Source organism: Monodelphis domestica, chromosome 1 (assembly GCF_027887165.1).
Source record: "Monodelphis domestica isolate mMonDom1 chromosome 1, mMonDom1.pri, whole genome shotgun sequence".
In the NCBI taxonomy this organism is placed as follows: domain Eukaryota; kingdom Metazoa; phylum Chordata; class Mammalia; order Didelphimorphia; family Didelphidae; genus Monodelphis; species Monodelphis domestica.
In genome coordinates this window covers 373,896,450-373,957,397 of record NC_077227.1, presented here as the reverse complement: position 1 = coordinate 373,957,397, position 60,948 = coordinate 373,896,450, and the positions used below count along the sequence as shown (strand labels likewise).

General features: G+C 39.8%; 1 protein-coding gene and 1 long non-coding RNA gene across 2 annotated transcripts; one reads left to right on the top strand and one right to left on the bottom strand.

The window, feature by feature from the left end:
* Positions 1-1,006: 1,006 nt before the first annotated feature.
* Positions 1,007-11,995, bottom strand: LOC100030898 (arginine--tRNA ligase, cytoplasmic-like). The gene is made up of 7 exons (XM_007474426.3): positions 11,859-11,995; positions 7,871-8,049; positions 7,136-7,245; positions 5,934-6,039; positions 3,141-3,313; positions 2,087-2,334; positions 1,007-1,239 (listed from the first exon to the last, which is right to left on the bottom strand). The coding sequence occupies exons 1-7, from the start codon at positions 11,890-11,892 to the stop codon at positions 1,130-1,132; spliced, it is 960 nt and encodes a 319-aa protein (XP_007474488.2). The 5' UTR covers positions 11,893-11,995; the 3' UTR covers positions 1,007-1,129.
* A 9,013-nt stretch (positions 11,996-21,008) lies between these two features.
* On the top strand, positions 21,009-27,209 carry LOC130456389 (uncharacterized). Its single transcript, XR_008915162.1, has 2 exons — positions 21,009-21,332; positions 25,880-27,209. It is a non-coding gene; the product is annotated as an uncharacterized LOC130456389 (long non-coding RNA).
* The last annotated feature ends 33,739 nt before the right edge of the window (positions 27,210-60,948 follow it).

The window sequence follows — 60,948 nt, the reverse complement described above, 5'->3', positions numbered from 1 at the left end:
TGTCTAGAACCTTTGGTTAAAACTAGGGGTGGTTAGCAGATTGGCTAACATGACAGCAAAGGAAAGTAATAAATGTTGGAGGGGGTGTGGCAAAATTGGGACACAAATGCACTGCTGGTGGAGTTGTGAATTGATCCAGTCATTCTGGATGGTAACTTGAAGCTATGCCCAAAGGGCACTAAAAGACTATCTGCCCTTTGACGCAGTCATAGCACTGCTGGGTTTGTACACCAAAGAGATAATAAGTAAAAAGACTTGTGCAAGAATATTCATAGCTGTGCTCTCTGTGGTGGCAAAAAATTGGAAAATGAGGGGATGCCCTTCAATTGGGAATGGCTGAACAAATTGTGGTATATGTTGGTGATGGAGTACTATTGTGCAAAAAGGAATAACAAAGTGGAGGAATTCCATTGGAACTGGAACAACCTCCAGGAATTGATGCAGAGTGAGAGGAGCAGAACCAGGAGAACATTGTACACAGAGACTGAGACACTGTGGTACAATCGAAAGTAATGGACTTCTCTACTAGCAGCAATGCAACGACTCAGGACAATTCTAAGGGAGAAAGAACACTATCCACACCCAGAGAAAGAACTACGGGAGCAGAAACATAGAAGAAAAACAACTGCTTAATCACATGAGTTGATGGGGATATGATTGGGGATGTAGATTCTAAATGATCACTCTAGTGCAATTATCAATAATATGGGAATGGGTCTTGATCAATGACACATGTAAAACCCAAAGGAATTACATGTTGGCTACAGGAGAAGAATTGGGAGAGGGCAGGGAAAGAACATGAATCTTGAAACCATAGGAAAAAAAAAAACCCAAATTAAGTAATTAAATACAAATTTCCAGAAAAAAAAAAACAACCATACACACACACAAAAACTGGGGGTGGACTGATTACCAAATTAGTTCATAGTAATGGACTCTGGGATTGGAACTAGAGGACCATCACTTTTCCCATATAAATATATTTATTGGAAATAAAAATGCCCCCTTCATAGAAAAAGTTGCATTTTCCCTTTATTTTTTAAAATATCTTCTCCACATGATTATTTAAAAAAGCAGAGTGCTATTGGCCATTTTTGTAAAAAACAAAATGTTTCAAACACAGGTTTAATCACATCTTCTGAAGAGGTTTTATACCTAGGATATCAAATCCTTTAGCCATGATAGCAGCAGTTGCTTCACACAATAACATCCTCCACATGTTCACCTTCAATATTTTACCTATGAAACACAAAAGGCATATTTTAAAATCATTCATATCTTAAGATAAACAATACCCTCTACATTTTAACAGAAGGGACAGGAAGGTTAACTAATGTAAATTTATTTTTATGTTAAAATAAAAAATTTATGAATGGGGGTCAGCTAGGTAGCAGAATGGATAGAGCACCAGATCTGGTATCAGGAAGGCCCTGGGTTCAAATCTATCCTCAGATACTTCCTAGCTATGTGACCCTAGACAACTCACATAACCCCAACTGCCTAGCCCTAACTGCTTTCTGCCTAAAGAAGGAAAAGGTTTAAAATAATAATTTAAAAAGATTTAAGACTATCTCTATACTACTATTTTTATTATTTTAATTAATGAAAACATGAACTGTGTCAGATTGACACAGTTTGTTCCTTTCAGGCATTATTAAATTATAGTCTTCCTTTAAAGAATATGGTCTTTCTAGAATGTACTTTAAGTATCTCTGTGCTGTAAATGGAAGCAGAAATGTAGTAGTTTCCTTCGGAACAAAAGGTAATCATATCATAAAGGTACTTGACCAGAATTATAGAAAAACGATGAACCCAAGGACATAAAGGATAGGCTGCATTTCTTTTCAATGTTAAATGGTGAGACGTCTCTCATAGGTTGATTGTATTCAGTATCTCAAACATTTACTTGACTTAATATACTTTTACTATAGAGGGAGAGAAGGATGGAGTAGAAATTTGATGAAGAATCTTCAAAGGATTCTTTGGTCTGGGATCATGTCTAATCAGTTTTACTAACTCCTGTTGAAAATGTTTTGTCATACTGAATGCTCCACACTAAATCCTGTTGTCGGACAAAGACACTTACCAGTCTGGCGATCTTTTTCCACGCAATAACAACTATCATAGAATTCTGTAAAAGTGGTTGCTAATTCATAGATATAATCACAGAGCGTGTGGAGAAACAAGTCATCCAAAATCTTTTGCAGAATCTCAGGAAAACGTAAAATACACCGGCCTAGCTTCCATTCCTTCTCATGGTCCAAAATGATCTTAGTTTCCTTAGCAGCTTTCTGTAACATCTCTTCATCAATGTTAGCCAATCGAGCAATAGATCTAAAAAGGAAATTACTGTGTAAACATTGCTCATTTATGGTATGTATAACCATTCTTTTTTAAAATTGGCGATAAAAAAAGTGCATTAGCCATTCACAAAACTGCTAGTTAACAAGAAGAAGAGCTGTACTAACTCACTATTTATCTGGTCTGAACCACTTGCCAAAATAAAACTAACATGGAAATCTAAACAGATTATTTTTAAATAATTTTAAAATATTTAAACCAATAACTTTAAGAGACAGTAGTGCAGAAAATAAAGGCGGAAGTCCAAGGATTCAGATGAAAGCAATTATTTTAAAACTGAAAGCAAAAATAATCTCCACATTTCCAGGGATGTTTTGAAGCAGAATTTAGATCAAGAGGCTATATGATGTAGTTATGAGAGCACTAGACTAAAAGTCAGGTGATTTGGGTTTGAGTTCCAGATGTGACATCAATTTTATGTGCTATGTGCTAGGAAGACAAATACAAGCAAACAAGATAGTCTCTGCTCTCATGAAACTTACAATTTAATGGTAAAATAAATGAAAAAAAAACACACAAGAATCTGAAAAGCAGAAAAGAATATTGGGCGAGGTGGGATGAGAATTAGGATACCCACTGCAAGGGAAGTGAGAAGTGCAACTTGGTGAAAAATAAAGATATGGCTGGCATGGGCACCCTCCTTAACTGCTCTAGGCCTTTTCTCATTTGTATAATGTGAACCTACCTCTACAGTGTCCTCCATTTGTAACAATGGACTTGTTGTCTGCGAGATGTCTTTCTATAAAAAATTACATCCTATGCTTCACTCTCTACTTTACCTTATCCTAGTGAAGGCATATAGTAAGTAAGCTGCTGTGTTTCCTCTGTCATCTAGCATTTTGTCAAAGGAGAAGATGTAGTCATTCATCCTATTGTGGGAAAGATCAGCATATCTGATGCAGCCAAAAGCGACCGAAGTCTGAGCAGCCTTCAATTCCTCTGGAGTTAAAACCTTTAAGAGAAAAAAGCATTACTCACTATTTGATAAGTCTAGGCAATGAATGAAGCAATTCCTATATTCACAATGCTTACATCTGAGATGACAAGAAAAAAAATGAATACATATATATTATGAGAATATAATTAATAGCTAACAAATATTTACAAAATACCTCAAACAGAAAGCTATTGGAGAGATGGGCTGGGTGTAGTTCATGAAAGGCTTTGAAAACAAAGAGCTATTTTATTCTAGAGAACCGGAAGCCAGATTTGTACTTAAAAGAAAATAACTGGCAAATATGTGGAGGAAGAACTGGGGTTAATGAAACCTGAGACAGGGGGATCAATAAGAAAGCACGTGTAATAATCTAAATAAGAGGTGATGGGGGCCTAAATTAAGGTGACAGTTGTGTAAGTTGATTGAGCTGGAAGAAGGAGATGTTATAAAGGTGGAAATAGGAAATAGCAAGACTTGGAAATAATTAAATATGTGGGCTGAGAGAATAACGAGTCCTAGATAATGCTAAAATCGTGAACCCAAGAGATCACTGTTATGTACCTTTGACAGACCTAGGTAAGTTGGGAATGGAGGAAGAGTTAAGTTTTGGACATTTTGAGTTTACTATATCTCTGAGACATTGTTTGAAATATCTAATAGGAAACTGATGCTATAGGATGAAACTCAAGAGAATGGGACTAGTCTTGAATTCATAAAGACAGAATATAGTTAAGCCAATGAAAAGGCATAGAAGAGAGTGTAGGCTGAAAACCTAAGAATGTGCACATCATTTTGAAGTATGATATGACGGAGACAGCAAAGGAGATTGAAAAGCCAGACAGGCAGGAAGTAACCAATAATCTCAAACATGATGGATAGGTTAAGATGGATCAGGACTATGTAAAGACCATTAGATTTTGGTAATTTTGGAGAAAGCAGTTTCAGTTGATGATGAAATTGGAAGCTAGATTACAAAGGGTTGAAGAGTGAGAAGAGAGAAAGTATGGACAAAGACTGCTGGTGCCTGAAATATTCAGAGAGGTGGAGTGGGTGAGATGATTCAGAAGACGATTTCCTGGATTTGACAGGTCCATGCACATAAGGAGTCAGAAACTTCAGTAAAGGAGGGTGAATTCCATCTTGGCCAGAGGTGTCAAATGAGTATGGGCTACATGCACCAGATTAAACGAAACAGAAAATATTTAACAAAATGCATAAAAATAAAATGGAACGCAGATATCAATGTGGTTTTCTAAGTCAATGTGTCGCCTGTAGGGATCCTTATGTAAGGTTTAGTGGCCCTGTTTTCATTTGATTTTCATACCACTGGTCTAGGGGATCTAAGACGAGAATGGCAGAAGGGTTCATGCCCTTAAAAATTCTCAACAGTTCAGTCAGAGGAAAGTTTTCAGTTCAGAGGAGAAAGAGGCCACATGGGACCTTGATGAGAAAAGAGGTCTGGAACAGATTTTGTGGGGAAGGATAAAAAAAGGATTGCTCTAGGGGGCAGCTGGGTAGCTCAGTGGATTGAGAACCAGGCCTAGAAATGGGAGGTCCTAGGTTCAAATCTAACCCGAGACACTTCCTAGCTGTGTGAGCCTGGGCAAGCCACTTGACCCGCATTGCCTAGCCCTTACCACTCTTCTGCCTTGGAACCAATACGCAGTTCTGATCCCAAGACAAAAGGTAAGGGTTAAAAAAAATTAAAAATTAAAAAAAAAAAGAAAAAAAAGAATTGCTTTATTGCAGAGAGGGCCCAGCTGAAGTTGGATAACATTAATTCATAAGGTATCCCAGTCAGAATGGGTGTGAGATTACCTCTAGCTTTTTTCAATTGCTTGTGAGAAGTAGAGCTGGTGGGAATCATCCAGGTTTTAAGTCTGGCAAGTAAAGAACCATCACAGAACAAGGTGGGTTGGAGGGTCCCACAGAGACAGCAAAGGATTCAAGAGCAAAAATGGCTAACTATTGGACTGATGTTGGAGAAAGAGGAAAAGTGAATTCAGAGAAACAGAAATGGTCCAAGAAAATACTGAGGAGGAAAAAGATTAGAGTTCTTAATAAGGGCAAAGAAGAGCTGCAGGAGGGACTAAGCACAGGATAGGGTGAGAATGACAGGTTATGGCCAGTTAGAAGAATGTCAGGGATGCAGGTAATGTATTCCATATGGCCAAAGTGCAGTATGAAAGAGGTCACAGATAGAATGAAGTTTAGGAAATTGGAAATGGAAGGACTATCTATAGAGATTTTAAAGTTCCAAGGTATAAAGGCAAGAGATGTTGAGTCAGGTGCTAAAGGAGGGAGAATGATTTTGGTGGCAGGGGACAGCGGCAGGATAGGACATTACAATTACTGAAATTTTTATTTTATCTTTTATTTTAAGGGAGGAAAGGTTACTGAGTAAAGAAGGTAAAAGGAGAGTCTATGACAACAGAGAGCAAATAGTATTCTGATCCTAAGAAATTAGCATTTCCTTTTTAAGTAGTTCACAGTACATTATTTGAGTGCAAAAAGCTGATAGTCACAAAGTATCATATTGCCTACAATTTATAGTCTACTTAACAAACACAGTAAGAAGCAAAGGAAAAAAAATCAAAACACATACTTGTCCAATGCCAATATGGCCCCAAATTACCTTATCTCTTTCTTTTTCCTTCAGTTTATCCATAGACCTTTTCAGTCCTTCCTCTAACAGATCTATGAGGCGCACTGTATCACCTGAGCGAGTTTTAAATTTTTTCCTAAAATCAAACATTTAAAAGTTTTGGGTTAATAGATTCAAGCACCAACTGGACAAAAACAAAACTGGCAGTGGAGTGAATCCAAAATAAAAAAGAGGCTATTAGAAAAGAGAAGATGAATGGTGAATGGTGGAGAGGAAGGGCAGGGTCCTGAATTAAGGACAAAGGGGAAAAAACAACAACATGAAGGGTGATTCTTTGTAAACATATCAAAGACAGAACAAATCCAGTTAGAAACAGTGGGTGACAGAATCTGTGATGTTTAAGTATATACAAATATGATACACACATGCAGTGTATATATAACTATGTTTCTGCCCGACCAAAATATGTGCTCTTATTTAAGCATTTTTAATGGAATAAAATACTACAATAAATACACTAGCAGAGCAGAAATATTAGTCTTAAAATCATTATGATTTTAAATTATCATATCTGATTAGATGAAAAAATGAGAATTCGGTTAGGGGATAAGTATCAAGTAAACTTACTCAAATATACTAACTTCATACTATTTTAAATACAACTGCCTATAAATTCTAAAGTCAGTTCCCAATAAACACAAATCAAAACTTAAATAAACCAGTAAATCCACACAATTTTCTTAAAATTCTGAGCAATTCCTTAATTATTTAGTTACAAAGCAGACCTAGTGCTCTGACTACAAACTAAAACTCAGTATAACACATCTCACATAGTCAATAATGATAGCTGTTATAGGGAGAGCTAGAAATAGGGCAAAATGTTTGCAAATAGCTGTTCCAGTAGAATTGTGTTACAAGGTTGTTCGGTTGGTTTCACCAGACTTCTTTAAAAAAAATTTTTTTTTAAACCCTTACCTTCTATCTTAGAATCAATACTGAGTATTAGTTCCAAGGCAGAAGAGTGGTAAGGGCTAGGCAATGGGGGTCAAGTGATTTGCCCAGGGTCACATTTGAACAGGAACCTCCTGGCTCTCAATGCACCGAGCAGCACAGCTGCTCCCTTCACCAGGGAGGCAGCTTCTTGAATTCTGATCATGCAACCAAAAAAAAAATGATTTTGTAGATTTTGAGGAGGTGGTCATTCTATTTTTCTCCCCAGGTTTTGCACTTACTTGTCTTCTCCTAGCACTACGCCAAATCCAGCATGGCTTACTCGGGTCACTTTAGGATCATACCATCCAATCATCTGAGCTGCTACAAATATTGCCTGAAAGTGTACAGCCTGTATACAAAATAACAGAAAAACATTTATACGTTCTGTTCTGGAATACGATTAAAGAAGTTGAGGCTATTTTTCTGTATCAAAACCTAGAATAATCAGTGATTTTCTGGTTGTATTTTCTTCACTAACAATGAAAACAACTCCCTTCAAATAACTTCATCCTGTGTACTGCTCATCCACATTTTACTTTCATAAATCCTTCATGGAAGGTCTATCCAAAACACATGTTCTAAACCTGGACTCCACTAATTTCCAAGGTTCTATGAATTTGAATAGGAAAAAAATTTACATTTTTATTCTACCATAATTGGCTTCCTATGCATTTTACATATTTAAAACACTGTGAAAAGTATTTTCCCACATTGCCAAAGGGATCCAAGATGTAAAATAAGGTTAAGAACTTCTGCTCTAAGAGAAATAGCAACTGAAGAATTCAATAACAACTTCTATTTCTTTGTATTTTAGAGATCTTAAAAGTAGTCTTGCTGACATCTAAGCATCTTTGTAAAACAAGAATAAAACTTCTGAATTTTAGGGTTTAAAGATCTTGGCCAACTACCAAATAGCAAAGTAAAATATTACAGTTCTATAGAAAATAGGAACAAAAAGAGATCCATGAACTCACCTGTCCACTGTCTACCACATAGATAATTATATCTGCCTTTTCTTCCATTAGTCTTTGCTTGATAGCAGCTAAGTCAGATGTATCATAAGTATAACCTCCATCTGATTTTACTATTGTTAGTGGAACTGAGCTTTCTGGGACAAACACAATCTTCCTCCCATCATCCACCTGCACAAATCCTGCAGGAAGAGGCTAATTGTCAACAGGAGTAAAAATATTTCTCAACAAGACAATATTTAGAATTCAATTCAATAATATTCACAGAACAGCTATGTTAGGCACTTTAAAATATTTTTAAACAGGGTGAAATTTACTAACTCTTGCATTTTTACTCCTCACCCAAGGGTTTAATATGAATTTGATGAATTTTCTTTTGTATCCTCTGGAAAAATTATTTAGAGCTATTTCTAAGAACACTTTAAAGAAATAGTATACAACCAAAGTCATTTTTGTCTGTCTTCTGGCTCTGAGACACAACTCGGATCTATGACATTTGTTCCTAAGCTCCTGATAGGCACCTTAAAAAACCCCACCTGTTCCATCTGCCCAAGTCTTCCAAGACTTTATTATTCAAACTGGAGTCATAATTGTCTTTAAGGATACACTCAAGAAGCCAATTTATAATGTAACTGAAAAAGGCTGTGATAAGGAATCAGAATAATGCAGAACTAGGGAAAAAATGAGGTTAACAAAATGACAATATAAAGGGAAAGAAGAAAAGAAACTGAATGTTGTATTATGACCAAGCGTGGACTGAGATAAGAGTTGAGAACATGCTTCTTCCTCCTTTCCTTTGCAGAAGGGAATAGGGGAAGTATAGAGGGGACTACAGGTGTGGTATGTTGCATACATTGTCAGGCATGATCCCATGTTGATTGATTTTGCTTAGTGGATTTTTTTTTTGCCTCAGGGCTCACTGGGTAGGGAAGTGAGACATATTTGGAAAAGGGAAATAAAAACAAAATGTATCAACAACAACAAAGAAAATAAAGTAATGCCAGGAATGGACTGGTCCAAAACTATGTGTAAACAAAAATGGAAGGGGAAAAAGTTTTTATTCATGTAGTCAACTCAAAATTAAATGATGAACAGATTGAGGAAATGGTCTAATAAACAGTATTGCCTGGTGCTGTCAATCTTTAAATGGGGATATGATGTTCTGTTGAAGTTGGTGCACAAGACTTTATGAACCCTATAACTAAAGGCAATGGAATTACATCTGTATAACAGTATTCTTTATGCCAGTTTAAGCAATCTGCCTTTGTAAGAGTGAGACAGTATGCCCCCATGTGGTTCATAATCTGCCTCTGACTGGAAAATTGATTATATTGATTCTCTTCATCTCAGGTCTGCATTCGGGATTGCTTTGTCAGTTAAATTCATCATCTGCTGTCAGACACTATCAGAACTCCTACAGAACATATACTCCCACTAAGGCCTCCTTCTACCATTGCCCTGATTAGCTCATTTGTCCTCGAAGAAGGTCCCAGATTGGGCACTTTGCCATCACATTTGCTGGGTTTTCCATTTTGAGATGAATGTTGAGGAAGTATGATGTTTCCAGTATTAACATGCCTTATAAACAACTGTATGCAGTAGAGGGCATCAACAAAATTCCACCACTGGTACTGATTTTAAAGTGGAGAGCCTTTAGTTGTCCAGTTCTATTTTCTCTGTGTGACAGACCACTTAGATTCCTGGCCACCACACAGGAAAAAGTATAAATAAAAGTTAATCTCTCTCAAGGTTAATTCACATGCTGGCGATGCAGCTTACATTTTACTCCATTGAGAGAGGTTTTGCCAGAACTAATTGCTCAGAGGATTTTTGACGCTCACTGTTGGATTAATGACTTCAAAGGTCTAGTTGGGCAAACCTCTATCATAACAGATAGAACCAGCAGAGAATGAGAAAAAAATTTCATAATTGCAACATTCTTATACATATAGGGTCATTGAGCTAGTGGAAAAGGGGTGGGGGAAGGTTGATGTCCCACTCTCCTTCTCTGATAAGCCATTATTTTGACCTAAGGCCATACCACTGTGGCTTCATCTTTGACTCAGAATTATCATTACACTCTCAGTATAGTGGTGAACATTACTATCCTTAGGAAATGAACTCTCAAACAACTGGGGATATCTTAGTTTGCTTATGGGAAAACCAAACCAATATAATAAAAATGATAGTTCATCCTTCAATAAATTTACTTATTCAATGTCATACCAAAGTACCAAAAAATATTTCACAGTTAGAATAAATAATAACAAAGGTGGCCTAGCAGTATTAGATCGCAAACAGGATTACAAAGTAATAATCTTCAAAATGACCTGGTACTGGCTAGGAAATAAGAGTAGTGGATCAATGGAATAGATTTGGCACTCAAGCCTCCAGGTAGCATCTATCTTTTTCACAAGCTATATACAGTGTCATTAAAAGGGGATTTGGATAATTAAGTACTCTTGTCTCTTTGTTTCTATCACTTCTTCAATTTCATCAATTTCAGTTCCAGGGAAGAAATATTCTCCAACTCTCTGTCCTGGGACTCAATATTGTTTATGGTTCAGGCAACTCCAAGAGCTTCCATTTAGCTCTAACCACAATAATTGGCACAGAAACTGCCATGAGTCCCTGTCCAGGTACTTGTGCTCAAGAACTCAATGTTTATGACCAAAACAACACAAACTTAGGATCTTCTGTCCACCTTGACCTGAACAATTCACTTTTTTAAAAAAAGCTTTTAAAAAACACTTACCTTCTGTCTTAGAATCAATACTATGTTTTGGTTCCAAGGCAGAAGAGCAGTAAGGGCTAGGCAATGGGGGGGTTAAGTGACTTGGCCAGGGTCATACAGCTAGGAAGTGACTGAGGCCGGATTTAAACTTAGGATCTCCCATCTCTAGGTCTGGCCAGATTTGAACCCAGGAGCTCCTGTCTCTGGGCCTGGGTCTCAATCCACTGAGCTACCCAGCTGCCCCCTAAAGGAAGAAACTCTTTACATTAACTTTGGTTTCACTGTTAAGGATACCCTGGTATATCAGTGAATTGGGTACATGGCCTCTAGACTCCTTTTGGTACTGCAAAATATTACCATCCTTTCAGTCTCCTAGGTTGGTAACTTCAGCGTTGTCTTCTCACTTCCCCTTATCCTAACCTGTTGCCAAATCTTTCTTTTCTACCTCCATAACCTCTCAGATTTCACCTCTAAAGTCACACCAACTTAGTCTGGGCTCTCTCATGAACTCTTTCCTGGATTTCAATGACCTCCTAATTGGTCACTTTGCTTCAAATTTCCTCTTGCTGTAATTTACAATCCTGTACTGCCATCAATACAGCTCTGTCCATGTCACACAATAAACTCTAATAGCTCCCTATTCCCAATAGGATAAAATAACTACAAAATCTTTTTGGTTTTTAAAGTCCTTCATGTCTCAGAACCAACCTACCTTTCTAATCTCATTACACATCACTCTCTTACAGCTTTATAGTCCAGTCAAACTCATATTTTGTCTTTATGGATTTGCAATGGCTACCCGCCAAGCCTGAAATGTACTCCTGACTCATCTCCACTGCATAAGGCCCCTCATTTCCCTTAATAGCTCAAGTACCACCTTTTAGTTTTCTATTAAACCTTTCCTTATCTCTCAAGCTGCTAGTGCCTTACATTCCTATGAAATATTTCGTATTTATTTTGTATATATTCATGTTGCCTTACTTCAATAAAATATGCTTCTGGAGGCAGACATTTTTTCATTTTTTGTTTTCTGTCTCCCAGAACAGAATGTATAGTGAACATATAATAAATGCTTGTTAACTGACTAGCTGATATAATGACGATGTTGCTTGTTTATATATGTTATCATCTCTAAATAGACTATAAATATGAGCATATGAGGATGAAGAAAACGACCACTATCAGTGTCCTAAAAATGATAGTTTGAATGAAATGAATTCCAAATTCTAAGTAGTTTTATTTAAGTTTACAACTTACCTTTTTCCTCAAATTCTTTGACAATATCAGTCATCCTATCTTGGTAGAATGATTCCCCTCTCTCTATCAGGGAAATATCTAAAGCATCATAGATTTTTTGGAACTCTAAAAGAAAAAGGAAATCAGCTCAAAAGAAAGAAAATGGGTCTATTTATACAAAATTTAAAAGACAAAACATCTCTCAAACAAGATACAATTACAGTGAAGTAATTAAAATGAACAAAATATACTTATAGCTGACAATTATGGATTTATAATAAAATGTCATTTCTAAAATATTGAATACTTTGAATACTATATCTACCTTCCCCAACCAAAAAAAAACAAAAAAAAACAAAAAAACAAAAAAAAACCTTCTCAAACTTGAAAATATGATAATGTAAGGTTGAGAATTTTTTGCATAAGTAAACTATAAAAAACATGATACAAAATGATAAACCATCCTAATTTCTCAGATGGTACAAGATAATAGGTTGACATTCACTATTCATAAGACTGACTTTAAATTAGATAAAAGTATCTCATAATAGCATAATAGATCCCTGTAATCTGTTTCAGAGCAGAACCTGCCTGAATCACAATGCCACTTCCGACCAGATAGCAGCACTATCAACATGGTCTTCACAGTGAGGCAAATGCAGGAAAAATGCCTTGAGCAGAACCTGAGTCTCTACATTGTCTTCATAGACCTGACAAAGGCGTTCCACACAGTGAACAGGGACGCATTGTGGGTGATCCTCAGCAAGCTCGGTTGCCCAGCAAAATTCATCAAACTGATCCAGCTCTTTCATGTCGACATGACAGGGGAAGTGCTATCTGGTGGAGAGACTTCTGATTGCTTCAACATCTCCAATGGCGTGAAACAAGGCTGTGTCCTCGCTCCGGTACTATTCAACTTATTTTTCACCCAAGTATTACGACATGCTGTGTTGGATCTAGACTTGGGCATCTACATCAAATACCGACTGGATGGCTCACTTCGCCGCCTGACTGCAAAAACAAAGACAACAGAGAGACTCATCCTGGAAGCTCTCTTCGCAGATGACTGTGCTCTCATGGCCCACCAAGAAAATCATCTCCAAACCATTGTGGACAGGTTCTCCACCGCAACAAAACTGTTTGGCCTGACTATCAGCCTCAGCAAAACAGAGGTGCTGTTCCAACCTGCACCAGGGAGGCCAACGAACCAGCCGTGCATTACAATCGACAGCACGCAGCTTTCCAACATCAACCCTTTCAAGTACCTGGGCAGCACCATCGCCAACGACGGGTCCCTAGACCATGAGATCAATGCCAGGATCCAAAAGGCCAGCCAGGCACTGGGGCGGCTGCGCTCCAAAGTCCTCCAACACAGAGGTGTAAGCACTGCGATGAAGCTCAAAGTGTACAACGCAGTGGTCCTCAGCTCGCTCCTGTACGGTTGTGAGACATGGACACTGTACCGGAAGCCCATGAAACAGCTGGAGCAATTCCACCAACGCTCTCTTCAGTCAATCATGAGGATCCGATGGCAGGACCGAATCACCAATCAGGAAGTCCTCGACAGAGCCAACTCCACCAGCATCGAAGTCGTGGTCCTCAAAACCCAGCTACGATGGTCTGGACACGTCATCCGCCTGGACCCACAGCGAATACCAAGGCAGGTATTCTATGGGGAACTGTCAGCTGGACTCAGGAAACAAGGCGACCAAAGAAAAGATTCAAGGATCAGCTAAAGTCCAACTTGAAGTGGGCTGGCATTACACCAAAGGAACTAGAACTCGCTGCCTCTGTCAGAAGCAGCTGGCAAACCCACATTAACCATGCCACCGCCACCTTTGAAGATGAGCGATGTCGACGTCTTGCCGCTGCGCGTGATCGCCGACACCAGGCCACAACCGCACCTCCCGTAACACCTGGCGTCCCAGGCCCCATGTGCCACAGACTTTGCGCCTCAGCCTTTGGACTCCAAAGCCACACGAGGGTACACCGTAGATGAAACTGCACAAAGACAATCGTCATTCTCGATCACAGAGAGACTACTACCATAGCATTAGCTCACATTGAACTTGAAGTTCCTGAAGATCCCCCAGGACAGATAATCTAGAGAGGCTGGGACAGTGTGAGCAAAGATAACAAGGAAGAATGATCCTGGTGACTATAGGAAATAATAAGTAGACCATTCCAGCTACTAGGAAGAGTTTGGCCTTTGGAGCTAAGGCCACAGATTCAAATCATGGAGGTTTTTATCATTCTAGAAAGAAGAGTTTTCTCTTGATCCTTTATATGATAATGAGGCAAGAAAGGTTTCAAACAAAAGGGTGATACAATAATATTTTAAAAACTTGAAATGAGGCAGACTGGCATTGGTTAAGGATCCGACCTATGGATCAGGAAAACCCACGTCTAAGCCCAAACCTCAGATGCATATCAGTGGTGTGAACCTGGGCAAATCACTTTACCTGTAATATTTTAGCTCCTCTCCTCTCCTCCTCCCACTCTTTTTTTTCTATATTCAAAGATACTTTGTTTACCTAATTATATGTAATAACAATTTTCAACATACATGTTCTGAAATTATAAGATACAAATTGTCTCCCTCCTTCCCTTCCATCACCATCATATACAGTATAACACTATGTAGCTATGACTTTTCTGAGGAAAAGATTATTACTGTAACAGGTTGGGAAATGAACTTTTACCGTGTTAAAAGGTCCTAGCCTAGGCGTGACAGTATCATCTTTTAAGCCTCTGCTCCTTAAAAACTTTGATCTCATTTATTGCCTGCTGATGGTCCCACTCCCTTTTTATGGGAATCCAAATGGTGTGGTGGTGGTGGTGGGGGAGGAGTTCTAGATTTGGAGTCACAAGATTTGGGTTTGAATACTTGCTTGAACACCTTTTTCTCTGTAACCCCAGCAAGCTATTTTAACTTCTTTGAGACTCAGTGTTCCTTATTTGTAAAATGAAGATAATATACAACTTACTTCATAAGACTATAAGAAGTACTATGTAAACCTGTAATTGTTATTTTAATGTGAGTTGTTAATTCTCTGTTATGGTAGAATAAGGAAACTAAATAGTTACACAGATAGCAATTTACTTGGCAATGCTTGTAGTTGAAGAAACAAATTGAGGCCAAGGCTCTCCGTTGCCAATCCCACAACATTTTTTTCTACACAGTTAAGGAACAATTTGGGAGTTTAAGCTGAGAGTTGGGAGACCTGGGTTTAAATATGGCCTCAGATACTTCTTAGCTGTATGAGCCTAGGCAAGTCACTTAACCCTAACTGCCTACCCCTTGCTGCTCTTCTGTCTTAGAGATGTTACTAAAACAGAAGGTAAGTTTTATCTATCTATCTCTCTATCTATCTATCTGTGTGTGTGTGTGTATAAACAATCTGGAAGAAGTGAAAAACAAATTTTTTTTAAAAAGCAAGATTAGAGGGATTGAGATACTTGGTCTCTCACTGGTGGAATGAAACAGGAGACCTTGAGATGAGAAGAAAAGGGGGAGTATTGTGTGTGACATTCATTAAGCTGAGTGACATTTGAGAGGGGAAGTAATCTTGTGATTGACTTCTCCAAAATCAGATGACTTAAAAGCAGCTGAAACTTAGCTCATAAAATGGTGGATAAAGCTAAAATGACTATTTTAAAGTAACATCCACCCCTTTAGCCATGGGGTTATCAATCCCAATGATCACTTATTTAAATACTTTATTAGGGATCTCTCAACAGAATTATAGTCTATCTTAAAGGGCACTAAAAGGATAGAGGGAGAGGTAAAAAGAGTATAAACAGAGTCATAATCTCATATATCTCCAAAGAAGACAAACTTTGTTAAATAAAATCTATAGATAAAGTCAAACTAAATAAACAATAGATCAAACTACTTAGAGGACACACTATGGAATAATTCGAGAGAGAAGTCTTACATGTCATAAAGGTAACCAAAAATTCAACAAACATAAATACCATGAAACCCAAAGAATGAAGCAATATAATAACTATATTGAGTTAAATTAAGTCTCCTTGTAGCCTGGATCCCACACCAGTGTCCATTTAATCAATACATTTCATCTTGAGTCCCAGATGTCCCATGTAGTTGCCTAGTCCCTGGAAACATCTTCCCTTAGACATTCAGAATTAGGTCCCATTCTCAGGGAAGCTCTGAAGGGTGCTTCTCCTAGAAAGTCCGTTTCCCTGGCTCCAGCTCATTTACAGAAATTTTTAAATAACTAAAATCTAGACTTAATACAATTTAGTACAATCTCCTAAATTTGGTTTTCTGATAACTAGTTCCTGGGACAAAAACAATTCAAACCTTATAGTTCTGATCCTATTAACAACAGAGCTGTAGGAACATCAATACAGGAACCCATAACTCACTTGAAACTTCAGAGAATTTCAGCTTTTACATACTACTTGCTATTTCTGTCTTTTCCTAAAGGTTGCATCTGATATGAACAATGCCATCAACAGACTGAAGGAAGAATCTTAAAAAGAATCTGTGATGGCTTAATTTGGAAAACAAACCCTTCTTTTTTTTTTTAATCTTACCTTCTGTCTTAGAATCAATACTAAGTATCCATTCTAAGGCAGAAGAGCTGTAAGGGCCAGGCAGTCAAGATTAAGTGACTTGTCCAGGGTCATGCAAATAAGAAGTATCTGAGATCAGATTTGAACAGGGTCCTCCCAGCTTCAGGCCTGGCATTCTATTCACCTTCCTTTTGTCTCTTAAAATTATCAAAGACTTCAAAAATAGAAAAAGAATTTCACTTTCTTTATAATTATCAATGCAATTTCATATGTAAAATCCTTAATTCAATTTTGAGAACTTATTAAAACATACTCAAGGCCTGACTATCCCATTAGAAATATTTGGAAATCTTTGTGTGTGTGTGTGTGTGTGTGAGAGAGAGAGAGAGAGAGAGAGAGAGACAGAGACAGAGACAGAGAGAGACAGAGACAGAGACAGAGAGACAGAGACAGAGAGACAGAAACAGAGACAGAGAGAGAGATAGAGAGACAGAAACAGAGAGAGACAGAGAGAGAGACAGAGACAGAGAGACAGAGAGACAGAGACAGAGAGAGACAGAGACAGAGAGACAGACAGACAGACAGAAAGAGACAGAGAGACAGAAACAGAGACAGAGAGAGACAGAGTGTATGGAGTGTACAGGGAGGATTAGCAGATTAGCACCTCTGGTGTGAGGGATTGTTAATCCTATTTCAGGACTGATCATCCTTTCATCAGTCTGTTCACCTCTCACTCACTCTCACCTGTGGCTACAAAGAAGCAAGCTCAGTGACCATATCCAGTAAAACTGTCTCTGTAGATGGACCAAATCAGGTTGAGGGTAATTGAGAGGCCTCAAACGTGGTGAGTTGGGCATTGGGAGGATGTGAAGACCCCCACCCCCACCCCCTGGTAGAATGGGCAAATGAGAACAATTTGTTCAAATTACCATGAAGGTGACTGAAGAATGTGGAACATTTAGAGTTTGGTCAGACATCAAAGATACAAATGTCATCCACTGCATCCCAGGCCATGATCAGTCATCTTGATTTTTGTTGTCACTGGTTGATGATTTTGTGCAATTTTGCCTCATTTAAATCCAACTCATTCTCTTTGAAAACAAAGGACAAGCAAAAATATATATGCATATATACATATATATGTGTGTATGGATGTTTGTATATGCTAGAAAAAGCTTAGAGAAAACAGACATCCTGTTGCTCTCTCAAAATTTACTACTCCTATTAATGGAAAACTTTTACATCTTTTTGAGGATATTCCTGTATCACCCTAGAAGAATGAGATACTTTAAGGATTTAATCTTATAGATGAATACATAACTTTTAGCAAATCAATAACAAGTTTAAGAACTCATTTATTTAGTTGCTTAGGATATTCAATTAACCAAAAATTCAGAAATAGTAAGATTTTTCATATTTGCATCCTATTATAGTAACTCAGAGATGATTAAGTATTTTTTTTAAACCCTTACCTTCCATCTTGGAGGCAGAAGAGTGGTAAGGGCTAGGCAATGGGGGTTAAGTGACTTGCCCAGGGTCACACAGCTGGGAAGTGTCTGAGACCAGATTAGAGCCTGGGACCTCTCATCTCTAGGCCTGACTCTCAATCCACTGAGCCACCGAGCTGCCCCAGATGATTAAGTTTTTGTTTTTTTTTTTAAACCCTTACCTTCTGTCTTGGAGTCAATACTGTGTATTGGCTCCAAGGCAGAAGTGTGGTAAGGGCTAGGCAATGGGGGTCAAGTGACTTGCCCAGGGTCACACAGCTGGGAAGTATCTGAGGTCAAATTTGAACCCAGAACCTTCTGTCTCTGGGGCTAGCTCTCAATCCACTGAGCTACCCAGCTGCCCCCATGATTAAGTATTAATCTATTGATTAGTAGATTTAGTATTACAACAAAAAATTTTCTATAATTCACCTGCTCTGATTATAGAAATTTGTGTTGAAAGGGAAAAAAGAGGGAGATAATTATAACAATATCAAGACTGTCCCTTTCAAAGCACAGACTGACCTAACATTAGCCATAACAAAGGAAAAACTCCTTATCTCAGTTTGTTTTTTATATTAATTTTATTTTATTGATTAATTAAGAAAAATTTTCCATGGTTACATGATTTATGTTCTTTCCCTCCCCTCCTTCCACCCCCTTCCTGTAGCCAACAGGCAATTCCACTGCGTTTTACATGTGTCATTGATCAAGACCTATTTCCATATTATTGATATTTGCATTAGGGTGATTGTTTAGAGTCTATGTCCCCAATCATATCCCCATCAACCCATATGATCAAGCAGTTGTTTTTCTTCTGTGTTTCTGCTCCCACAGTTCTGCCTCTGGATATGTCAATTTGGTGTTAAGCATGGGTCATATTTGCCTACCAATCATGAAGGAAAGTTCTACATTATTCACAGGATATCCTAACAGACTCAGAATTAACCAGGTTGGAAATTTTCCTCTTCAGAAAGGAAAATAGCACAATCAGGAAACGGAGTCAAGAGGATCCTAGCTTAGCCTGTGCCAAGTTCATTCCATCAGCTTTTTACAGAGATAGATATCCACCTTTAACAGTTCTCAGATTTCATTCCCTTTGAGCAGCCCATGGCATTCCCCTTGAATGGTAGACTATTGGCTTCATGACAATTTGGACAATCATCCATGAGATAAAAATTTAGAACAATACTAAATTACAGTTCCACCACAAATATAACCAATTACAGATAGTATTATCCTTTTCATGTCATAGCAAGAGTTATCTATGAGAGATATAAGGATGTTTCTATTATCCTCCAATTAAGTTAAGAATAACCTCCTTCTGAAATTTTTGCATATTTAATAAATACTCAAAACCTCAGAAAAATTCTGACTATAGTAAACCACCAATTTGGATTTTCTATACAGTCCTAAGGAAGATTGAGATCTTTGAATCGAATGTCCCTTGTTACTAACTTGATTCACATGTAACTTTAATAGACTACTTATTAACAAGTACAATTTTATAACTTTTCATAAGTGATAGTCAAATAATCACAGATGAAACTTACTCAACTATTAGCAAACTTGTAAGTTTCCCTGCTTTACTCAAGAGATGTCCTAGTTTCTCAATCTTCAGCAATTCAGAATTTTATCACAAACTGTCAGCAGGACGGGTAAGATCTTATGACCTCACCCAAACAGAAAGTACCAAGGAACTTCACAGATAAGAATAATTTGAAGAGGACTTTGCTACTTTTTTTCCAACACTGTTATTATTATACACTTTAAAGTGACATATCTCTTTAAATATTTAACATTTTCAAACATTTTTACAGCATTCTTCTAGTAGTTCACTTTATAATCTAACAGTATCCAGATTAAAGAGAAGTTACTTTTTAAATAGCATTTCTTTTATTATTATTTTTTTTAAACCCTTACCTTCCGTCTTGGAGCCAATACTATGTAGACTCCAAGGCAGAAGAGTGGTAAGGGCTAGGCAATGGGGGTCAAGTGACTTGCCCAGGGTCACACAGCTGGGAAGTGTCTGAGGCCAGATTTGAGCCCAGGACTGCCCATCTCTAGGCCTGGCTCTCAATCCACTGAGTTACCCAGTTGCCCCCTTTAATAGCATTTCTAATACAATGGTCTCTCCAATTTCAGAATGCAAGAAAAAAATTAGAAACATACATAATATCATATATTTAAAACATAAACCAAAATTTATTGCTAATTATGAAACATTAATTCATTTTAATGAATTTTCAACTTCTCTTACATAGAAAATCATTTTTAAAAATCACTTTTGGCATCCAATATTGATTTCATTCAAAGACCAATATAAAGTACTTACATTTACTAACATTTATAAAGTGCTTTCCATGTGCTAACTGTAGTAAGTATTTTACAATCAAGTGATCCTCACAACAACCCTGGGAAGTGGTGGCCATTATCAATCCCCTTTACAGATTAGAAAACTGAGGTAAACAAGGTGAAATAATGTCCTTAAGGTCACACAACTCATAAATTTCTGAGCCTGGATTTTAACTCAAGTTTACTTGATTCATGCATTTTTCAGCATTTTGACAAATAGCAAATGCAATATTTATTAGCTCCTGGTTTACTGAAATTTCCCTAATAAGAGACAGTGTTAGTATGCTTGTCTAAATAATTTTATGTTACAAATTTTTACTACTAAGAGTTTTCATTTAGTAAATGTTATAACTTGATAGGATATTGTCTGTCTGAAATTTGAGAGGCACTTCTCTAAAAGTTTCTCAAACCATTCTTATCTCAATAAGATCAAAATTTCCCTCAAATCTCTTTCCAAAATTCCAAACCCTTTTACTTTAAATCCCCTCCCTTCACATTGTGTCAGTGTAAACAGACTCAAAACTTTCTACTAATTTTTCTTTTCTTTCTATTTGCTTAGACTTTCTTCCTTTTTTCTTTTTATATCCCTCCAATGGACTTGGATTAAAACTATTCAGAACTGCATTTTTTCTTTTTTATTTCCATTTTCTGATCTAATATTCTTCCCATTTTCTACTGAAGGAGCCCCAAGCAGGGAGCTGCTTGGTCAGTACAGCACATATCACTATAGAACATCTGACCAACAGACCCCTGTCAGGGAACCTAAATGTGCTGCCCAAAACGTAGAGTCCAGGAGAAACTTGTACTGACGCCCAAAACGTAGAGTCCAGGAAAAACTTGTGGGCCACGTATGGTGGCTAGTGATATGCTGTCAGGCATTGGGTATAAAAGACTCTGCACTCATAACTGCAGGCGGAACTCCTGTGCTGAGCTTCCCCTGGTATATACCAGAATAAAGGACCCTTCCTGTTTGATTGCATTGTCTGTGGGGTCTTCCATGGTGGCGGGTGACGAACTGGACCCTAACATTTGGGGGCTTGTCCGGGATCCCTCCACCTTGGAACCCCCCAGACAGGAGGGCCTAAGGCACTGCCTTGGACCAGACCTTTAGGTGAGCTGAGTGTTGTGTGGCTTTGGGTGCGAATGGTGATCGAATGTGTATGGGGGAGATGAGGACCCCTGATGGGCATAAGGCTCAGTGGGGCATTCGTTCTTGCGGTTTAAACAAGAGCCCCTATGCCAAGCCCCAGGGCCCGCCTTTTTCTAAGGCAAGAGGCTTAGCCTCCCGGCATGGGTCCGACCCTCCCACCTGTTTCTGAGTGCAGACTTGGGATTACTGCATTACTGTGTCCTTCAAGAGAAGGCCAGTCAGGAAATTGAGGAAGCATCTGTGATCAGTGGTGGGGGAAGGATGCGGTCCAGGGCAGGTGCTGAGATCGGAACTTCCAGGTGGTTTGAGGCCCCTGGGACAGAGGTCTGACTCGGTCGTATCTGTCGTAGGGAGTTAAAGTCTCCGTCTTGTTGAGAGAGCCCTGAGTGCGGAGCTCCGTGTCTCTGCTAGGTGGCCACTGCTCTCAACTGGTTTGAAGGGAAAGGGGTTCGAGTCCCCTTTTGGGAAGATATTGCACCCCTAGGAGAGACTGGGGGATGCCCCATGATCTCTAGGTGATTTTAGACACACTGAGGTTTTTTGCCACACAGAGGGATCAGGTGGCCATCCGCTGGCTGCTTGCCCCTGACAGATAGCCTGAGGCAGCCGAAGGAAGCTGGAAACAGCCAAGGGAGCTGGCCACTGATGAGTAATTGTGGGTATCAGGTTTCTTTCCTGATTAAAACTTGCTGCTTTAGGCAGTTGTTAACCCTTTCCTTGCAACTTCTTGGTCTCAATAATAGAAAATCAGCCTGTTTGTCAAACAGCTTGCTCAAGGTTTTACGGTCCTTACAAGTACATACCAAGAAATGAGATCTTAAGATAAGCTCCTAGGATGGGGCAGTATACGTGTCTACATCTCTGTTATTTGTCTTCTGGCTTTTGCTGTTTGTCTTGTGTGTCTTTCTGTATTTGGATGCAGGTATGTAGATGTGTGGGAGAGGGTGTCCTATAGGGTTCTTTGAGTCTTTGTTGTGGCTGGATTAAAGGGAAAGAAAAAAAAGGGGGGGAGTTTGGGATGCAGGGTTACAAAGGAGAATAGATTTTGCACCCCTGCTCCCTCTGCCTGCGTTCCAACCAGGCAAGCTATGATAAAGTAACACTGTGACAGGCTTCAGGGCGGGAGAGAGTGCAATTACCCATTCAATGATTTTCCCCTCCTTCTCCCTTTGGATGGGCCCCCAAAGGAGCGGAAGAGAGAAAATTCTGAGCAGAAAAGGGAGATTCTTACTCCACAGTTAGAAACTTTCTCTTAAAATTAATTCTCAAACTGGGTGAATTGCTAATGATTTTGATATGGTACAAATTGTAGTTACTGTTTGTCAAATGTGAAATGTTGCCAGATTTTTATTGAACAACAAAACTCCTGATTAGAAGTTTGCTTTGTTAAACCTTGCAATGCATAATGATTTCAGTGAATTTGAGAATTGTGTAAATGTGATTGATAGCAAGTCTGATGCAGAGAGGAAAGTTTATTCTGTATAGACAGAAAATTGTACTGACTACTTTATAGATGTAAAAGTCATTCAGAAAAACTTGTGTTGTTGAAAAGAACTTTTTCTAGAATTTGAATTTGGGAATCCTTCAAATCACATTTATTTTAATGTATGTGCTGTCAGAAATAGCAGCAAGAAATTATATTACACACACCAGAAGTTTTCTTTTTCTTTTTCAAAGTGGTTAATCTGTGCATGGCATTAATGAGATAAATGCTAAGAATTGATGTTTTACAAAAGAGGAAATTTTTAAATAATGTTTTTAATCAAGGTTATATGAATTGTTTTTAAATGTGCAAAATGCAAAATGCATAGGAAGGAATTTGTAATCTAGATGCCAAATGCTGGAAATGAGTAATGCTGAGTGAATGCTAAATATGTATGCATTATATTATGAAGAGGATTAAGTTTTCCACCTAAATAGGTTAAGGGTATATGACATACAACCTGTGTGCCCTTAACAAGCTAAATTCAACCAGCCCTGTAATCGAGAGGGCTTTTCATGAGGATTAAATACAGTCTAGCTTCAGATATATCAGAGAGGTCAGGCTGGAATGCCAGGTAACATGAAGCTAAGTAGGGAAAAGTGATTAAGTACATGTGAAGGGAAATAAGTTTATGTCTTATAACCTATCTATATAAGTTAATAATTGAATTTTGGGGTGTCTGGATTCATTTTATGAAGTGCTCCACTTCAATAAGAGTAATGAATAGAGATACTAATTGATACTATGAATTCTAGTGTGAAATAGACACAACAAATTATAAATTGGAATAATGTTGATGGACTTAAATTAGGAATGTAGCAGTGTTTTGAGCTAGAAAGAGACTAAACTGGAGGTTCTGTTCTGCTTTAGACAGGTTTGAGAGAAGTACAGGTAAATGCTTTGCACCTCAGTTTGGTTACACTGAAACATTGCTAAAGGACTTAATCAGAGTTATTTGGAAGTGTGGAGTTCAAATTGAAATCCACTGAGACTAAATTATTATAAAGGGGGTTTGATACGTTCAAACTTTTACATTATAGTGAGCTCACTGGTTAAAGAAGGATGGGCCAAGGTTGCTAAGTAATAAAATCTAAGTCAAGACCAGCAGCCTTGGGATAAAATTGCTCAGAAGCTATTAACCCCTTCCTTGGACCCAGGAAGGAGAAAGAAGTGCTTATAACATTATGAACTGACATAGGGGCTTCAAAGAGTTAACAAGCGCTATGTGATAGAACTTAAAGATGAGTATATCTTAATTGTAGAAACAGAGGTTTTAAGGTGCTCAAGCAAGCAAATATTGCCAGCCCTGTCTGACCAAAAAAAAAAAAAAGGCTTGTTTTCAGCTGTGGAATTTTACTACAAACATTCCAGGTCCAGAATGATAAAATGAGTTGAGTGATATGTAATTGATGAAGTTACCTCATACGAGTTCTGGGGATTGTTGGTTGATATTTTGATTACATTTTGATCTGTATAAGGATATATGTGACAAACAATAGCCAAAGAATAGGTAGGGTGTTAAAAATGGCATATATGTGAAAATGCTTGCTCAGAAATTTATGATTGTCATGTGAGTGGCTGCTAAAATGTGTTTAAGTATCGTTTGGATATTAAAAAAAAAACCTTACTGTAAATCTGACTCAACCATATAGTTTGTTACCTCAGTCTACCAATTTGTACTATGAACTGAAATTTATAATGGTTGAGCTCTATGCTAAAGACTGTTCAATGATGTGATCTTTTTAAATCAGAATTCTTTGGAGTTACCGATTAGCAATTGAAGTGATACCAGGGGGCTGGTTGTTTGGCTTATGATAGTAAAAGCATGTTAGAGAAAGTGGGGAGGTATGTTGGGTTTGAATTTGGAAGAAAGGGACTTTGATTTAAAGTCCATAAAGCTTTAGTATGTGGGTTTGTAAAGGAAGAATGGATGGTGTGTTCTGCTTTTAAGCAGAGGGTTTTGGAGGAACAGAAAGGGAGAGAGAAGGTGAAAGGGAACAGATGAATGTTCTGCTCTCATAATTGGCTCTTTAACTTAGGGATAATATATAAAGTAATGTATGTGGGAAAATCACACACGATTCTTTGGACAGTTACACTGAAGTGATTCCTGAATGACCTTGTCTTAGTCTTTCAGATTGCCTCGGTCCAGGAGAGGAAACAGCCCTGGTTTATAGGGAACTACTTAATTCAGCACTCATGTGACTACACCTGATGTGTAAATACATGAAAATAATTGTGTGATCAGCCTTGTAGGGATATTAAAGGCTTGTTTGGGGTGTGGAGATTTGTTTCTGGATTGCTGATAAGCAAATTTCTCTGAGCTGTTAATGGGTGAGACTTGTCCTTTAAGGAAAAGAAGGCCTCTGGCATCCAGTGGCAAGTGCTCTAAGGAGAGAAAAAGTCCTAGGATGGCTATAGAGAAGGCAGCCCAAGGCTCACTTTGGACTGAATTTTCCTGACCATCCTCGAGTGGAACAACAATGGCAAGTGACAGCCTTGCTTGGTGTGTCTTTTGTGACTTGGAGATATTTCCCTTTCAGGGTCTTCTTCCTTCATGACAATTCCCATGATCAGCACAAAATGCAAATTGTGATATTAAAGTTTCCATTTCCTCAAACAACTCTAATAATTGGGAATTCTCAAATTGTTAGGAACATGCTTTGAGAAATAGATGGAGTTTATTCCTAGATGGCATGTATTTGTAGCCTTAATTTACCACAGTTGAGGTTTGGTTCTTGAGCTTGGAAAGATAGCTCACAGCCTTCTTGGTTTCCCCAGCCTCTGGGGTAAGGAAATACATCTGTAAGATATCGTTACTCCAGTGTTTTTGGATGTTAATGTGTATTTTTGCAATGGGATGTTCTTTAACAGAAACATCACATACCAGCTCTGCAAACAACTCAGGACTCCTGTCTAAAGATGATTTCTGAGGATGAAGTCTGTTGGTTGATACCCAAATGCAAATATGTGATGTTCATTGCTATTGTATTAATGTCCTGTTCCTATCTGCTATTTGCCCCAGTACACTTCTCTCTTAGGGACTGACTTCCCCTTGTGACCAGTCTGCCAATCGAGGGAAGGAGTGACAGGACACCCTTCAGATCTCCAGGCAGTTCTCCACCGACCTGGGACCCTGGAATCCACTGAGGATGCGCCCCTAAAGACACTGTCTGCAGCCTTCCCTCCCCCTCTTATTCCCCTCCCTCTCTCTCCTACACACAGGTAGGGACAGCTCTACAGCCATGCTCAGCACTGAAGAAACTACAGAAGATTTGGACCTCAGCCCTTTTTCCCTTAGACATTTGGAGAGGGGAGGGGATGGGATGGCAGGGGGCACTGAACCAGGTGGGGCCTGAGATTCTGGCCCTCTGGGAGGCTGTGTGGTTCCCCTATGGATGGCTGGGCTGGCCAGATGGCAGGACTCACTAGAAGCAGTGGGGAGACAGCTAGCAAAAGGAATACATGACCCACTCACTTCCATTACTTCACTTTCTCCCCCACCCCTTGGTTTCCCCCTCCCTTGTCACAGAGTATCCCTCAATCGGGAGATACCTTATCCCACCCGCAGGAGCGCACTGGCTGTGCCCCCGTTCTGGCCTACAGCCCTGTGTCTCCCCTAGATCCCTCACTGCCCACTGCACCCCCTCTCAATAGTACCCCGAGTGACCTACTATGCCAAGCAGGACCTCCTCTTCCTTAAGGAGGGGGCCTCTGTGCAGCCTTGGGTGAGGAGTGCTACTTCTATGTTAACCACTCAGGGATCATTAGGGACTCCCTGAGCAAGCTATGAGAAGGTCTAGAAGCCCTGACGGAAGGAGGGGGAAACTGCCGGCCCCTGGTACGCGACCTTTTCAATTCTTCTCCCTAGTCACGTCCCTCATAGGACCCCTCATAAGCTTAACCCTGCTCTTGACATTTGGCCCCTGCGTTTTTAACCGCCTTGTTCGGTTCATGAAAGGCCGGCTGGGTGCCACCCAGGTGTTGGCCCTCCGACAACAGTACCGACCCCTAGCGAGCCCCGGGCTGAGGGCCACAAGCTGCCTCAGTGGCCAGGCCTTCCCTCTGCCTCCTAAGAGAAAAAGGAGTTGGGAATGAAGGAGCCCCAAGCAGGGAGCTGCTTGGTCAGTACAGCACATATCACTATAGGACATCTGACCAACAGACCCCTGTCAGGGAACCTAAATGTGCCAACGCCCAAAACATAGATTCCAGGAGAACTTGTGGGCCACGTGTGGTGGCTAGTGATATGCTGTCAGGCTTCGGGTATAAAAGACTGCACTCACAACTGCAGGTGGAACTCTTGTGCTGAGCTTCCCCTGGGGTATACCAGAATAAAGGACCCTCCTGCTTGATTGCATTGTCTGTGGGGTCTTCCATGGTGGTGGGTGACGAACTGGACCCTAACACTACATGCTCAGTTCCTCTAGTTTTTGTTTCCCAATTATGTTCACTGAATCTTCACTGAATTTTTCCTTTATCATTTAGCACAAATTTTGATTACACAAAACCAATTAATCATAATATTGTTGCCTTTGCAATTCTTAAAAACTTAAAAGTGTGTGATCTATTCTAATATCTGTTGGTGACTCTACTTCTAGTTTGTTTAAAGAATTAAGTTATATCATCCACAGAAAAAATTTAGTGGTAACATAAAACATTGTTCAGATTAAATTTTACTTACTTTCAGGTTGCTTCCTGATTTAAGTGAGTGTTTCTCTTTTAATGATTGAGAAATAAGGAAGGGGAGAATTCAGGACTCAAAATTATAAAAAATGAATTACAATTGTGGTTTTTTTAATTGAGGAAAAATAAAATATTATCAAATTTTAAAAATGTTAATTCTTAAATTTAAACTGCAAAGTGCAAACCAATTTTTTTATCTTTTCCCTAATCAATGAAATTATCTTCTATATTTCTGCTAAGACAATAAATCTGTTACTCATCTGGGAAATATTGATAAAGGATCTAACCATTATTTCCATGTAACTTTCAGTTTTATTCTTTATTTTTTCCTTAAACAGAGATAGAGATAATAGAAATAGAGCCCTACAGTATTTCTTCAGGAAAATCTAGACAGCACATAGCAACACTTACATAGTCTCAATCTCTTTGAGTCACCATAACTGTTATGGTGGAATAAAGAAACTAAGTAGTTACATCCAGATAATGATTTATTTAGTAAAGCATGGAATTGCAGAAACAAACTGGATCAATCTTGGTTTCTGCACAGTTAATGTTCAAGTTAGAGGGAATGAAAAACAGAAAAACAGGATTATAGAGACGGAAACACCTGGTTTATAATTGGTGGAGGGGAACAGAAGAACCTGGGGGTAAGGAGAGAGGTAGTTAGTGAGATTCCTTAAATTGGGTGACTTTGAGAGGGGGACTAATATTATGGATTCTCCAAAATCAGGTGATTTCCAAGCAGCTGAAACTTAACTTCACAAAATGATAAATAAAGCCAAAATGGAGAGAAAGAGAGAAAGAAGAAAAAAGGAAAGGAAAAGAAAGAAAGAAAGAAAGAAAGAAAGAAAGAAAGAAAGAAAGAAAGAAAGAAAGAAAGAAAGAAAGAAAGAAAGAAAGAAAGAAAGAAAGAAAGAAAGAAAGAAAGAAAGAAAGAAAGAAAGAAAGAAAAAGGAAGGAAGGAAGGGAGGAAGGAAGGAAGGAAGGAAGGAAGGAAGGAAGGAAGGAAGGAAGGAAGGAAGGAAGAAAGGAAGGAAGGAAGGAAGGAAGGGAGGGAGGGAGGGAAAGAGAGAGAGAGAGATAGCATAGCTAATTGTAGTATGGACTGGAGAGAAGAGAAGTTTGTGGCATAGGGACCAATAATCAGGCTCTTGCAAATCATCCAGGTGGAAGCTAATGAGGGTTACTATCAGAGCTGAAGCAATAACAAAGGAGATAATGGGGTGTATGGGGTGTTCAGGGAGGGGTGGTATCTCTGGTATGGAGGGCTTGTTGTGCCCTTCTAGGGCAGCTCTCCAGCCTCTGACCCCCACCTGACACCTAGCTCTCACTTGTGGCTCCTAGTAGCTGCTAGCATGCAGCAGCACACCCCCCCACCCCCCAATGGCATCTTCGACAGGCTAAACCTTGTGAGGGTAGCCATCGGGTCCTAGACTCCTAGTGAACCAGGGCCTTGCTCACCCAGCATGTGAAGACTGCTTCAGCTGAACAGATAAGAAGGTTCAACGCCTGAGAGGGAGACACAGCAAAGCACTGTGGAGTGCTTAGGGGGTGTTGGAGTACAAAGGACAACATGGCTATCCAATGCAGCTGAGGAAGTCTCCAGGTGTAAAGACTTTTCATGCCACTGGACCCAGGCTTCCAGCGGAGAGAGAGTGGGACTGTCTCTGTGCATTGACTTTTCCACTAAAATCTCCTTCATGCACAAGTGTTTTTGTGCACACTCATTTATCATAGATGAAAACGCACAAAGACAATTATCCTCGGTTACCGAGAGACTACTACTACTACTACTAATGGGGTATATTCGAGAGATGTTGAGTTAAGAATTAATGTTAAATTAGGAATTACATGAGCTGAAATGCACTCTGAGTTGTCAATGAGAAATTCTTTTTTTAACTGTTATATTATTTTTAAGATAATTATTCCTTATTTTAATTCATCAAAAAAAAAAAACATTTTTCACTTGTCCAGGGTCACAAATGGTATCTGAACCTAAGTCTTCCTGATTCCAGGTCCACAGAGATCACTTAGCTGCCACATACTAGGGTAGAAGAGTTTTATTTTCTCTTAAATACATCAGGAGGTAAGAGATCCCAAATCCCTTCCTTCTCTCTACCCCTCCCCCACCCATTAAGAAGGCAAGCAATATGATATCAGTTATGTATGTCAAAAGTCATATGCAAAACATATTTCCATATTAGTCATGTTGCAAAATAAAAAAGGCAAGAAAAATCAAGCAAGTAAAAAAAAAAGGTGTGCTTCAATCTGCACTCAGAGTTCATCAGTTCTCCCTCTGGAGGTAAAGGTAGCATTTTTTCATGGAGGATGAGAAATTTGAAATTCTCAGGTATTAATTGCACTTTTCCTCTAGAGAGCTTCTTTTAGGACCATGTAGATTTCGAATATGGAAAAGAACCTTAAAAGCCATCTGATTCAACCCTCTCATTTTAGAGATGAGGAAATTGAAGCCCAGAGAGAAAGACTTTTTTAAAAATCCTGGCAGAACCGGAATTAAAACCCAAGTTTTCTGTCTCCAAATCCAGTATTTTTTTCCACTCCCCCCAAAGCCTAATGGTGGAAGAACCTTCCAGCCTCTTCCACCAGAGGGAGCAAAGGGACTTAGGTATCTCGAACTCCAACCAGACTGTGACAATCACAGAGGACTCCACTTGGCCATCTCCATTTTGAAATATTACTTCTAGCACTACCTTTCTGAGCTTATTATTCTAACAATGTATTCTTCTCAGAAGGTAAGTGATTCACCATAATGGAGATAGACAATGTCTCTTATTGGATCGGGATAATTAGTGATCTTTAAGAAACCCACATGGGTGATGAGAAATGATAAGCAAGATTTCAGAAAAAACTGGAAAGATCTGCCTGAACTGACACAGAATGAATAAGCAGAACCGAAGGAACACTGTACACAGTGACAGCAATATTGTATGATGATCAACTATGAACGATTTGGATACTCTGCAACACAATGAAGTGATCTAGGACAATTCTGAAGAACTTATGATGGGGAATGCTTTCCATCTCCACAGAAAGAACTATTGGAGGTGGTTGCAGATCAAAGCATAGCAACTGCCACATAGTAAGAATGGAGGGTTTTATCTTGTCATAAATCCAGTCAGAAGGTAGGAGGTTCCAAATACCAGAGGAACAAAAAGTTATAACCAGTTCTCACCAATCAGTTTTATTCCCTTCCCTCTTAGAATCAATATTGTGTTCTCTAGGTCTGGCTCTGTATATACTGATCCACCTAGCCACCCCTCACCAAGCAGTTTTAAGCCTTTCTGATAGAATTTTTCTCAGAAGCAGCAGGAGAGTAGGTAGGAGATTGGCAGAAGAACCAGGGAGACCTGGCACACTCTGACACTCTCTGACACAGGTCTGTCAGTGCCCTAAGCAACAACCTAGACTAGAAATTGAAGAGAAAATTCTTATCTACATTAGACAAGTTTCTTCACCTGGAAGTTCATCATTCCAATCAAATTACTAGTCCAGGCACTATACCTGATAAGCTTTACCCCAGCAATCCTGCTTATAGAAAAGGCAAGTGGGGGGAGGGGTGCAGTTGGGTGGCTCAATGAATTGAGAGCTAGCCCCAGACAGAAGGTTCTGGGTTCAAATTTGACCTCAGACACTTCCCAGCTGCGTGACTCTGGGCAGATCACTTATACCTCATTGCCTAGCCCTTACTGCTCTTTTGCCTTGCAACCAATAGATTCTAAGAGAGTAAGAAGGGTTAAAAAGTGTAAGAGAGAGAAATCTGTAAACTTTGGGAATAAGCCTGGAAGAGCTGCAAGAATCCTTCAAGCAGCGAAGGGGAGGGGGGGCGGGGCAGAAAGGAACTTGGAACCTAGGAGTGAGAAAAAAAAAAAAGCTGATCCAGGCAGTTGAAACTGACTCATGGCAGAGAGTACCTGAGCAGAGGGTTTTTGGACTCTGAATCTCAAAGTCAGTGATTTTCCTCTCCCTGAATTCCTGATCCCAGATCCTCCCAAACCCCAGCCAGTGGACAAGGACTTTGAAAAGACAAGCAGTCCACAAAGAAGATCTCTACAACCCCCTTTGAACCTTTGACTTGGGGACACTTGCTGTGCCAGTCAAGAAACCAGGGTTTCTCTACTCTGAACCCCTAGGGGGACCTGAGCTGTCTAACTTTGGGGGAAAGAGTGTTAATTAGATAGGGACTCCCTCTCCCTTTCCCCCCCTGAACTTCAATCCTTACCCTTCATCAGCCCTGTCCCTTTCCTGCTCAGTTATTAGAGAGCCTGGCAGTAGAAGTTGAAGTCAGCCATAGTGAGGATGTCTAGTCAGAGGACTGAGGGGGGAACACAAAATCCATCCTCCTTTTCTCCTCTGGTTAAACAACACCACCTTCTCTCACTCTGTCCTTGCCTAGAAGAAAGAAGACTCCATTCCTTTTTCACCCTTTTCTTCCTTTATTATAAATCTCTCCTCTCCCCCCCCCCTTTATTACAAAAGAAAAAGGAAAAAAAGCAAATGGTATAGATTTGTTCCACAAACAGGCAGTGGTGTCTGGTAGTGTTACACATATCATTGCTGCATCTGGCAAGAGAGATGCTTCAAACCTTTGGTGGAGAAAGTGGCAAGATTAGTGTTCAGCATAAATTCTGTTAGTATTGACCCATTTTTATTAGTCTGTACAGGTCTCCATTGCCAGAAATTAGTATCTGTAAAATTGTTTTGTTTTTAATGAGGTTTTTTTCATAGTTGAAACCCATCTGTAAAAAAATTCTATTTAGCAATCAGTCATCAAAGAAAGCCTGTTGGTTTGGTATCATTTGTATTAAGTTGATTTTCTTGGACTTTTTAAGTAGATATGATAACTTTTCAGTCAGACTATTTTATCAACTAAATAATAACTAGAGGCAGATAAGTGAACAGTGTAGAAAGCACTAGACCTAGAGATAGGAAGACTTGAGTTTGAATCCAGACTTAGACACTTAAAACTGTGTCATTTAACATTGATCTGTCTCAGTTTTCTCATCTGTAATATGGGAACATAATGAAACCTTCTCCCTTGCAAAGTTGTCATGAGGATAAAATGAGATAATTTTGCAAACCTTAAAGTGCTATATAAATGTTAGCTGTCATTATTGATAATGTACTTTCTTCAATACTCCTAGGTAGATGTTTATCATAAAGTAAATTATACAAATTTTTAAGAACATTCAATTTTCATTCATAAGCAGTAGTAGGTTGTATAATAGGAAATATATCATTCAGAAGAAAGTATAACTTTAAGGAAATATGACTCTTGACTAATTGGGAGACTTATGGGAAAAAGAAGCAGTAGAAGAGAAACCCTAACTTTGAATGGGGGAAAGAGATCTCTTGGCCATCTTTCCTTCCTCTACTTCTTTCTCCCACAAGTTTTCCTGTACTTAAACTCATAGAGTTATCTTTCCTTTGGGGGACCACCATCTAGCCTGAGGGTAAGGCCACATCTGGAAGCAAAAGACCTGGGCTCAAATTATGCCTCTTCATCAACCTCCCTGGGTCTTACTTTCCTTATCTGTAGATAATGAGACTGGACTTGATGGCCTCTGAGGTTCCTTCTATCTCTATATCTGTTGTTCTATGAAACCTACCCTATAGTTCCAGCCTCTTGTCATTTCATTCCCTTCCAGGAACTCTGTTCTCCAGCTGAGGTTACTCTCTGTCTTCATACCCCCCAGTGACTTTGGTCAAGTGATGTCCAGGGCCTGGGATACTCTTACTTCCCATCTTTGCTGTTAAATTCTAAGCCATCATATAAACTTCAACTCAAATGTCAACTCCTTATAACTCTCCATGTTGTGGTCTTGTCCCCCTATTAGTATTGTAAGCTCCTTGAGGGCAGGGATTCAATCATCCAAATTTCTTATCCATCTCCCCTACCAAGCAGAGTGCTCAGAACTTGGGAAGTGTCTTCAGTGTCTTTATTAGGTCAATTCCTCTTCTACATCTTGTTATGAAAATCTAACAATAAATTTGTGGGAAGTAAGACTAGGTGAATTAGCATTTGCCTTCATCTAGGGGGGGAAAGTGGTGATGGGACAGCTCAGAGCCAAAATTCAAATCCCAAATGAAGGGAGAGTGAAAAAGCACTAGATTGCAAGTCAAATGTCCTTAGTTTGGATTGTATCTGTTCAGAAGTTGGTTTGAATCCAACTCTGGCCTTCTACTTCTGAGACACTGGAAAATTCACTTAAGTTTCCTAGTCTGTAAAATGAGGGTGTTAAACTAGATAATTTCTTTTTTTCCCTATGATTCTACAATAAGATCTCTTCATATCAAAGGCATATAAAATCACAATTTTCTGAGTGACTGGGATGCTGAAAAGTAATCTAATCCATCTTCCTTTCCATAGAGAGGATCACAAAAAAATCATCTAAAATATAGAAAGAAGAGTATTTCCCAAACTGCTCTATGGGAGTTTTGCAATATGATGTGGAGTTCCATGAGAAAACTATATTTTGACAATATTTTTCCTTCTGAAATCTAAAATTATATGTATATATGTGTGTAATACTATTGCATTAGTGAGGAATTTGAAAAACAATTTCAAAATTCTACATTTCCCTGACCCTTTCCCCTTTAACCTTCAGAATATTTTAATTCACTTAGACTATTTTTTTTCAATTTCATAAAGGTGTGATTTGGTGGTCAATTGGGAAATATTGAAATAAGAGATCTCGGAAGTTCTTTTCAACTCTATAGTTCCCCAGCCCTGGATTATTTAATCATTTCTACTCTATCAACATGCCCACATCTGTTCCATCTTTAAAAAAACCTCAACTTGACTCTAAAACCCTCCTCCTTAAGCTACTTTCCTATATCTCTCTTTTTCACAATTAAACTCCTTGAAAAAGCTTTCTACCTCTGTTGCTACTGTGTAACTTAGCACACTTACCTTAGCTTCTTGCAATCTGGCTTCTAACCCCACCGTTCCATTGAAACACCTTTCTATTGCAAAATCCAAGGATCTCTTCTTTTCTTTTTTAACCCTTACCTTCCATCTTAGAATCAATACTGTTTATTGGTTTTTGAGGAAGAGTGGTAAGGTCTAGGCAATGGTGGGTTTTAAGGGACTTGCCTAGGGCCACATATTTAAGAAGTGTCTGGGGCCAATGAATCCAGGACCTCTGGTCTCTAGGCTTTGGATATCAATTGACTGAGACACCAAGCTACTCCCTTTCATGGTCTTTTCTTAATGTTCATCCTTCTTAACTTATCTGCAATGACTGAAACTGTTGACAACTGCCTCCTCCTGGATACCGTCCTCCTCCCAGGGTTTCCATGATACTGCTGCCTCTACCTGTCTAACTACTCCTCAGTCTTAATTTGATGTTCATCATCCAAATCCTGGTCCCCAAGTGTGGCTGTTACCCCAGAGTTCTATCCCGGGTCCTCTTCTCTACATTTTTCTCAAGGATCTTATCAGTTCCTATGGATTTAATAATAATTTCTTTGCAGATGATGATTAAGTCTACATATAGAGCCTCTTTGTGTACAGTGGCAAGAGCATTGGATTTGAAGTTAGAGATCCCCATAACAAACTTCAAGAAGTGACTTCCAAATGGACAAGCAGAATTTTCTATAACTGTGTGTGTGTGTGTGTATGAGAGAGAGAGAGAGAGAGAGAGAGAGAGAAGAGAGAGAGAGAGAGAGAGAGAGAGAGAGAGAGAGAGAAAGAGAGAGAGAGAGAGAGAGAGAGAGAGAGAGAGAGGGAGAGAGAGAGAGAGAGAGAGAGAGAGAGAGAGAGAGAGAGAGAGAGAGAGAGAGAGAGAAAGGGAGAGAGGGAGAGAGAGAGAGAGAGAGAGAGAGAGAGAGAGAGAGAGAGAAGGGAGAGAGAGAGAGAGAGAGAGAGAGAGAGAGAGAGAGAGAGAGAGAGAGAGAGAGAGAGAGAGAGAGAGAGAGAGAGAGAGAGAGAGAGAGAGAGAGTCTTAATTACAGGTGGTCATTCTGGTAGCTGATGCAGAGGAAAAAAAGTCAAGGAACTGGCAGTCCTTTCCCAACCCCACCTTGTTCAACTTGAGCTGGGTGTGACTGACATTCATTTCTAATCATGTCCTTTTAACAAATTCAGTTAAGCCATACAGTTTTAATTTTGTTTCTCAAAAGGTGGCCCTTTCCTTATGTTTCTTTGTGGTATGAGGGTACATAGGACAGCTCTGGGAGCCAAAGAGGAGAGAGAACCATTCCTGGCACAATGCTGAGAGCTCATCCTTCCTCTCTAACTTATTGTTACAGAGTTTTTGTTCTCTTAATAAGAGTTTGGAGAGGAGAGAGAGATCAAGATCCCTTTCATAGCTACATATCCAAAGGCATAGTTATGAACTTAGAACATTTAAAAATCAGAAACAAGCCTCACATCATGGGCAAGAGTTACTAGCCTGCAGCTAGTATTCAGGAAGTTGTTCAGGTGTTCAACTGTTCATGACCCCATTTGGAATTTTCTTGCCAAAGATACTGGAGTGGTTTGCCATTCCCTTTTCCAGCTCATTTTATAGATGATAAAACAAAGGCAAACAGGTAAATGACTTGTGCAGAGTCAAAGTTTCTGATGCCAGATTTTTATTCAGATCTTTCTGACTCCAGACTTGGGACTTTATTCTCAGAGCCATCTAGATGCCCTAAACACTGCAACACTGTTGTCATGTCCTTTGTAAACCTTCTGTAAGTTAAAATATCTCCATTCCTTCAGTTGATCCTCCAATGTCGTGATCCTCAAGCCCTTCATCATTCTAGACACCCTCTTCTGGACATTATCCAACTTATATTGTCACTTCCATCTTTCAGAAGGTAAAATTTTCATTGTTGAAAAAAAAAAGTATTTGCTTTAGTCTTGGGGGTAGAAGTGCATCACCATATATCTGGATAATTGAAGTTCTCTCAACAATTATTTTCTAATGCCTTCATGAAAACCTTGTGGCTTGTTTCCCAAACTCATCTATTTCCAATTTTTGCCAAGATTTACTGTTATGCCAATATCAATTCAGTTTCTAGCTCTATATTTCATTATCTCCTTGAGAGGCATCGGCTTATATAATCAATGTGTCTCTTTCTATTCCTCTCTCTTCTTAACTCTCTATCTCTACTCTGGTTCTAATCTCATCATTTAGGCAAAATTGCTCTTTTAATAGTTATCATTGATCTCTTAATTGCCAAATTTAATGATATTTTCTCAGTCCTCATTCTTTTTAACTTCTCTGCAGCCTTATTCTCCTTGATCCTCTCTTTTCTCTAGGTTTTTGTGCTCTGTTTTGGTTCCCCTCTGACATCTCAGTTTCCTTTGCTGGCTCTTCATCCAGGTCACATCCATTCTTCTTCTGCTATACTATTTTTCTTGTTAATCTCATCAGTTTCCATCGATTCAATTATCATTTCAAACAGATGATCCTTGAATGTACTTATACACCCTTACTTCTCATCTAGCCTGCAGATTCATACCTCCTACGGCCTGTTGGACATCTTGAACTGGGTGTCCCATAGACACATTAAACTCAACATGCCCCAAACCAAATTTATCTTTCCCCCCACAAACTTCTTCCTCTTTCTTACTTCCCTACTACCACCACCTTCCTAGTCTCCCAGGAGTAAAAACCTAGGTATCATCCAAAACTCTTAACTTCTATCCCCTCACTACCCCCATATCCAATCTGTTACCCAGTCCTATCTATTTTCCCTCATGATATCTATAGATGTCCCCTTCTCACCTATAACACAGCTACCACCCTAGTACAAGCCCTTATCACCTCATGTTGGATTAATGAGGTTATAGCCTATGCATGGGTCTCCCTGTTTCTCTCCTTGCTCCATTCCATCTTCTACTCTGCTGTCAAAGTGATCTCCTTAAAGTATACACCTGACTATGCCATTCCCCTACCCAATAAACTCCAATGGTTCCCTAACACCTAAAATATAACATCCTTTGTTTGACATTAAAAGCCTTTCATACCTTGTCCAGTCTCCTTATAATACTCTGTTCTATAATCCAGTGACACTGGTCTCCCTGCTTTTCCTCTTAGAAGACACTCTATCTATAGACTCCATGTGTTTCCTTGGCCATCCCCATGCCCGGGACTCTCTTCTTCTTTGTTTCCAGCTCCTGCCGGCTTCCCTTGCATCCTTTGAGTACCAAGTAAAATCCCACCTTCTACCAGAAGCCTGTCCCTATTCCCCTTAATATGTCTATTGATTTCCTCCAGATTTTTCTGTGTATTTCATCTTTATACATCGTTGTTTGCATGTTGTCCTTCACTTTCAGGTTGTAAGCTCCAAGAGGAAATGGGAGGTGCCATTTTTGCCTTTTTTTTTTCCTATTCTCAGTATTTATTGGAATGCCTGGCACATGTGGGTTGACTGACAGCCCTATATTACTTAAATGGATCCATGATTTCCTCAGTGTGGATGTCCTCTCCAATGATACAGTCATGAGTCATCCATTCTTGCTCATTCTGTGAAACTCCTGTCTATGTCCTTCCATAAATCTACTATAGGGGGTTCATCCACCATGCTATAGGCCTCCGGATCTCCTGACATTCTGAAAATACCAGTGGAGCACATGGATTGTGCATTCCTTACTCCCACCAGGTGACCAAGTCACGTTATTTTTGGTTCATACATTTCCCTAATATTCATTATTCTTGTTCTTCATTGAAGTTCCTCGTTTATTATATAATACAGTAACTTCCTCATACTTGTCATGTTCCTCTCTGTTCTTTCTCTGTTTTCTTATTTCTTTCTCATTTTCTTAAATCCTTGAAGACTGCGTAGTGTTCCATTACTCACAGCCATACAACAATATCTATATAAATATTTTTCAAATGTTTCAGCTGTTTCACCAAGTCCTGTAATTGGTGCTGGGAAGTGGTGGTAAGGCAAGAACAGAATTACAAAGATGAATAAAACTCAACCTCTACCTTCAAGGAGATTTTCTTCTACTAAGGGAGATAATAATGATAAACAGATACAAGGGCAACTGGGAGTTAGGAAAACCTTGGTTCAAGCTTTGCCTCTAATACCTACTGACTTTGTAACCTTGGCTAAGTCACTTGAAAACAGTTTCAAACTGGTTTTCAAATGTATGTGGATTCTGTTGTCATTAGTAAAATGAAAACTCATTTAAAAAGCATTACTGGGGGCAGCTAGGTAGATAAAAGATCAGGCATGGAGCTGGGGGGGTTTGGGTTCACTTTTGGCCTCAGACACTTTCTAGCTGTGGGTCCCAAGGCAAGTTTCTTAACCCCAATTGACTAGTCATTGCCATTCTTCTGTCTTGGGTTTCTTACTAAGACAGAAATTAAGGGGTTTAAAATAAATAGTAAATTTTAAAAAGCATAACTGAGGAGTCCTGTTGGCTTAGTGGACAGTGGTCTAGAAATCAGGAATTCCCAGGTTCATGTACTGCCTTGGATATCTACTGACTATATATGTAGAAAAGCATACTTTTATGCATATACATGTCATTTAATCTCTCAGTGCTTCTGACAAGCCTCTGTGACCAGAAATTCTATAAATTGTAGACTAGGCACTAATTTGTATTGGTAGAGGGAGTTTCCTTCCTGGGAGTTCTCTATACCAAGAAATCACAGATCTGATATAAAATATTAAAAATATTAAAAAAACTGAATTCATATTAGAATTTGGTCATGATGTATTTTCTCTATCAGCAAATGCTAGTAGTGTAAGTGCTATGTGAAGGTCCATAGGTTTTTTTTTTCAAGGATCCTAAGAACCAGGAACAAATTAAGTGTCTTTCTATTGGGAAATGGTTAAACAAATGTTGGTACCTGAATGAAATATTGCCCTGCCAGAAATGACCAATGTGAAGAATTCAAAGAAACACGAGAAATATAAATCAATACACTGAAGTAAGAAGAGTCAAGAAACTAATATGCATACTGAATTTCCAAAAGTAAATGAAGACAACTCTAAAACCAAAGAATGCTATATAATCATAATTACCAAGCTTGGGTTTAAGAGACAGACAACGTGCTTCTTTTATTGAAAGATGTGGGACTATGTATATGGGATGTTACCAGATATGACCTTTGCATTGACTGGGTTTTTTTGTTTGTTTTTAAAACTCTTACCTTCCATCTTGGAGTCACTCCAAGGCAGAAGAGTGGTAAGGGCTAGGCAATGGGGGTCAAGTGACTTGCCCAAGGTCACACAGCTAGGAAGTGTCTGAGGCCAGATTTGAACCCAGGACCTCCTGTCTCTGAGCCTGACTCTCAATCCACTGAGCTACCCAGCTACCCAGCTGCCCCCACACTGACTGGTTTTGATGAATTATTTGATTTTTTCATTTCATTTTTTGTTACAAGGGAAGGATCCATGAGTAAGGGGGTTGGGGACATATTCAGAAATCAGTGGTATGTAAATAAAAGAAAGAAGCATTAATAAATTATTTTGTAATGGAAGGGGGTCCTCTACTCAAAAAAGCTGGGAACTATTTACCAGATAAAAATGCTGGTAGTAGGGAGTAGCACACAGTGGAGTTTGCTTCAGCCTTATATTCATTTACCTGTTCATTCATTTGAAAAGCACTTGTGCCTTTCAGGGATGGCTTTGAAAGCCACTTCCCTTTTTAGAATAGCCCTAGAACTTCCTGCCCAGATCATCCAGCTCCAGATCTCTGTTCGGGTCCAGCTCAAGTTTCCCTTAACTCAGCCAAGACCACTGAGAAAGACAATCCATATAAGGTGGAGGTGATTTTGCTTATGCACCTGTCAACTTCTAACACTGTCCATGCAAGCTCCTTGAATGCCATGGATGGGAGAGAGCAAGGCTTCTCTCTGCCTTAGTTAGATCTTTCAACAAATGGTGATAATCAGTATTTCATAGCCGATTTCTGATGGGAGGGCCAAAGTAAAGATAACTGCACCAGATGAGGATTGCTGACCTGAGACTTGAGGGTGACATGAGAATGAAATGCAACAATTCATCTAAACTCATCAGCCATATCCTATTGTGAATTTCAAAGAATATGGCCCAGAACATCAAGAATCTCACAGTTCCACTGGGGAAAATCCGGGATTTGCTGGGGCCAAGTTTCACATGCTGTAAGATTGCTGAATTTTCACTGTAGCATTTATACTATGGAAACCAGCAAATGCTACAAAATCAGAGCTTTATTTTTTGTTGATTATCTAGATTTTTAGAAAGTGATAGAAAAATGTTATGTAGATTGAACTTTAAAGTGAATCATAAGTTCTTTTTTCTTCTGAAAGATTGCTGATTGCTGATCAGTCAGTCAATAAATGTTTATTATCCACACCACACCACCCAGGCACTGTGCTAAGTTCTAGGGCTACAAAGACCAAAGACAGACCCTTCCCTCAAAGATTACAACCTATTGATGGAAGACATCACCTAAATAGAAGCTAAAAAAGTGAGGAGGGCAGAGAGGAGGGGAGTGACAGACCAAGTGAGAAATATGAGTTGTCTGCCCTAAACCACTCCTTAAATAGAGGATCTAGGAGGAGTTCTCTGGTGACCAACTCACCACTCTCTCAAATCTGAGAAAGGAAGGGGCCCAAAGGGAAAAGGGGGACTGAGGAGGCAGGAGTTTCAGTTGTTTTGATCTCTAAGGAAGATGAGTTTCTGTAGACAATGGTGAAGATCAGGGGAGCAGCCAGGTGGAAAGTGATGAAGTGGGGTGTCCTGGGTCCCTTCCTCCTTAAATAATGGATCTGGGAGGAGCTTTTCAATGTTCACCCACCATTCTCTTATACTCATAAATCAACTAATAGCTAGGAGGGACTTTTGAGTTTTTCTAGTTCTACCCCACACTCCCCTTGTTACAGATGAGGAAATGGATGTCTAGAAAGGGTAAGTAACTTATCAACATCACATCACGCAAGTAAGCAGTGAAATGATGCCACTAGGATTCCAACTCAGGACCTTTGCAATTACAAACCAGTATTCCAAACTCAGCCCTTTTTATGGCACCAAATTCAGGGAACAATTGAAAAAAACAATGCAAGGCAAAAATACAACAAAGTGCCCAAATAATGTGCAATGTGAGGGTCCACCTAAGGTGCACCTATAGCAAAAGCTTGCTATTGCCTGAAATCATCTGTTCAGGCTTCCCAGAGAAGGGGATTGTGGAAGGACCAGTGGGCTGGGGAGGGTTACAGTACTCAGAGTTTTTTGGGAGAACCAGAATAATTGTTTGCTGCCTTTGGCAAAATCTACAGCATCTGTACTGCAGAATACCAGCCAGGCTCCAACCCAGTCAGGAATGTTTGCTCTGGACTTGACTTTTATTCATCTGACCCCTCCCTGGCCAACCAGTTACCTGAGAGCAAGGAGCCCAGTAGGAATCCTGGCATTTATACCTGAGATAGGAGTGCTGTACAAATTGGCTCATTTTGAGCTTCAGACCAACATGGGAAGAAGGAGGCATCTCAAAACCCATTCCAGGATCTTTCTTTCGCCTCTGGCCATGGCTCTATAGCCTTCATAGGTGACTTGGTTGTGGGGCTAGCAGAATGGACAATCCAAAGCTTCAGGGTGCCTCACACGTTTGGGGGGTTTGGTGGTAAGTAAATCAACCTTTCATGTTTTGTCTGGCCCCAACTGCGATCACGCTGGTTTGAATTCCCCTGACTGGGCAGGGAAGAAGCTGTCTTCAATTAAAAAGTGGCTGAAGGTAGTTCACCTAGCAGAGAACCAAGCTCTTTGTGTTTTATCTGCCCCCTAGATAACCTGAAGATGATGATATTTGATGGAAGGCAGTGAGTTCCCAAATGACAAAGGAGCTTATTTATTAGGAGGGGCCCAGCGCATTCCTGGGTACATGTCCTAGGAGATATCTGTGGCCCCTGCCCCGTCCCTAGCGTATGAGACAAGGGCAGAATTCCAGTGTTCTTATGGAAAATCTAACCCTCATCGATAAGACGCTGGCGGAATTCCTGGGGCCCCACACAGCTGATGTCACTCAATTGTGTCTCCTGATCATGCCTACCCATTTCCCCCCCAACTCCAGCTGGCTTATGTCAGGGCAAACACCAGGCATCAAAGCAGCTAGTTTCCACACACTTGGACTCGTCTTATCATGAGTGGGACAAAGTACAAATGTTCCAAATTTTGCCCTGCAAAATCAGAGGAGCTCTAGGTCTCCTACTCTGTTGCTGTCTTCTCCCACCACCCAGTTCTTCTCCCCACACCTCAGCATATGGGATAGATTAGCTGATAATCGGGTTCCTTTCTTTGATTTATTTATTTCTCACTGATATTTCATGACATGGCCTCATTTAAGGCTAGCAGCTTGTTTACAATGGAAGCAGGACAATGGCTTTGTGGGAATCCATGAATCCTTTCCAGGACAAATAACTCGTGGTCTGGGGACCTGCGCTATGGAGATACTGGAATCTGGGCTGAATAACACTGCTGAGTGGTTGAGAATTAATTTAATTTTTACATCCTTGACTTTTCCTCTCCCAGCTGTTGCCTTGCCCTCTTATTGGCCCTGCTGCCCTCTCCCCCAAACTCTCACCCCAACAGGATTTCCCTTACAGGGGGTTACTCTGTAAGAACAAGTCTAACACTTGCTCCCACTCAACCCAAAGAATCGCCTTTGGTCTTCTCACTGCCCCTTCTGGGAAAAGTTCCTAATGGAACCTCAGCATTCCTTCCCTACTTGGGCCCCACTCCCACCCCTACTTGGCCAGGAGTAAACAGTTTTTTTTTATCCTTTCAACAGCTGGAGAAACCAAGGGGCCAAGGAGGTTTTGTGAGTCAGCTAAGGGTAAAGAGAGAGGCAGGAAGACAAGCCTGCCAGTCATTCATTGCTCAGAGCTTCCAACCCTCACATATGATTCCATTGATGGGTGGTCTCCAGGGAAGAGGAGTGGTTGTGTGGGAAGATTTACAACTGTGTCAGGTGCAACAACATTATGGTATAGCTGAGGGTAGCTAAGTGGCCCAGAGTGCCAGACCTGGAGTCAGGAAGACCTGAGTTAAAATCTATTCTCAATTATTTCCTAGCTGTGTGACCTTGGATAAGTCACCTAACCCCCATTTGCCTCAGTTTCTTTATCTGTAAACCAGGGGAAATGATAGCACCAACATTCCAAGGTTGTTGTGAGGATCAAATGAGTTGTAGCCACTGTAAAGTGCTTAGCACAGTGCCTGGGCACATATTGAGTGCTCTCTCTTACTCTCTCTCTCATATATAAAAGTGTATATATTTAGGCACACATATGTTTGCATACATGTTATTGTTATGATTATTATCATCAGGAAATCTAAGGAAAGAGGAACTTGGAGAATAGGAATTGGGAAGCCTGGTTCTTATCCCAGTTCTCCTAGTAAAGCACTGGGGCAACTACATTACTTGTCTGAGCCTGTTTCCTCATCAGTAAAATGGAGATAATAATAAATGCCATGCCTCCCTTCAAGGTTGTGGGGGAAGATAAAATGATACAGCAAAGGCAGATTACTTAGAAAAATTGAACGTGTCATATCAATTCGAGACGAGCATGTTTCTTCAGGTATGGGTTGCACTAGACAACCTCTGCAGCCCATGTGGATGGGAGATTTAAAGTTTTTTTGGTAAGATATGACCATTATTTCTAGGGGGTGCCCCTAACTTCTCCAGAAAAGACCCAGAGTGTTGTCAATAGCTCAATGAATCCCCTAAAATTTTAGGGTCCCAGCTGTTTTGTTCTTAGGCAAATGAGAGCTATAGTTGAGGGGGAAGAAGGCAGACAAGGATTCCTGTGTTGTTCAATGCAATTTATTCAATGACATGTACTGTCTGCTACGCACAAAGCACTGTCTTAGAAGTTGGGAATACCCAGACCAGAAGGAAACGTACCACCTTTAAGGAACTATTAGAAGCCTTTCCAGCTGTCCCAAACCTTGCTTATTCTTCACCTTCGAGGAAGGGAGGGATTCTAGGTGCAGAGGCAAAAAGGCCGGGCATTCCAGGCATGGGGCACTGTGCAGATGCAATGAGATGGGAAATAGAGGAAAGTGCATGGAAAAAAATGAGCGATGGCCAGTTTGATTAGATTGCAGATTTCTAGATAGGCAATAAAGGCTAATGAGTCTGGAAAAATGATAAGAGGCCAAATCGTGAAAGGCTTGAAAAGCTAAACAGAAGAGTTTACATTTTATCCTAGAGGTACAGAAGGATCTTATTTTACACGAGCTCAATATATGCAAATTCAGGGTGTGTGATTGGCAATAAAAAAAATTAAAGCAGAAAATATATAAATAAAACTTTTCAATTATGGGTTAAATTCATGCCATTTTCCCAGGGAGCACAAAGTCTCTTAGCAGTCTGCCCAATCACACTCATGCTTGCTCTGAAAAGCGTCAGTATGAGTCATTACATTGTTTTTTGCTAAACATCAGCCCCCCATAAGTTATTGTCCTGAGTTCTCCCTTGTAACAAGTCCTGTCTGAGTCAGAGCAGTGCCTCTCTGTTCCATTAACATTATTTAGTTGTTAATAATGTCCCCAAAGTACAAGAGTAGTGATGCTGGGAGTTCTGACAAGCCTAAGAGAAGTGTGAAGTGCCTCGGTATGTTTGTATAAGAAATACTCATTAAATAATGGCATTTGCTATTATGCGTGATATTCAGCTTATGTGAAGGATCTTGGAATGTCCTGGTTGCATAGAACAAGATCCTACTATAATAGGAAGCCACTGAAATTGATGGAATAGCGGAATCACCTGGTTAGGGCTGCATTTAAGGAAAAGCACTTAGCAGCTAGGCGTGGGATTTCTTGGAGTGTACTGGAGTGGGGGGGGGAGACTTGGGGCAGGAAGACTGTTGTAATCCAGGCAAGAGGGAATGATGGTCTGAGGAGGTCATCAAATCAATCTATAAACATTTTTAAACACCCACTATGTGTCAGACCCTTTGCTAAGTACTGAAGATACAAGGAAAGGCAAAATATGCGTATAGAGTACATAATTATATATGTATCTATATAATGGGGACAGAGTGTACAAACAAGTATGTACAAACAAGATATGGAGAGATATGCCTATCTACCTTTGTACATATATAATAATAATAATTTGTATATATATATAATAAATTAGATATAATCTCATAGGGAAACAATCGCATTAAATGAGACCAAGAAAGGCTTCTCACAGAAGATGGGATTTTAGCTAGAACCTAAAGAATGATTTTGAGAGCAAGGAAGAAAAATTTAATGGTGATAAAAGTGAAGCCTGGTGCTTAGGTTCAAATAATCAAATAGAGGATGGAGGAGATATGATTTAGTAGCAGTTAAGGTGAAAAATACAAAGAACTGTATCTTGAGAAATAAGTCTTCTTTTGTGGCCGAGGCTAGGAATTGCAGGATATTTGCCCCTAAGTTCACTATTATTAATACTATGCCATGACCATGAAACAAACAAAAATCATAATGTGGTATTAGACTAAATTATTAATATATGTATATTGTTTAGATTGAGAACTATAACAGTACCACTGTACTGAACTCTGTGATGGTTAGACCACATCGAAGCACTTTAGGAAGAGACATTGAAAATGTAGAGCAGAATCATAGGTTGAGAGCTATAAAGGATTCATCTTGGAGGCCATCTAAATTCAACACCCTTACTTTAAGATGAAGCAATTGAGGTCCAGGGAGGTTAAGTGACTTGTCTAAAGTCACTCTGACAAGTATAAAAGGTGGGATTTGAACCCAAGTCTTCTGAATCCACCACAGTCCAGTGTGCTTTTCATCATACCACTGTCTCCTATTCAGAGCTGGGGACCAAGATAGTGAAGGGTATAGAAACCATAGTATATTTGTAATGGTTGAAGTTAGTGAGGATGCTCTGCCTTGGAAAGGGAAAAATAAGGAGAGACATGAGAGCAAACCCACATGTTTGATAGTAGTTCATGTGGAAGTGACCTTAGACCTGTCCTAACTGGCTTCAGAGAGGAAAAAGTAGACCTCATGGATAGAAGTCACAGGGAAGCAAATTTTAGTTCAGCATAAGACCTTTGCAACTTTTGAGCTTTCCAACAATGAAATAAGCAGAGAAAGAAAACTATAGACCAATCTCCCTAATGAATATAGATGCAAAAATCTTAAATAGGATACTAGCAAAAAGACTTCAGCAAGTGATCAGAAGGGTCATCCACCATGATCAAGTAGGATTTATACCAGGGATGCAGGGCTGGTTCAATATTAGGAAAACTATCCACATAATTGACCACATTAACAAGCAAACCAACAAGAACCACATGATTATCTCAATAGATGCAGAAAAAGCCTTTGATAAAATACAACACCCATTCCTATTAAAAACACTAGAACATTAACTGCTCATGGGTAGGACGAGCCAACATAATAAAAATGACTATCCTGCCCAAACTTATTTATCTATTTAGTGCCATACCCATGGAACTCCCAAAAAATTTCTTTACTGATTTGGAAAAAAGCATAACAAAGTTCATTTGGAATAACAAAAGATCAAGGATATCCAGGGAAATAATGAAAAAAAACACTAATGAGGGGGGCCTAGCAGTCCCAGACCTCAAACTATATTACAAAGCAGCAGTCATCAAAACAATTTGGTACTGGCTAAGAGACAGAAAGGAGGATCAGTGGAATAGACTGGGGGAAAGCGACCTCAGCCAGATAGTATATGATAAACCCAAAGATCCCAGGTCTTGGGACAAAAATTCACTATTTGATAAGAACTGCTGGGAAAATTGGAAGACAGTGTGGGAGAGACTAGGAATTGATCAACACCTCACACCCTACACCAAGATAAATTCAAAATGGGTGAAAGACTTAAACATAAAGAAGGAAACCATAAGTAAATTGGGTAAACACAGAATAGTATACATGTCAGACCTTTGGGAAGGGAAAGACTTTAAAACCAAGTAAGACATAGAGAGAATCACAAAATGTAAAATAAATAATTTCGACTACATCAAATTAAAAGGCTTTTGTACAAACAAAAGCAATGTAACTAAAATCAGAAGGAAAACAACAAGTTGGGAAAAAATCTTCATAAAAACCTCTGACAAAGGTTTAATTACTCAAATTTATAAAGAGCTAAATCAATTGTACAAAAAATCAAGCCATTCCCCAATTGATAAATGGGCAAGGGACATGGATAGACAGTTTTCAGATAAAGAAATCAAAACTATTAACAAGCACATGAAGAAGTGCTCCACATCTCTTATAATCAGAGAGATGCAAATCAAAACAACTCTGAGGTATCACCTCACACCTAGCAGATTGGCTAACATGACAGTTATGGAAAGTAATGAATGCTGGAGGGGATGTGGCAAAGTAGGGACATTAATTCATTGCTGGTGGAGTTGTGAACTGATCCAGCCATTCTGGAGGGCAATTTGGAACTATGCACAAAGGGCGATAAAAGAATGTCTACCCTTTGATCCAGCCATAGCACTGCTGGGTTTGTACCCCAAAGAGATAATGGACAAAAAGACTTGTACAAAAATATTCATAGCTGCGCTCTTTGTGGTGGCCAAAAATTGGAAAATGAGGGGATGCCCATCAATTGGGGAATGGCTGAACAAATTGTGGTATATGTTGGTGATGGAATACTATTGTGCTCAAAGGAACAATAAAGTGGAGGAATTCCATGTGAACTGGAACAACCTCCAGGAAGTGATGCAGAGCGAGAGGAGCAGAACCAGGAGAACATTGTACACAGAGACAAACACACTGTGGTATCATCGAACGTAATGGACTTCTCCATTAGTGGTGGTGTAATGTCCCTGCACAATCTGCAGGGATCAAGGAGAAAAAAACACTATCCAAAAGCAGAGGACAAACTGAGGGAATAGAAACACCAAGGAAAAGCAACTGCCTGACTACAATGGCTGAGGGGACATGACAGAGGAAAGACTCGGAGCGAACACTCTGATGCAAATACTAACAACATGGCAATGGGTTCAAGTCAAGAACACATATGATACCAGTGGAATCACACGTCGGCCACGGGGGGTGGGAGGGAGGAAAAGAAAATGATCTTTGTCTTTAATGAAAAATGCATGGAAATGATCAAATAAAATACTATAAAAAAAGAAAAAAAACACTAGAAAGCATAGGAATAGAAGGGTCATTCCTAAAAATAATAAACAGTATATATCTAAAACCATCAGCTAATATCATTTGCAATGGGGATAAACTAGATGCATTCCCAATAAGATCAGGAGTGAAACAAGGATGCCCATTATCACCTCTATTATTTGACATCGTACTAGAAACACTAGCAGTAGCAATTAGAGAAGAAAAAGAAATTGAAGGCATCAAAATAGGCAAGGAGGAGACCAAGTTATCACTTTTTGCAGATGACATGATGGTCTACTTAAAGAATCCTAGAGATTCAACCAAAAAGCTAATTGAAATAATCAACAACTTTAGCAAAGTTGCAGGATACAAAATAAACCCACATAAGTCATCAGCTTTTCTATATATCTCCAACACAGCTCAGCAGCAAAAACTAGAAAGAGAAATCCCATTCAAAATCACCTTAGACAAAATAAAATACCTAGGAATCTACCTCCCAAGACAAACACAGGAACTATATGAACACAACTACAAAACACTCGCCACACAACTAAAACTAGACTTGAGCAATTGGAAAAACATTAACTGCTCATGGGTAGGATGAGCCAACATAATAAAAATGACTATCCTGCCCAAACTTATTTATCTATTTAGTGCCATACCCATGGAACTCCCAAAAAATTTCTTTACTGATTTGGAAAAAAGCATAACAAAGTTCATTTGGAATAACAAAAGATCAAGGATATCCAGGGAAATAATGAAAAAAAACACTAATGAGGGGGGCCTAGCAGTCCCAGACCTCAAACTATATTACAAAGCAGCAGTCATCAAAACAATTTGGTACTGGCTAAGAGACAGAAAGGAGGATCAGTGGAATAGACTGGGGGAAAGCGACCTCAGCCAGATAGTATATGATAAACCCAAAGATCCCAGGTCTTGGGACAAAAATTCACTATTTGATAAGAACTGCTGGGAAAATTGGAAGACAGTGTGGGAGAGATTAGGAATTGATCAACACCTCACACCCTACACCAAGATAAATTCAAAATGGGTGAAAGACTTAAACATAAAGAAGGAAACCATAAGTAAATTGGGTAAACACAGAATAGTATACATGTCAGACCTTTGGGAAGGGAAAGACTTTAAAACCAAGCAAGACATAGAGAGAATCACAAAATGTAAAATAAATAATTTCGACTACATCAAATTAAAAGGCTTTTGTACAAACAAAAGCAATGTAACTAAAATCAGAAGGAAAACAACAAATTGGGAAAAAATCTTCATAAAAACCTCTGACAAAGGTTTAATTACTCAAATTTATAAAGAGCTAAATCAATTGTACAAAAAATCAAGCCATTCCCCAATTGATAAATGGGCAAGGGACATGGATAGACAGTTTTCAGATAAAGAAATCAAAACTATTAACAAGCACATGAAGAAGTGCTCCACATCTCTTATAATCAGAGAGATGCAAATCAAAACAACTCTGAGGTATCACCTCACACCTAGCAGATTGGCTAACATGACAGTTATGGAAAGTAATGAATGCTGGAGGGGATGTGGCGAAGTAGGGACATTAATTCATTGCTGGTGGAGTTGTGAACTGATCCAGCCATTCTGGAGGGCAATTTGGAACTATGCACAAAGGGCGATAAAAGAATGTCTACCCTTTGATCCAGCCATAGCACTGCTGGGTTTGTACCCCAAAGAGATAATGGACAAAAAGACTTGTACAAAAATATTCATAGCTGCGCTCTTTGTGGTGGCCAAAAATTGGAAAATGAGGGGATGCCCATCAATTGGGGAATGGCTGAACAAATTGTGGTATATGTTGGTGATGGAATACTATTGTGCTCAAAGGAACAATAAAGTGGAGGAATTCCATGTGAACTGGAACAACCTCCAGGAAGTGATGCAGAGCGAGAGGAGCAGAACCAGGAGAACATTGTACACAGAGACAAACACACTGTGGTATCATCGAACGTAATGGACTTCTCCATTAGTGGTGGTGTAATGTCCCTGCACAATCTGCAGGGATCAAGGAGAAAAAAAACACTATCCAAAAGCAGAGGACAAACTGAGAGAGTAGAAACACCAAGGAAAAGCAACTGCCTGACTACAATGGCTGAGGGGACATGACAGAGGAAAGACTCTGAGCCAACACTCTGATGCAAATACTAACAACATGGCAATGGGTGCAAGTCAAGAACACATATGATACCAGTGGAATCACACGTCGGCCACGGGGGGGTGTGGGGGGGAGGAAAAGAAAATGATCTTTGCCTTTAATGAAAAATGCATGGAAATGATCAAATAAAATACTATAAAATTAAAAAAAAAAAACTAAACTAAACTAAAAACAAAAAAAAATAAAAAAAACAATGAAATAAGCTACCTTGGGAGAAAGTGAGCCCCTGTCAAGATGGATTCAGATATGAAAGGGTTTTCTCTCTCTCTCTCTCTTTTTCTCTCTCTCTTTCTTTCTCTCTCTCTCTAGATAGAGATAGATGAATGTATTTTAAACCCTTACCTTCCATCTTAGAATCAATGTTATATATTAGTTCAAGGCAAAAGAACTGTAAGGGCTAGGCAGTTGGGGTTAAGTAACTTGTTTAGGATTACTCAGTCTATAAGTATTTGAGGTCACATTTGAACCCAGGACCTCCCTTTTCCAGGCCTGGCTCTCAGTCCACTGAACCACCTAGCTGTCCCTGGGTTCTATAGTTGTAAAGCTCTATATCACTTTAAACTCTGAGTCACCATGAAGTCATGTAGACAATTGGGTTGGAGAATGGAGACCTTGAAGAAAGGCAAGTAGCAAGGACAGTGTTGCAATAGTCCAGACAATGATGGCCTGATCAAGAGTGATGGCACTAAGAATAAGAATTAAGTTGAATAAGCAGGAAAAGAAGTGATAGATGAATATAATGGGTTCTTGGAGAATGTGGGGACCCCCTAAGACCAAAAACAATAGAAGTGATGAGTGCTTTTTATTCCTGACTCCCACAAATCTTAGAAGCAGAGAAAATTACAGAAGTACCCACAAGCAATGGAAAAGTGAATGGATAAGACTTGAGTGGGTAAAGAGCTTAGATGCTGATTAAGTAAAGGGAGGGTCTGAGAGGGGAATGAGGGAGGGAGAAAGACAGAGACAGAGACAGAGACAGAGACAGAGACAGAGACAGAGACAGAGAGAGGCAGATGGGGACAGACAGACAGACACAGAGAGAGTGTGTGTGTAGGGTGGGGAGTGGCTTCACAGAGCAGTCATTCCTCTCCCCCAAGGAATCCTGTCGTGGGGATCCCCACTTTTCTGTTCTGTACAGGGGATGAAGGGCTGGCTTGTTGACACAGTGTACGGTGTGTACTCTGGGGCTTTGAGACCCAAGTGGGCAGCCACTTCCTTCTCAGCTCAGCCTGACCTCAGCAGTTTGGAAGGAGTTGCTCTCACTCCCTCATTCTCTCTCCCCAAAAGGGGTGTTAACTAATCATCTGCAGACATCTCCTCCAGAGCCTCACACACCATCCAGCTGGAAGGGAGGGAGCCAGGAGTGCAGGACTTGGGCTGAGGAAGTTTCTCTGAGGGGATCAGGACTTCTTTGTATCCTCATCCCCCACCCCTTCCCTAGATGGAGTTCCTCTGGGCTAGAGGGACCGGGGTGGGGTTTCGAGGACCCTCTCAGCTCCGGAGAGCCTTCAGTGAGCATATCAAGGATTCCACCAACAGAGCCTGGGAAGTGTTCTGGAAGAGGGCAAGGGAGCGGAGGCTAACAGGTCAGTCTGGTGGCCGGTGGGGGTGGTGGGGAGGCCTTCTCTATGAGGATTTAAGAGACTGGGATGGCTTGCAGTCTCTTGAGGCCCAACCTGGTCACTCCCACATATCCTCTCATCCTAACAACCTGATTGTGAAGCTCCTCTTTCAGAAGTGAAATTTTAGAGGAAGCTCAGGAAGGGGAGAACTTTAGATTGAGTGAGCAGATGGGCAAAGGGAAATTGGTTGGATGAGAGCAGGATGATCAACGCAGTAAAGAATATGGTCTAGCATTTGGAAATAGGAGAAAAGCTTCTCAAAGCCAGCTGGGATGATCCTTAAGAGCCCAGGCCCTAGACTGGGAGATGGTTTTAGCCTAAGGCTGGCAGTGTGGGCTATCAGAAAGCGAATCAGAAGACTTAGCTTCAAGTTCCAGTTTTGCTACTTGCCATCCTTGTGACCTGAGGCCAGTCAATTAAATTCCCTGAGCTTCAGTTTCCTCCTCTGCAAAAGGAAGAGATTGGGCGGGCTGGCCTCAGAATTCTCTAACCTCTGGCTCTGGCCTATGACTCAAGTACCTGCTGTTCCTTCTTCCCTCCCACTCTTAGTAAAGAGAAAACAAGGGTCAGCTCCCTGGCAGGCACTCTAGGAGTGTTGGGCCAGCACTGTGGGCCAAATTCTAGATGTGAGACTCTGAGCAGACAGGCAGCAGAGAGACATGAGAGAGTGAGGGCTCAGGTTCCTCACGCCACTCTTCTTTTGGAAGTTTGAGGAGCCTGGAGTGGTTACAAAATGTGCAGTGCGTTGGGTCTCTGGGCCAGATGTCAGAGTATGGTCCCTGGGCCTCTCTGTCCGGGAGGGATACCTGGCCTCCCCTCCGTGGTTGCTACAACAAAACCTAGAAACAAAACGTAAGCAGTGCAACACTGAGAGCCCAGAGACTGCATTCCACCCTCTGCAGGCTGGCCAGCCAGTAGCCTCTCCTCCTTCTGAGATGGAAAGGGGGATGGGTTTGGAGGGCCCCTCGAGAGCATAAGGTGCATGCGTCACCCATGACAGTGTCCAGGCCCTGAAAGGCTCTGCCCAGATGGCCGAAACTGGGATAAACATTTGTAGGGGCAACACACAAATTCCATGAACCCTCCTGTCTCACTCTTTAGAACAGTGCTGGGGGCAGCTGGGTAGCTCAGTGGATTGAGAGCCAGCCCTAGAGACGGGAGGTCCTAGGTTCAAATCTGACCTCAGATACTTCCCAGCTGTGTGACCCTGGGCAAGTCACTTGACCCTTACCACTCTTCTGCCTTGTAGCCAATACACAGTATTGACTTCAAGACGGAAGGTAAGGGTTTAAAAAAAAAAAAAGAACAGTGCTGCCAGGCACATGGTAGGCTCTCCAGAAACAAGAGACTTTCTCATTGGGCCTCTGGTCTAATTTCCTAAAGACAGCTCTTACTATACAGAAGCTCTTCCTTAAATCTAATCAAACTGTGTGTTACTGCAGATTATTAGTGCGGTGGTCCCTTTCCCTACCTACACTGAACACCATATTCCAGCTATGTTCTGACTAGTGTAGAATACAGCAGGACTGTCACCTCTCAAGTTCTAGAAACTATGTCTTTTACTAAGATAACATTAGCTTTTATGGATGCCATGACACACTGCTGACATGAAACTTTTAGTCAACCGAAATTCCCAGATTTTTTCTTCAAATGAACTGCTACCTAGGCATGCCTCCATCTCTTATAATTGTGAATTTTTGAACCCAGGTATACAAATGTACATTTGTCCACATTACATTTCCTCTTCTTAGATTTAGCTCAACATTCTAGGCTTTTGAGAGCTCTTTGACTCCTGACTATCTTGCAGTTATGATAATGCTCCTTCCTAGCTTGGGGCAAATTTGTACAAATATGGCACCAGCTAATTTGATAAACATGTCATCTATAACTTATCCAGGTAGTTGAAAAAAACTGTTAAATAGCATAGAGCCAACTCAGATGTCTGGGGTACTCTATTAGTTTCTCCTTCAAGTTGACTAATGGATACTCTTTGTATCTTGCTACTGAAACAGTTCTGTATCCACCTGTCATTTAGTTAATATTTCCTCCTTTATCCCATAAGAATAGCAACTCCGTGGGGGTAGGGGGGCAGCAGGTGTGTGGCTCAGTGGATTGAGAGCCAGGCCTAAAGACGGGAGGTCTTAGGTTCAAATCTGGCCTCATACACTTCTAGCTGTGTGACCCTGGGCAATCTTCTGTCTTGGAATCAATACGTAATATTGATTCTAAGATGGAAGGTAAGGGTTAAAAAAAAGAATAGCAACTTCTGATTGAAGGAAGTATTATACTTTTATTTCTGAGGTCTTCCTGGTTGCTTGGGGATTATTGGCATAGCAGTTGGAGGAGGAATTAGATTTACAGAAGTTGAATCTTTTAAAAAAGGAAATCATATCAAAGAGAAGAAAGGGTATCAATGTGACTAGTTTACACGGTCCCCCCTTCCCCCCCCCCCCCCCCCGTGGGAGATACTATTTTAGCCTCAAAGAGAATTGGGAGTAGGGGTGGGAAGGATCCTTGTAACAAGGTAACAAAGTTTTGGGGTGGCTTTGCTTTGACTCCAACTTGGGGACCATCATATCCATTATGCTCTCCAGTCTTATATAGACAATAAAAACTTGAGAGGTTCTTGCTTTTGTGGTGAATAAAATGCAGAGATATTTGGGGCATGAAAAGTAAATGTATTTATTAATTTAAATTTTTATTTAATTAATTAATTTAGAAAATTTTTCCATGTTACATGACTCATGTTTTTTCCCTCCCTTCTTCCCTCCTCCCCTGTGGCCAATGAGCAGTTCCACTGGGTTTTACATGTGTCTGATCTAGACCTATTTCCTTATTATTAATATTTGCACTAGGGTGATCCTTTAGAGTCCACATCCCCAATCATATCCCCATCGACCCATGTGATCAAGCAGTTGTTTTTCCTCTGAGTTTCTACTCCCACAGTGAAGAGTAAGTTTATTGATTAGGCTGATAAAAGTTAATAAACTGGTGGTCATTGATCTCTCTCAGTGATCAAAAACAAACAATGCAGGATCCTGGATCATTTAAATACAACTGACAGCTTATTATTTAGCCTTCCTTTGAATAACAAAAGACATCTCTAATTGGTGAATACCTAATGAGAAGGTAGGCTAATATTTCTCAGCCCCTCCCCAATTACTCCATGTTGGTTGTGGGGAATCATGGAAAGATCCACCTCCTTCCGGTTAAGCTTTCTCCTCTATAAACCAAATGCTCAACACATCAATAAGCAGCCCAAGAACACAGGCTCCTCTGCCCTGCAACCTTGGGGGATGGTCAATTCCTGTTTATGGAGAGAATAGAACTCAAATTCTCAATCCCAATCTTCACAGTTTTAGAAGATGTTTCAGAGCAAGGAATGCAAGGACATTTCTAGGACTGTCAGACTAAGCTCTTGTAAGCTTAGTCAGGAAAAACAGCATTACAAATTAATATTAGAAATCAAATGATACAGCATTAAATATAATTTCTCAGATAGTCAAGTGCTCGAATTGGATCTATGATCTCACTAATTAATCAACAGGCTTTAATAATGTGGTAGGCCCAGTGCTAGGTGCTTGGAATTACAAAGACAAAAACAGAAAACAATCTTTTTTATAGCTCACAATCTATTGATTGCCTCAGGTGTTGCATAGTGTGATCCTTCCAGGCCAGCCTGTTCTTTGACATCCTTGGGAACATCTTCCCAGAAGTTTGCCACAAGAGATCCCACTACGTGTGCTAGATATCTCCTTCCCTCTCTCTTGACATTGAGAGGATACTAGTGGAGCACAAAGGTTGTCACCCTGGGAGGGTTGGGATTAACTAAAGAAATGGTACCTAATATTTTTCAATTAAGAAGCTCATTTACATATCTTTGCAGAACCCCACAACAACCCTATGAAGAAGCTAAGGCAGAGATTAGTATCCCCTCTTTTTTTTACAAATGGGGAAATGAAGAAACAAAATGGTTAATTGACTTGTTCCCTAGGTTAGTGACTAAGGTGGGCCTTGAACCCAGGTTTGCTGACTTTCAAAATGATACCTTTTCCATTTTTAACAAGGAGACTCATGAAAACTACATTCCCACTTCCTGTGCTATTGAGCAAAACATCTCTCCCCTGCCATTGCCTTTCCACTACTCACTGGTACAGAGATTTCAGGGGATCAGTCAATGAGGATGAGGGGGAAATGACATCCATAGAGATGTATATGTGTATATATGCAGGGAGAGAGAGAGAGAGAGAGAGAGAGAGAGAGAGAGAGAGAGAGAGAGAGAGAGAGAGAGAGAGAGAGAGAGAGAGAGAGAGAGAGAGAGGGAGAGAGAGAGAGAGGGAGAGAGAGAGAGAGGAGAGAGAGAGAGAGAGAGAGAGAGAGAGAGAGAGAGAGAGAGAGAGAGAGAGAGAGAGAGAGAGAGAGAGAGAGAGGTGGGGGGGGGAGAGTCTTATTTATTTTCTTCTATTTTAAAATTCTGAGAACAGGTCCATAAGTTCTACCAAACTGCCAAAGGAGTCCATCACACATACATACACACAGGTCAAGAACCCCAGTTATAACAATCCATAATGGAGATTGACTGTGGCAGTGATGAATACCTAAATTACTGAAATTGGCTAAAAGGATAGTTTTCTTTAAAATACCACTAGCTGCTACTGCGAATACATATTTCTTTCACTAATCTCTCTAGAGACCTAGAGGAAAGATTTATATGTAGAATATTTCTTCTTATTATCATTCTCCCAAGTCCCTCTCATGATAGAGAACAGATTATTTCTTTATTAATTTATTTATTTTTGGTGGAAAGTGGCCTACACCTTTAATTTCTTGGTTGTGGGTAATTCCCAGGGTATAAACGCCCTCTAAGTTCATCTCTCAGTAACTTGTCACTAACTTAAAGTCGCAGCAAGTTTATTGGGGGCACTGAGAAATTCCATGACTTGATCATAGCCAGTACTTATCTGAGTATTTAGGCTGTCCTAAACCCTGAACAAACCAGACTGTCTAACTCCTTTTTGAGTTCTATAGGAGTATACCATCTCTTGCCCCAAAACATCAAGAAGCTAATTTTATAATTTTCCTAGAAGCCCTAATTAAGAGGGTAATTGGAATTTTGTCCCAGGGCACCCCAACTTAAAGAGTGTTAATAACACTTTCATCTTATGACAGTGTAGAAACGACCCTGCTTAGCACCTGCTTAGTTAAAATAGAAAAGTATAAGAATGGGTTTTTCCTCTGGAATCATGGTTAGTAATTGCATTGACAAAGAGTTCTTGCATCTATCAAAGCTGTTTTTCTTTACAATTTTGGTGGTACAAAATGTTATGGTTCTTCTCACTTCACTATGTATCAATTGAACTGAATCTTTCTAGGTTTCTTTGAAACTATCCTTTTTATGATGTCTATGGAAAAATAATATCTCATTACACCTACATACCAAATTTATTCATCCATTCCCCAATTGATAGGTATTTCCTTAGTTTGAAAGGTTTTTTTGATCTAATCAAAATGAGTTATTAAAAATAGCTGTGTTCTTTTCTTCTTTCTTGCTCTCTTTGTGGTATAGACCGAATAGTGTGTCAAATGGAATGCAGAGTTTAGTGACTTTAGGTGCATTATTTCTGCAAATTGCTTTCCAGAATTGCTAGACCAATTCATAGCTCTACAAATTGTACGTTAGTGTGACTTTTCCTGTAGCCCTCCCAACAGTAGTTAGTTCCCTTTTTTGTTATCTTTGCTCAGGTAGTAGGTATATGGTAGAGCCATAGAGTTGCTTTAATTTGCATTTCTCTATTGGTGATTTGAAACATTTTCTCATGTAGTTATTAGCTTAGATTTCTTCCTTTGAGAACTGTATCTTGGTGCCCTTTGACTATTTACCTACTAAAGAAAGACTTTGTTCTTAATATATTGAATCAGTTCCTTATATGTTTTGGATATAAAACCTTTATCAGAGAAACCTATTGCAAAGATTTTGCCCTCAGTTAATGATTTCCTTTCTAATTTCACCTTCATTGCTTTTGTTTGTGAGTATGAATTTATGGTTTTGAATAATCAAAATTGTCCATTTTATCTACTATTATCCTCTCTATCTCAATCTCATTTGTCATCAATTCTTCCTTTATCCATAGCTACAAACAATGATTTCCTTGTTTCTCCCCTCCTATTTCTTTATGATGTGACTTATCTACTCATCACCTGTCCATAGTTGCAAAAGTTATTTCCTTGTTTGCTCCTTTGATTCTTTTTTTGTGATATGACCTTTAACTAAGTCATGTGTCCATTTGGAACTTATCTTGGTATATGTTAGGAGATGTTAGTCTAAACTTAATTTCTATTTTCCAGTTTTCCCAGCAGTCTTCACTCAATTATAAGTCCTTTCTTCAGTTTTTGAGATCTTTGGATTTACTAAAAACCACAAACCTACTGTTTTTACATCTACATTCTTAATTCATTCTTCGGATTGACTTCTTTTTAACTAATGCCAAATAGCTTTGATAATTACTACTGCCTTGATTATTACTTTGTAGTTTAGTTTGATATCTGATATTTCTAGGTCGCCTTCCTTCTCTTTTATTTAAAAAATTTCCCTCGAGTTTCTTAACCTTCTATTCTTTGTTATTGTTGCTGGGTCTTTTTTCAGTCATGTCTGACTGTTTAGGATTCATTTAGGTTTTCTTGGCAAAGACACTGGAGTGGTTTGCCATTTCCTTCTCCAGCTCATTTTATAGATGAGGAACAATCAAGGTTAGGTGACTTGCCCAGGGTTATTCATCTAGGAAGTATCTAAGGTCACATTTGAACTCAGACAGTTGAGTCTTTCTGACTCCAGTCCAGGCACTCTTTTCACTGAGCCACCTAGTGGTCTTTTATTCTAGTCTAGGCTAATGTAAAAGAAGTAGCAAAAACAAAACAAAACGGGAGAGTCTGTAAGTGGAGGCCACCTCAAACCCAGAGAGGAAGCATAGTACAGTGGATACATAGAGCACTGGATGGCTTTGAAGTCAGAGGTCCTGGAATGAAATGTTCTGTCTGTCACCTAATACTGATATGGCATGGCTTCTCTGCATCTCAGCTTCCTCAGCTGTAGGAGATTAGTTTTTATGGCTTCTAAAGATCCTGTCCAGCATAATTCTATGATCCCGGGCATGTGACCTGGATATTTTCTATCAGCACAGCGAGTAGACTTCAGGTTGGCTGGATAGTATAGTGTGAGGGTAGATACGGCATTTACTTATGGCTTGGGAAAATGGGGATATTGTCCAAAGAGCTGGATACTTTTCGCAGTCTCTTTGTGAGTGGATGGACTGTCCCATGTGATTTTTTTTAATTAATAGAATTTATTTACAAGTATCTCAGTCTCTCCCTCCTCTCCCCACATCATAGATGGCATCATCTGGGGTATAGTTATGTGTATATAAACTGTGTCTTTCACGTTTCCATTTTTCAGTTCATTCTCTGGAAGTAACATTCACATGTTTTCCTTCAAGCATTAAATCTGTAGCCATGTACCTGTATACTGTTCTCTTGGTTCTACTCATTTCACCTTTCGTTAAACAGTGTAGTTCTTTCCAAGTTTTTTTTTCTTTAAATTCTTATTGGCACCGTAGTAGTCTATCACAATCATATGCCACAACTTATTCAGCTATTCTCCAGTTGATGAACATCCCCACAATTTCCAGTTTTTGCCACCACAAAGAGAGCTGCTATAAGTATTTTGGAACAATTGGGTTCTTCTCATGTGGTTTTGCCCATTTGTCTTATTTCCCATAGTACATTCTGAGCTCCTTGAGGAAAGGACCCACCTCATTCACTTTTCTGTCCCTATATTGAATGACACAGTATGTTTGGAGACTTTGGATCAAATCTTGGCCCTTCTATTGCCTGTGTGATTTTGGGTAGGTAACTGGACCTCTCTGACCCTTGGTTTCTTTGTCGTGGAATGAGAGGTCAAAATGACCCCTCAAATCTCTTCCAGGGCTAAGTCTGTGATCTTCTGCTCCCACACCTTTGCACAAATATTGTAGATGCCTTACAAATACTTGGTGAATAAACGGGAGGCAGGTGCCATCCCCGAAGTATTAGTACACTCAAAATACAGGTTATTTCTTAAACTCTGGAATGAAATGAATAAAAAACCATGAATTCAATTTTACTATTTACTATGTGTCGAGCACCATGCCAACTGCTAGGGATTAAAATCCCAGAAGGAAAGCCAGCCTTGCCTTTAAGGTGGTTACATTCTAACAAAGGAAGTGATACAACACAAAGGACAGTAGATAGAGGGGGCACTTTAGTCCTGAAAATCACATGGAGAGCACAGGGAGTCAAGGGATCTGGAACTACATCTAGAAACAATGACAGATTTGATATTGTTCATGGTGCCAAAACTGGAGGGAGGAAGGAAATAGATATTTATTAAGTCCCTGCTATATGCCAGGCACTGGACTAAGTGCTTTACAAATATTACCTCATTTGATACTTCCAACAATTTTGACAGGTAGATGCTCTTTTTAATTCCCATTTTATAGTTGAATAAAC

What these genes read in the sequence shown, in the direction of transcription:
- LOC100030898 (XM_007474426.3), bottom strand. Translation starts at nt 11,892, where the DNA reads ATGACTGATATTGTCAAAGAATTTGAGGAAAAAG. An exon ending in ATGTGGTAGACAGTGGACAG is followed by an intron (nt 7,246 to 7,870) that starts GTGAGTTCATGG and finishes TTTTGTATACAG; the next exon opens with GCTGTACACTTTCAGGCAAT. An exon ending in TATGCCTTCACTAGGATAAG is followed by an intron (nt 2,335 to 3,140) that starts GTAAAGTAGAGA and finishes TTTCCTTTTTAG; the next exon opens with ATCTATTGCTCGATTGGCTA.